The 53,875-nt window shown below is 42.9% G+C and overlaps 5 protein-coding genes, 1 long non-coding RNA gene, 1 other non-coding gene and 1 pseudogene across 9 annotated transcripts; 4 read left to right on the forward strand and 4 right to left on the reverse strand.

The window, feature by feature from the left end:
- The first annotated feature begins 5,418 nt into the window (after positions 1 to 5,418).
- mrps17 (mitochondrial ribosomal protein S17) lies at positions 5,419 to 6,490 on the forward strand. The gene is made up of 3 exons (XM_048983662.1): positions 5,419 to 5,576; positions 5,865 to 5,999; positions 6,080 to 6,490. Exons 2-3 carry the CDS (start codon positions 5,877 to 5,879, stop codon positions 6,368 to 6,370), a joined length of 414 nt encoding a protein of 137 aa, XP_048839619.1. The 5' UTR covers positions 5,419 to 5,576; positions 5,865 to 5,876; the 3' UTR covers positions 6,371 to 6,490.
- A 1,482-nt stretch (positions 6,491 to 7,972) lies between these two features.
- Positions 7,973 to 16,440, forward strand: LOC125713161 (protein NipSnap homolog 2-like). Its single transcript, XM_048984098.1, has 10 exons — positions 7,973 to 8,131; positions 9,120 to 9,259; positions 9,533 to 9,578; positions 10,494 to 10,588; positions 11,492 to 11,562; positions 11,948 to 12,088; positions 12,957 to 12,988; positions 13,939 to 14,033; positions 14,776 to 14,859; positions 15,113 to 16,440. The coding sequence occupies exons 1-10, from the start codon at positions 8,040 to 8,042 to the stop codon at positions 15,175 to 15,177; spliced, it is 861 nt and encodes a 286-aa protein (XP_048840055.1). The 5' UTR covers positions 7,973 to 8,039; the 3' UTR covers positions 15,178 to 16,440.
- A 1,431-nt stretch (positions 16,441 to 17,871) lies between these two features.
- On the forward strand, positions 17,872 to 23,583 carry sumf2 (sulfatase modifying factor 2). The gene is made up of 9 exons (XM_048983906.1): positions 17,872 to 18,104; positions 18,621 to 18,768; positions 18,872 to 18,986; positions 19,112 to 19,156; positions 19,848 to 19,998; positions 22,353 to 22,408; positions 22,560 to 22,644; positions 23,137 to 23,278; positions 23,368 to 23,583. Exons 1-9 carry the CDS (start codon positions 18,032 to 18,034, stop codon positions 23,459 to 23,461), a joined length of 909 nt encoding a protein of 302 aa, XP_048839863.1. The 5' UTR covers positions 17,872 to 18,031; the 3' UTR covers positions 23,462 to 23,583.
- Positions 23,584 to 24,818: 1,235 nt separating this feature from the next.
- On the forward strand, positions 24,819 to 24,892 carry trnat-agu (transfer RNA threonine (anticodon AGU)). Its single transcript has one exon. It is a non-coding gene; the product is annotated as a tRNA-Thr (tRNA).
- A 1,820-nt stretch (positions 24,893 to 26,712) lies between these two features.
- On the reverse strand, positions 26,713 to 32,712 carry abhd11 (abhydrolase domain containing 11). Of its 3 annotated transcripts, none has more exons than XM_048983903.1 (6): positions 32,304 to 32,712; positions 30,338 to 30,473; positions 29,885 to 30,058; positions 28,866 to 29,036; positions 28,524 to 28,705; positions 26,713 to 28,388 (listed from the first exon to the last, which is right to left on the reverse strand). In XM_048983903.1, the coding sequence occupies exons 1-6, from the start codon at positions 32,444 to 32,446 to the stop codon at positions 28,253 to 28,255; spliced, it is 942 nt and encodes a 313-aa protein (XP_048839860.1). In that variant the 5' UTR covers positions 32,447 to 32,712; the 3' UTR covers positions 26,713 to 28,252. The 3 variants fall into 3 exon arrangements, with proteins under 3 accessions (XP_048839860.1, XP_048839861.1, XP_048839862.1); XM_048983904.1 differs by lacking the exon at positions 32,304 to 32,712 and adding an exon at positions 31,167 to 31,520; XM_048983905.1 differs by lacking the exon at positions 32,304 to 32,712 and having other exon boundaries at positions 29,885 to 30,062; positions 30,338 to 30,475.
- Positions 32,713 to 33,348: 636 nt separating this feature from the next.
- On the reverse strand, positions 33,349 to 34,278 carry LOC125713090 (uncharacterized). Its single transcript, XR_007383468.1, has 2 exons — positions 34,077 to 34,278; positions 33,349 to 33,772 (listed from the first exon to the last, which is right to left on the reverse strand). It is a non-coding gene; the product is annotated as an uncharacterized LOC125713090 (long non-coding RNA).
- Positions 34,279 to 46,697: 12,419 nt separating this feature from the next.
- LOC125712888 (claudin-3-like) lies at positions 46,698 to 48,930 on the reverse strand. The gene has a single exon (XM_048983443.1). The coding sequence runs from the start codon at positions 48,775 to 48,777 to the stop codon at positions 48,130 to 48,132; it is 648 nt and encodes a 215-aa protein (XP_048839400.1). The 5' UTR covers positions 48,778 to 48,930; the 3' UTR covers positions 46,698 to 48,129.
- A 3,251-nt stretch (positions 48,931 to 52,181) lies between these two features.
- LOC125713541 (U6 spliceosomal RNA) lies at positions 52,182 to 52,279 on the reverse strand (annotated as a pseudogene).
- Positions 52,280 to 53,875: the final 1,596 nt, after the last annotated feature.

Below are 53,875 nucleotides of genomic sequence, written 5' to 3' on the forward strand. Positions count from 1 at the left end.
CAGTTACTCTGAAGGCCCCATATCTTCTCTGAAAGCTTATTTTCATAAAAGGATGGTGATGTCATTCACTTACCTGATTCTGACAACCTTCATAAATATAATAGGCAATTCGTAATTAAAACAGAGAGTTTATAGTAATCTATATTCTTGTCACTGTGTGCAAACCATATCTAAAGGATTACATACACAACATTGAAGACATAACAAGCTTATATTGGGCACATAGATCTTTTTTACATATTTATCCCTTCTGGGTGTTTGTGTCTAGGGCTCAGTTAAAATGACAAGCAGACTTGCTGTGAGATCTCACACAGATTACTCACAGAACCATGGAATCACAACACCCGAGATCCATGACGATGGGCTGGATGCCAGGAAGGCAAGATGGGACTCATTTACTGCTTTCTGGCTTTCAGGTTTTGCTAAATGCATGAGCAGCATGTATAAAAGACAAGGCAGAGGGCAGAGGGAGACAAGCACTATTCATTACTGGGCTATCAACACCTCTGCCTCGCAAATACAGTGACACCTATGTCTATAAACATGATCTTGACAAGAAACCCTGACCGGACATAATTTTCTGTTAAAAAAAGGCCTGTCGGTGCCTATGGGGGTACCTGTGTGGTGCCCTCTGGTTTATTTAACCTTGGCGAGACACATTGGGCTTCGATAATAACATTTGGTATACTGTACATGGCATACATTTTCATTAGCATTATAAAATTACAAGTGACAGAATTTTTAGTTGTTTTCATTGCTCAAGTTTTGTTTGGGGGGAGAGACATGGATTCAATGCGAAAATCCCGTAATGATCGATAACCAGTTAAGTGTGGATTATCGTACAAATATGTGGTTTAAGAAAAGTAACATTTAAAACTCTACAAATAAGACGCTTTGAGAGTCCACTTTAGGCTACTTATGCTGAAATATATCGTAATCTGGTGCCCGTCAGACCTAATCTTGCTGTTTGTCATTAGTTTGGGTATTTATAATAAGTATAAGCACTCGAAGACTCTTAGAGGACTAACCGTGAGCTAAAAGGGACTCTGACTGAGCAGGAAGGCTTCCAAGCTTAGCTCAGGGGATGCTGTAATGGATTGACAGCCCCACGCCCCGTGGTAATCAGCGACCACACGCTGCGTGACTCACAGGCAGAGCACTACGCTCAGCACTGGACCAGAGCCTACAGTAATCGGCAACATCACCGGCCTGTAAGTCATTGTTTCTCATTGAAAAGTCGGAGGAAAGCCAAGATCTGCCCTGGAGATTTTTCAAAGCATGATACCACACCGCTTTTATGTCTGCTCTCTCTTATTAGGGGCCTTCGAAGAGTCCGCGACTTTAGTAGCGGGTGGAGACAATGTGACTGATTTTAATAAGCTGGACCGTATCAGACCGTCTGCTTGGCCGAGGGCCAGCCATACACTGATCGGATTGATCTACAGCTTATAGATCCAACAAGCATAGCAGGAGCTACAACCACACAGCCCAACAATAAAAAAATAATCTCATGAGAATCATCGCATGAAACTCTGTCTCAGACATTCGTTTAATTATGTCATCTGGAGCAAAAGTTCCCGGTGAACAGGTCTCTGGGGGGAAACGAAGCTATGCAACACGAACAAGTGCAGCCGGTCTGGAATACGATTACCAGGACGTACCCCTGGAGCCAGGCCTGCTGAGCTGGTCAGCACCTGGTGGTTGGGTCACCCCTGTGATTCAGCCAAGATCAGCCCAAAATAGCTGGGAGGAGCGATTTTGTAGGTTCACCACCCGCAAGATGAAAGACGAGGGTCAGGTTCAGTGCCATTTGGGCGAGAGGAATGCGCAGGAAGGACCTAGATAGATCAGACTTTGGCAATGGACTCTGGCTTTGAGAACGTGGAACGTTACCTCTCTGGTGGGGAAGGAGTCTGAGCTATTGCAGGACATAGAAAGGTACTTGTTAGCTATTGTTGGCCTCATCTCAGCCTTACCTTCATCCACAGTGAGGGTTCCAGAACCAGACCTCTTCAAAGAGGAGGAATTTCTCCATGGCATTCCCCATGGTGAAAGACTTCTGGTTGCCACTCATCCCATATGTAATGGGATCATCCTGCATTGAATCCCCCCTCCCCCCGTGAAAAGTTTATCGTGGGGGATCCAATCACAGGCTGGGGTCTGGCTGAACTTTTTCCTGGGGGATAAGTCGGCTGCCTCTTTGGGCTGTGAGTGACTTCAGTGCTCATGTGGAAAACAATGGGGATCCCTGGTAGAGTGTGACTGGGAAGAATAACCTCCCAGATGTAACCCCCAGTAGTGAACTGGACTTCTGTGCAGGCCATAGATTATCCATAACTAACACTATACTTGAGCACAAGGATGTTCATTAATATATATGATACCAGAGCATCCTGGACCGAAGCTCAATGATCGAAATTCTAACAATGTTATGTGTTAATCGGAATGACCGCAGGGAGTCTCTGGAATATTAACCATCAAATTTCCAGTATCAGTGACACAACATGAAAACATTACTAACAGACTAGTGATATGGATTTTAAAGGAAGTGATGATAAGTAATAATACAGAACACAGGAAAAATAAGTCCGCAGATATAAAAATCACATTCTATAATGTAGCAGTTTCTTATTGACATAAACATATTATGTTCATCAGTATAACCTACAGCTAAGGCTCGTATCTCAGTCCAGTCATGAGCTGTTATTTATCTATTGCCTGAAGGAGATTGGTTTTGGAATGTGGCCATTTTCTTGTCACTTTACATGGAATAGTAAGACAAAGCAGACAGTCGGGCTTACAGAGCAGATGCTCTGGTCAATATCATTCACATTTCCAAAGCACCGAAGAGGTCATTACGATAATGACACTCAAGACTGACTGTATAATATGTCACAGTTACACCAAGGAGGGGATGCCATGCTTTAAACCCATTTACACCCCTACTCTCCAAAGCTTTTCTAATCCCCAAAAGCTGAATATTTCCCAAATGAATTCAAAATAAGTTCCAGGGGAGCTGGCTTAGGCCTAGCAAACCAGACCTTCCTACGAATGGTTAAAAATCAGTGCTCCATTCTGCAGCAGTGAGCTAACTTGATCCATGTGGCTCTGTCTCTGTTCTGAGGTAAAGCATTCCCTTATTCTGCTCGACTCCGGCCTGGCTTGGCCTGCAGCCCCCCTTAATGTTTTTATTTTCTGATCATTTCTATCCTGGGATTAAAATATGTCTGTGAGCAGAAAACCATGTTAAGGCCAGTGTTGAATATCAGAATTTGGCGGCGATACCTTTTCTTATTTCTACATTTAGAACTACTGATTAATTGTGTAGGTTTATACCTGGGTTCTGCACCAACAGATCACCTAGAACCTGATCCACAAAGGACTAGCGTGCCTGCACACTTTTGGGATAACTTTTAGGTCAGCTGCTCAAACCCAGGTGTGAGGATTCTTCAGCCAATCCGTCCTCTAATTAATAATCTAATTATGGAGTTGCAGCGAAAACCAGCTTTCCCTTTCTGGATAAGATTGCCACACCCCTGACCTAGAACCTCTCCAACCCTGAGCCACATTGAGCCACATAAAGATTAGCCAACGCTTCACTAGAACGTTCTGTCTGATATGCTCCTGGTCGTATGTAATGGTGCCAAAGGCATTGATTTGGGTATGGATGGTAGGGACGTCTCCCTATCAATATTATGGGAGAACCATGTGTGTGGGGGCGGAGGAGTTGGGGCTGAATCGGTCCCCAACAATGTTGAAATCACTTCAGCTGCAGACATTAGCAGAAGAGTTGGACTATTTCACAAGTAGCATCAATTAGCGCTCATATGGCAATAAATCATCCCTGCCAAATGTCTTCTCTATATTTACTAGCCCAATCTGTCATTAGAACTTTAGCTTTTGTGGAAACATTTTTAGAAATAGATAGATAGTTACAAAGGGCCAGTTGGAGAGGCATTTGACACTCGTAGAATGGATGTCAGATCTGCTCAGGGTAACACCTTCTTTTTTCATATTATGGAAGTTTGTTCGCCCGTCTGACCAAGTAAGGCAGTAAGACCTCTTCAGTGATATCATAGCTGCTGAATGAGATCGTTCATCCATACAATATACTTCTGGATGGTGTTCAAAATACATGAAGACTTGGCACAGTGACTGTATGCATGGTGTGGCTTTATGCATATGCTTCAAGTGTATTTGACATGATATAGACTGGACCATCTGGAGAACCAAGACTGAGTGACAACCCGTAGTTTCTTCTGGATATATCTCACACGCTCACGCGCACACACACACACGCACACACACACACATAAACACACACAGACACAAACATAGTCCTTTGCCCCAGCAGCCAACACTCCCCTGCCGGACGATGGTATGACCCAATGACCCAATGACCTTTGGCCAAGTTTGCCACAAGTACCAGAGCTTTAACAGCCTGGGATTCTAGTGTCCAGAGCTATGTGCAACTTAACTGGGAGGCCGGGCCTCTTGTTCACCATCCACTTCACAGTGTGACCATAAAAGGCAAAAAAAAAGGAATTTCTCAAAAGGCAGAGAAAACATAAGACAAAAGTTATACTCTTATTGTAGACATTAAGGTAGCCTGAACTTTAAATGCTATTTCTGGCTCACTCGATATTATTATTGAAAAAAATTGATGGACCAACTCAAAAAAAACTTCTTAATAAACTTCTTAAATATCCTCCAAAGGTTTACACCAATAAACAAATACATATACTATAGTTTTACCATTCTTGATGGCTAATTACACATCCCTTTGGTTGTGACAGTGTATATCATGATATATTACATCAGTGTTATCTATATTAGTGCTTGCAGTGCTTTAATGACTGACTCAGAAACACGAGCTTGATTAAGTTGTTGCAAAGCAGAACCAGATCTTGGAAATGTATCTGCAAAATGAAGACGAAATGCAATTCTTTGCGTTGACTGTTTGTGACGGTGAACAATGTTACGCTCCCAGTTCCAGATGTGCATTTCTGGAAAAAAATAAAAAAGTTGAATAAATTGTATTTGTGCGCCTCCTTGTGGTTTAAGTGCGAACATCATTCATTCGCAATGTTAAACCGAACTATTTCAGGTTGCTTTTAATTTTCAATTTAACATTCCAGACCAAAAAGACAGGACCCTTCGAATATAGCCATTTGTTCATTTGTAAGGATGTTTTACTATAGAGGCAGTTGAGTCATTTCCTTTAAGTACATTAATAAGTTTCTTTCAATGCTTATTTGTACATCTTTATACATTTTTCTGACATGTTTTTCATACATTGGTGGTGCAGAATAAACTAAAAACAAAACAATTACACAGTGTACGTGCTCCTTTACTACCGAATGTATAAATTCGGAGAAAATGAAATGCATGTTCGTATTGCGTTCTGTTTGTCTCGGTTTGTCTGCCGTCATTTTAACGTCATCAAAAGAAGCCCGGCGAAGGCGTCGAAAGCATGGGGAAACAATCCTGACCTTCCTGAAACAGTTGAGAAAACCAAGTATTTATTTTCGCCGTACTAAATACCAACTTATTTCTCCACAATTAATGAAATATAGGTATGTAGCAAAACGTTTGTTTTCTAACTTGCTTTCTGATCTAAAGCATGAAGCTAACTGTTTTGTAGAGACCTGACTTGTATCAAGATGACAGCTCTGATTTGTGGCATTTTATGCAGCAGTTCTGTTCATGCATTTGCTAGTTATGTATTCCCGAGTAAGTACGTGTTTTACTGACACTGTGTTTTATACTTCTATGTGGAATTATCGGTCAGGTTATGTATAAATGAGATTAAAAATAAGTAAGTAAGTAAATAAATATATAAATCCCCTTCTAAATCTGTCCAGGACTCATACATCATGTCTGTGAAAACTGCGACTGTACACGCAACGTGGATAATAGGAAGAGTAATAGGCACCAAGATGCAGAAGACCGCTAAGGTCCGAGTTACTAGGCTTGTCCTGGATCAGTATCTTCTCAAGGTAACGCTACCTTCATGGGAACTGAGTTTCACACTCAGTTTTTTTAATGGTGTACTAAGCTCTCATCTCTTTCACTACAGTACTACAACAAAAGAAAGACATACTTTGCACATGATCCCTTGGAGCAGTGCGGCGTGGGAGATGTTGTTCTCCTGAAAGCACTGCCAGAGAGGAGGACCAAGCACGTGAAGCATGAACTGGTGGAAATTGTGCACAAGCTGGGAAAGGTTGTGGACCCACTCACGGGCAAGAGGGTGGCTGGAAGCATGTTCCTGGAGCCCATTGTCAGCTCGACTGAGCCCTCTACTGACTCTGTAATGCAGACATTGCAGAAATTGGATATTAAAGACCCGGCGGACCCATGCCACTGATGTCTCAATGAGTGTCCAAGTGAATCGCTTCTCCTTTGTCATGTTGTAACTTGTTTGGTGTACTTGGTAACGTGTATGATTTCATTGATCAAAATAAAACTTCATTTTCCATTTTAAAAATCGTCATTTATGTCTTGTGCGTTGTGTTTGTGATCTGTGCTCTGGAGTCACCAATTACCATTAATTATCATTAACTGTAAGCATTAGAACAAAGTTGTCAAAACTGCCCTGTGAATCTTTCATCGCGTTTATTTTACTGTGACCTCATTCTGCCAGATTCTGCAGTCGTGTTGCTGATGTCGATGGGATTTCTTCCTGGATGGTTTTCATTAATTCAGTTACTTTTCCTAGAACCATTTACCCATAGTAGTGTTCCTGTAAGTCTCTAGCCTATTTCAGGAAGCGTAGGGCAGGGTGTACCCTGAACGTGATGTTTGTCCATCACATGACCTCACACATTCACAAAAGAACGTTTATATGTCTGTATATGGAACAGTAAGAATCTTAGCGTGTGCTGTGAGGCTGCTGTTCAGATTATGTTTATGTAGTATGTTCTTAGCATGTAATATATAAAGCATGTATAACTGAATGATAGCTAGATCAATTATTTAACTCAGAGGTACCATTTAACTGCAGTTGTAGATATATAGATCTATTATTTAACCGAAATAGAGGTTTCATTTAACTGAAGTGATAGATAGATAGATAGATAGATAGATAGATAGATAGAGCAAATAAATTCCACAGCTCCATAACTTTTTTGCACCTCGGCCCTGGAGGAACAATGTTTAGTTTCACTGTATACTGTGTATATGGTTGAAATTATAAAAAAACCAACTTCTTCAGATGATTTGACTTTTTTATGATATTCCTATTCAATTAATTGCCTATATGTTCCATTTACCAGTCGATCTACGTTCCTACCCTCACCTATGGTCATGAGCTGTGGGTAGTAACCGAAAGAACGAGATTGCGAGTGCAAGCGGCCGAAATGAGTTTTCTCCACAGTGTGGCTGGGCTCTCCCCTGGAGATAGAGTAAGGAGTTCGGTCATCCGGGAGGGACTCAGAGTAGAGCTGCTGCTCCTCCGCATTGAGAGGAGCCAGATGAGGTGGCTCGGGCATCTGATTAGGATGCCTCCTGGACGCCTCCCTGGTGAGGTGTTCCAGGCATGTCCCACTGGGAGGAGGCCCCGGGGAAGACCCAGGACACGCTGGAGAGACTATGTCTCTTGGCGGGCCTGGGAACACCTCAGAATTCCCCCGGAAGAGTTGGACAAAGCGGCCAGGGAGAGGGAAGTCTGGGTTTCCCTAATTAGACTGCTGCCCCTGCAACCCAACCCGGAAAGCGGTAGATGGATTGATTGATGGATGGATGGATGGATGGATGGATGGACAACTACATGTTTTGTTGTTTTTGATATTATTAACTTGCTTTCATTGTAGTACGTTTAATTCTATAGCTATGTTAACTGTGCAGTCCTCCTGATTAAGTATTTGTGCACTATGCAGAACTGAAAACAGAAATTTACAGGATTTCTGAAAATTTGTGACCTTTTCGCAGCTGCCTGAATGTGGAGGTGTTTTGTCGCCCTCTGCCGGTTCCTTGTGAGAAAGAAGCCCGAAATGTAAACGCTATAGACTGGAAGCGCATCAGGCAGTCAGAGGAAGATGGCGACCCGAGTCCTTCAGAACGTGGGAAGGGGCCTGAGTCAGGCACGGAGCAAGGTCCACAACGGGGGACAGCTTCTCCTCACCGCCAGGTCGGGGCGTCTGCTCAGGGACCTCGGTTAGCGATCCTGTGCCTTGTGGAGCGGCGTATGTTTTTTTCCCGGTTGCTGCAATACGATGCGATACACCATGCACCCTTACGGTCATCTAACGAGCCCAGCTTCCATCCGCGGGGGCTCGGGGGGGTTTTTGCAGTTTCGGATGAAGGTCGCGCACAATCACCGAGTGCAGAAGCGCTTTTGCGGGCGAGGTCCGTTTTCTCTCGGGTGCTTTTAAAGCGACCGGGCAAACGCTCTGTGGGTGCACTGGGTTAGCACGCAGGCTAGTTCAAGGTCACATACAGCGGCGGTGCATTTTCCGTGCATTGGATTAGCTGCCGATTGCCATAGTTAAGGGGAAGCGTGCATCCCGTTGCGGTGGAGAGTATGTACCGCTGCGACTCTCCCCAGCTCACCGTGCATAAGCACACCGGCTCCTCACCCGTGCTGACCCATACGTAGTTGGCCTGCTCCGTGTCAACTACTGTGTTACTTTGCTAGAAAGAAATCCTCCCATTTGATGTAACGAAGTGATGTATCAGTGCAGAATGAAATGCATGACGTGGAGCTTGCTGGTAATATAAAGTCTACTGTACTTGGTTAGATTAGAAACCCTTGCATTTCTGAACCTCTATAGACGTGGAGTGACAGCGTCCCAGGTCTGTGAGAGACCACTGTTGTTATAGGGCCTGTGAAATGTTGGAGTGGCATCACAAGGCCTGTGACATTATCACAGCAATGTATGATCTGTACTTGGTTGAAAATTAAGGACAGGCAAGTGTACAAACCCCTAAACAATGGGAGAGAATAAGCGCATGGTTTGTCTAAGTGCATATCTAGGTATGGAATATCTACGATCAGGTCAGTTTAGCACTGGTGTGAATGAGCTGCTCTGGTCCTGGGGTCTAGGATTCTTGTCCGAATGTGTGTGTATATGGTTGGTCAACTGTTGGTAACTGTAACGCAATGTTGCTTCTTCCAGGGGTCTTTCAGCATCCAGTCACAAAAACCGGGAGGACAGCTGGTTTAAATCTCTATTCGTTCGAAAGGTCGACCCCAGAAAGGATGCCCACTCTCATCTGCTTGCGAAGAAAGAGGACAGCAACCTGTACAAAATTCAGTGTAGGTTCCTTTGTGTGTCTTCTGGGAGCCCCTCAAATCCACAGGCAACTCTATCATTATTTTGTGGATGGATAATGTAATATAATATGTAATATTTTATGTACTACATCCAAGGACTGGAGGCCGATACCCAAAGCAGGGCCACAGCCTAGATAGATATAATATATTTTTAATTGTGTTTTTCTCTCTGCCTCGGTCCATGTCTCATTATGTGGTGTTTAAATTGTCAGTGTTGATGAGTGTATGATTATGTTTTTCTTTGGTTTCTTACAGTTCACAACGTTAAACCGGAGTGCCTGGATGCCTACAACAAGCTTTGGTAAGAGGTCCGAGTGATAGTGCTGCGTACTCGCGGATCCATAAATCTGAAAGTCCAGTCGGAACTTGAGACGTTTGTCTCCGACGTGTTTGTTACTGGGCCAACCGCCTTTTCTATTTTTAGGTCTGTGATAGCTGGAAATACTGCCAGACAGACCATGCAATGGTCCAAATGGACTGTTGGCAGGAGTTTTTATTTATTTTTACAAATGATACTCTTTTCATTGGACTTCTGAATTGAGAGCTTTTCTGCCATATTGAAATCTGACGGAACAGGTGTGAAGATTTTTGCTCAATTGCTTCATCAGAGGCAACGTTTTTTCCAAACAGATTTCCTCCTTGGAATTATGAGAGATCCAACACGCTGAAAGATTTCCTTTAAGAGAATGCAGCCTTTTTGTGATTCACCCCTTTGTGATTGGACAGCTCTTGTGGCTTAGTAGTGGCTGTTTGGCACAGTGCTGAGAGGTTGAGTGAAGGTCACTTCAGCGAGGATCAGTATTGCTGAGCAGCTGTGCTGACATTTCAGTACCCTCTGCATATGCAGAGGGGTGCAGTCCTACCTTAAATGGGCTCCCAGGGTGTAATATTTAACGACATCAGGAGTTTTTCTGCTTAAAATATCACCAAAATAGCTTCACAGTGCAACAACTACCAATTATGAAAACAGTTGCTTTCTTAAATCAGCTAACGTTGCTTATAGCTGAAATGTACTTCTCTTTGTATAGCAATAGCTGTCGTTCTAAGATTTTAACCAGCAATTTGGGCCACAGGTAGGAGGTAAGTTTACTGTGGATGTGGGCTGGTTAATGGAAGATTACCTGCTCAGGACCCAGTAGCCTGAAGTACTTCCAGTGGATTATCATGCCGTGTAAACTGGATGAAGTGTACAGTTGTGTTGTTTCTCTGCTTACAGTGAGAATGTGCTGCCGTCGATCCACTCTGACCCACATTACCCCTGTGAGCTGGTAGGCACCTGGAACACATGGTATGGAGAGCAGGATCAAGCAGGTGAGAACCTGAGAAGTTGAAGCTTCTGATACCATTAGGAAGGTTTCGAAATTAACAAAAACTCCACCAACAGGAGTGAGCTCTCATGGGATCCCATGGACACTTAATGAATCTCAGTATGCGTTCTTGACCATACTTATGTTCTCGTGTACCTGTTTTACGTCATCTTCCATCGCCGAAGACCAGTTCCAATACTTAAGAACAGAAACAGGACGGCAAATGTCCCTGGTTGTTGGTCTTGTCCTGCCCCAGATATCAAGGATGCATCGGTTGCACTAAACGAGACCAATCCCATGATTCATTGCACCCCGAGTTCATTCTTGGAAGGCAAGTTAGCAAGACCGGTTTTGCCAAGACCGCAAGTACGGTCTTTGCGTTTTTGTTATTGAGATTCACCCCAAGAGTGGTCGGAGAGAGAGGCCTCCTTGGATGCCAGCAACACATTGTAACAATGAGAGACACAGATGAATTTTTATAAAATCTAAAAATAATAATATAGCTGTAGATGATGAGTCAGGGAGCGATGAAGATGAAACCAAGATGGTGGCGTGTGCAGACAGAGCGGCTTCTCCAGAGCCTTGCATCTGCTGTTTACTTGTACTGTTTTATTGTCGTGTGCCATTGTGCATTGTGCATTATCCATTATTTATTGTTCAACTGTCCTTTGTTCTAGCTGTTTGATGGTCTGTAGAAATGCAGTTCTGTATCATGAGTAAAGTGACTTGATTTGAAGAAATGTAGCTCAAAAATTATGATTTTTTTTTAATTTATTTTATTGTCTTTTAGGCATTGGTGGATCCTTAGAGAATTAGTCTTTATATTGAGTGTTTCAGGTTAAATTGGGAGATCAGAAGTACAGCATCCATGACGTGATCTGTAAGCTACCTTTCGGTCTCCCTGCAGTTCATTTGTGGCGATATCGAGGAGGTTACCCAGCTCTAACTGAAGTCATGAATAAACTTCGGATGAATAAGGTACTTTTAATGGAAGCCATTTCCTCATTGTAAGCTTGTGGACTCAGTCCAACACACATAGTAGACATGTGATAGTAGTCACTATGACAACCTGGAAATTACACTGACGCCATATAAGAGCTTAGATGGGATTCTTCCATAAGATGCACTTCAACTTCAACCTTACTAACATAAGTGATTTTACCAGGGGTGCATTCGGTGAAATTCATAGTGGTCAGATGAAAAGGCTATTTGAACAAAAAGTTCAATAAAATTTGAATATTGTAAAGTTATATTTGACGACGTGGCTTGTATTAGTCGTATCCATGTGTAATAATTTGTTGTAAATATATTAACATTTTGTGATGCATGACACTCAGTTGGCTGACTTTTACACCCCTTTCAGGAATTTATGGAGTATCGCAACGAGCGAGGCAAGATGCTCCTATCCCGTCGCAACCAGCTGCTGCTAGAGTTCAGCTTCTGGAATGAGCCGCTCCCCAGGAAGGGGCCCCTCATCTATGAGCTGAGGTCCTACCAGCTCAGGGTGAGTCCCCATCCTTAGGCCCCTCCCACCTTAATTTCCATGCTGTCCTGCTGCGTCTATACGCCGATTAATCCTTCTATGCTTGACCTACGCATGCGGCCAACGCCGGTGCGAGTATTTGTGATCGGTGTGTTTGTGTCACTCAGCAGTTACGCCGCTGAAACGCTAGGTGAAACATAGTTTCGGATGTTTCATTTATTGTCTTCCCACCCTGCGATATATATACAATTGTTAAATCACTCAGTTGAAAGAGACAAATAACATTTAACAAAGTATCCGTTTATCAACTCCTGGCAATATTTGTGCTGCTCCGAACTTCCTGTAGACAAATTAGGAAAAATGTTGAGCCGCTACAAAGTCACTTTTTATGCATTTTCCTTCTAAAGTCAGTGTCTATACATCTTATTTTCTTATAGTCTTGTAAATTACAAATAAACTTAATGGGGGTTAGTGAAATTGACACTGTCATCCTGAGTGCTTCGTACCTATTGCTACAATGCCTAGGGTGGGCTATTTAACACTAGATATAAATGACGCTTGCAAAGGGAGGTGTTTTCTTTGTTAGGTAAAATCACTGGCCTGTGATGCCACTAGAGAACAATCTGTGTAAGAGATGAACTGATTGAAATTACTGTTGCCTCAACAGATTGTTATTGTGAACAAATAGCTATGCTGTACTTTGGCGTCAATTCCACTCAGAAATATAAATCAGCCTTAAGCCTGTTATAATTTCAAAATCTTTTTATACATAGCAGTCATCTGAATGCATATAACACAGCACAGTTATTCTTCAGAGATTTTGAGCTTTGCGCATCTGTCCCTTAACCATGACATGAACTGGGTTTAACTCTCTGTTCTTGTTTTTCAGCCTGGGACGATGATTGAGTGGGGAAATTACTGGTAAGTTTTGGTTTAATCCAGCTGTTCTTGTGTATTTCTGTGAGTTTTATCATCCCGTTTCTGCAGGGGCCATGATGATGATGTTAAACTGTTTTGATTCGCTAATATATTCATTCCAGGGGTGGCTTGCAAAGGGAGGTGTTTTCTTTGTTAGGTAAAATCACTGGCCTGTGATGCCACTAGAGAACAATCTATGTAAGAGATGAACTGATTGAAATTACTGTTGCCTCAACAGATTGTTATTGTGAACAAATGAAAGTGGACCATACATTTCCTAAAGGTGTAACATGAGCGTATCTTCCTGGAGACGGCATCACATTTTCAGAGGACACCTGTGTGTTTCGTTTCTGGTTGCAAGCCTCATTTATTTGTGGTCTGCCTGCCCAAATCATCAGCAGCGGCTCTGCCGTCGATTTGAATATGTAAATGGGGCAGTTCTTCAACTGTTCACCGAGTTCTGTAGTTCTGTGTGATTCATTCATAATGGTGATTCATGTTCTCTGAAGTTTTGCATGATGAGGTTTGAAAATTATTTCAAATTGCTCACGGGGATTTTATTTACACAAAAGTGTTCTGTGAGGAGAAGGACCAATAATTTGGCTCAGGGAGACAACCAATCAGATTGTAGAGGAGGCGGAACCAACCAACTGGATGTCTTAGTCCCACCTCCTCTAGTTGTTTGGACCCACCTCCTCTACAACCTGATTGGTTGTCTCCTTGAACCAGTCATTATTCCTTGTGCCCTCAGAACTTTTTTGTGTAAGTAAAACTCCCACAAGATTTCAAATTGCACTGTAATCAATATTTTAAAGAACTGAATCAGGAAGTAAAACAAGAACAGTGGAGGAAGAGGCGTGTATGTGGTTATGGTTTAGTATGGGGTATGCTGGAGCGGATCAGGGCAGGTTGGTGTTCTGACTGAACCCGTGTTTGTGTGTGTGTGTGTCCAGGGCCCGGGCCATCCGGTACCGCCAGCAGAATGAGGAGGCAGTGGGCGGTTTCTTCTCCCAGATTGGGAGCCTCTACATGGTGCACCATCTCTGGGGTAGGGGGTCTGGCCTGTAAAATGAGTCATTGTGTTTCTGACCTGAAATTTGATCACTGATTTTGAAGACAGGACAGTGTAAATGTTACAGGTAGTTAACAATCACTCATTTTTCTACTGCGATTTCTACTGACATGTTCCTTAGATGTCTGTGACTATGACCCAGTAACTGAACAGCAATCTTAGTTCAGTATTTAAGTAATAATAATAAAGAAAAGGAAGAATCTTTATGTATATAATACTTTTAATTCATAAAACACAGCTGAAAGTGGTTCACATATGGGATTAAAGATAGATGTATAAAATAAGCAGCTATGGTACAAGTCAAAGAAAGTGTAGAAAGATGGAATGAGAATTAAAAAATAAGCAAATTCATTTAGTGAAATGTCAATAAATAAATATAATAAATATAAATAGGAATACAATACACAAAATCAGAATACAACAGAATAAAAAGGTCAAAAATAGAAAAGTATAAGCTAATAACTGGAAATCAATACTTTGTAATATGGGTAAAGGGAGATCAATGACATATTTTGTAAAAGAACACAAGTAAGCAATAAACCACTGAGAAAGAGAACAAGGAAATAAATGTGAAGATACCAAAATCACACAAAGCCTTTTATTCTTCATACCCGATCGCCTTCACTGCTGTAATGCTGCAGTGCCCTTTAGTCCAGTTAAAGTCTCTCATTTCTTTCCGTTTCCTGTTTTTCTTGTATTTTTTTAAATCTGTCTTCAGCTTACAAAGATCTTCAGTCTCGAGAAGACACCAGAAATTCAGCCTGGCAGATGGAGGGCTGGGATGAAGTGGTATATTACACAGGTGAGTGCTCTCTTATGTAGGAGAGTCACTGCAGAGTCAGTGTGCTCATAGCACTTTCTGTCATGCAGAACATTGGCACTGCCTCGGCGTGCTGAATTTTAAAATATTTGGTCCAGACAGGTTTTGTTTACTGTTTGTTTTTACATCATTTATCATATTTGGTCAATTATTAAGCATCTCGTTGGCACTCAGCCAGCCAAAAGGTATCAACAAACAATCTCCTAATGTGTTTTTTAATACTCTGTTGTTTAAGTTCCTCTGATTCAGCACATGGAGTCCAGGATCATGATCCCCCTGAAGATATCGCCACTGAAGTAACACTGCCATCTGGATCCTCCTGAGATTGAGGGCAAACTTCTCCGGCAGATCGAGACCCACGTCCAAACCCCACACTGCCATCGTTTTAAGCTCCTTTTTATCAACGTTGGCGACCTCTGTCCACTATTATTATTTTTTTTTTCCTTTGGTAGTTTTTTCACTGTAAAGCATTTCTAGGTTATTTAACGATAAATTCTCTAAAACATTTAAAATTAAGGAGTAGATATAATGCTGTGATGACCTGCCAAGAGGCAACAAAATTTTACAGTAAAAATCTGTCGAAAAGCTAGTAACGGTTGACAGGAATCTGACCTGACGTTCCCCCCTCAGTTGTTAGGGCCCCAGGATCTGTGGCTTACGCCATGATGTAACGCACATGCCATTTCTGCTAAGACCTGTGTTTGACTCTGCGTGATCAGCCCCTCCACCTACTAAATGTTCGTCCTTAGCCTGCATGCTCCACATCTTCGTAAGTTGGAGTATTTCACGTAGACAGTGACTAACACTCCCAAGTTTTCCTGGCCCAGCAGGACTGTGCCTCTCAGCCCTACAGAACTTCCTCTGTCTCAGACGGACCCTGCGAAGTTCCCTTGTTTTAAATTTGCCCTATAACAACACAAGAGTTGGTCTTATAAAAGCTGTAAAAATAGCTTTGGTTCTGCTTTGGAAATAAATGAGAACTTCAGGGCTTTTAGTGACATTAAAATCCTGTAGCGCTAAGTGGCTTCAGTTTTAGTGGTCTTGCTTTGACACTACAGGTATAAAGTGTCTAAAAGAACACGCCAGAATCCAGGAATTTAGATGACGGTACCTTCTGAAATGCCGCAGAGTCCGTGGTGCACCCCTCTGTAGAGGCAAATGTTAAGATGCTTTTTACTGGCAGATTTTCAAAATTGGACCCTTTCAGTCACTGTAAAGTAACTTACCTCCTGCAAGATAAATGATAATCCTGGTACACTTGGACATTGACATTTTCTTTTTGATTGATAAGATTAGTACTTGGGTGCTGGTTTCTTTCGTTTTCGTTGTAGTAATGGCCTTGTTTGGGTTTTATCCTTTGAATCATGTCTCCACCCTGATCGTTTATTTTTAATTGTGTCTGTGGCAAATGAATGGTTGAGGTCAAACGGCATCTTCATGCGGGCAGTTGTTAGCATGTTAGCATGTCTCAACTTTTGTTTATGTCATTTCAATGGCAGTTTCTGGACAGTGAGCACCACATGTAAACATAGCAGCACATGAATAAAAAGATTTAAATTAGAACGTTTTTAAAGTGAATATGTAACACTGTCTTTGTTGTTCTACCAGCAGTCATGGGGCTGCAGTTTCATCACATTCGGGTACCAAAATTCTTCTCTCAGAATTTCCGCTAGATTTTTAAAATTCGGATTCGACTAAGTTTTGGAGGTTTTTTTATTAACAAAGGTATTGGGACAAGCCTCCTAATCGTTGAATTTAGGTGTTTCATTCAGACCCATTGCCATAGGTGTATAACATCAAGCACCTGGCCATACATTCAGGTTTACAAACATTTATGAAAGACTGGGCCCTTCTGAAGAGCTCAGTAAATTAAAGTGTGGTCCTGTCAGTTCATGAAATGTCTTCCCTGCTAGGTGTTCCATGGTCAACTACATGTGGTATTTTTGCAAAATGAAAGCATTTAGGAACCACAGAAACTTCTGCAAAAAGTGGCAGACCACGTAAAAGTTGACTCAATAATGGATGAGTTTCAAACCTCTGTACCAACTCCATTTTTATGCCTATGGATTTAGAATGGGATGTCAAAAAGGTTCCTGTAGGTGTAATGGACAGGTGTACGTTTGTCCATATAGTATATGCCAAAAAACTGGTGAAAAACCAGTAAGGTGCATTGGTTCCAACTAAAATTCTGTCTAGTATGACTAAATTTTCAGGTTCAAGTACTTAATGAGAAAGAGGGTGGCATGGTGGTTAAGAAAAAATAACCAGTCGGATGTTGCTGCAGCACTTTTATACTTTAGAAGAGGGGGTGCTGGACAGGCACGTAGCCACATAATAAAGTAACAGGCCTGGAGCCCCCATGAAATTTATTCCAAACCCCCCGGTACTGCGCGGATCCCTACAATAAAGTTTGGCGAGCCAGGGCTACGACAGGTATTCGGGAATCCGGGACAAATTACTAAATGATTTTCTCGGGGGGCTCAGCCAAAAAAGGGCATTTAACCGCCTATGATTTGTGCTACTTACCAAATACCTAAGTGATTATATTTTCTCGTTGGTATAATTATTAATAGCAAGTTATTAATTACAGTTAAATGCGTTGTTTTATTTAAGTGCAGATAAAGTTACGAATAAAGTTGTCATTTTGAATAACGCAGGTGAAAATCAAAGGGACGTTTACGGCCCACGATTACTGTCTGTGACTGGTGTTGAGTTTAAAACGTTCTAACGTAGTTTTAATGTTAGTTATCAGTTGTTAATTTAGTGAGAAAATATTTTATCTGCACTACAGAAAATGTGGAGCTTGGTATCTTTGCGCGAACTGAAAGACAATAAAAATCATTAGAACGGTAATTAGACATTAATGTGTCTAAATAAACAAAATGTTTTATTTTAAGCTAAAAAAACAAATATCGTTTACTACAATGACAAACTTAACAAACATTATTAACACAGTAAAATATGAACAGATTTTGGTTGGAACCATTTTGTGATCACTGGAGTTTCTACCCGTAACCTTAAAAGGAGGACACACGACTCGTCGCAAGTAGACTTGAGACTTATCTATGATTTTAGCTTTTAATATTAATCACTTTTTTTGCACGGTACATGCTGTCTGGCACACATTTGTTTCGCACAAATAGGACAAGCGTTCATGTTTGCAATGACCGTGATACGTCCCGGAACACTGCTGCTCCTGTGTTTCTGTGCTCTACCCTGCAGATCAGGTAGTACCGAGACAGCAGTTCGGGGTTTTGATTCATATTAAAAAGGATCCCATTTGATAGTGAAATAATTACGTGTGTAGACACAATTAAGAAGATGCATGTTTTCAAAGAAGATGGCTTTGTTCACTTCTTGAGCATTAACTTTATCCGTAGAAGCTTTATTTTGATTGGTATAGTCCCCTTTCATAGACATAGTTCTGTTACTGGTGATGATGGTGAGTTAATTGAAGGCAGATGCAGAGTTGTCAGCTAGCTGGCGTGAGATTTTCAATTCGAGACAAGTCTGCACACACATTAACATGTATGTAACAGTTGTATTACCTTGTAAATTGTCTGTATGCTTTGCAAACTTACCCAACGCTTATGATGTAGCTTTAAGTTAAGAACTAATTTTAAGTTCATAATAGATTTGCCGTGAGATTTCTTGCATGTGCTAGAGAGATGTGTGAGAGTTGGCAATCTGCAGATTTCAATGAAATTCCATGTAAAGAGTAATATCTGAACTGGACTCCATAGATGATGGAAAAATGGTGCAGATACCAGGAGGTAAGATGAAAATGGGGATGAACGCCAGTGATGGCAGAGATGGGGAATCGCCGGTGAGGGATGTCTCTGTGGCACCTTTCAGCATTGACCTACACCCTGTCACTAATCTGGATTTCAGGTGGGTATCTCAAGACAAAAACACGAATGTTCACTATTGATGTTACAGAGCCATGTATTCTTCCTAAATGTCACATGCAGTGTGCATTCTTCTTGGTAAACAGAGAGTTTGTTCGGGAACAAAAGTATAAAACTGAGGCTGAAACCTTTGGCTGGAGTTTTGTTTTCCAAGATTTCGTTTCTGAGGAGCTGAAGAGTAAAGTGACCAAAAGGATTGAGGTAAATTTCACTTCTGTTGTTCTGTTGTCATGCTCATGTTGGGTGATTTTATGTACTGTTGTTTGATGATTCATGTACGCATCTTTATAAACAACAGTGTCTGTCTCTGATCTATATGTCCACAGTCTGCGCCTTGGTGGCTGCCGGTAGAGAAGGTGTACTGGAGACAGGTATCTTCATTCTACCTGTCCATCCTTTTTCCATAACCGCTCATCCAGTACTGTGTTGCAGTGACCCTCGTCTTATTTTAACCTAAAGAAACATATAAGTGCTACATAGACGACTGCCTTGCCCCCCACATTGAGACTCAGAACTTAAAATATGGACAATGTAAATTGGGATTTTGCCATCTTGCTTATTTAACTTCTTCTGTCGTCCCCTGGAGGATGGGCTCCCCCTTTGAGTCTGGTTAGGGTTAGGGCTTCCTCTGCTGCCCCCTGGAGGATGGGCTCCCCCTTTGACTCTGGTTCCTCCCAAGGTTTCTTCCTTCTTGGGAGTTTTTCCTTGCCACTGTCGCCACTGACTTGTGCACTTGGTGCTTTGGGCAGGGATGATGTAAAGCGCTTTGAGACAATGGAATTGGGTTAATGCGCTATACAGATAAAATTGAATTGAACTGAATTAATATTTGAGTTCAAGACCAGAATAAATTATTAGGGCTGGAATTTCTTCTAGATCTGTCTCTTACCTCTGCTCTTGGCTCAACTTACTTTGATTTGCTAAGAGTGTGAAGCGTCTGGCCAATCAGAATCAGTAATTATTAAACTATCTACCTGGGAGAACTGAAAACAAGGCCTGTATTTGGAATTGAGGGCCTGGTATACACTGTCACACATAACGGGAAACTCGCTCCCTGCCCAGCCTGCAGGCCCAGGCTCCGGTATCAAGGATCGCCTGGATTCACCTGTGGTGCAGGTGAGCTGGAACGATGCCCAGGCCTTCTGCAAGTGGAGAGGGAAGCGGCTGCCTTCGGAGGAGGAGTGGGAGTTTGCTGCCCGGGGAGGCCTCCAAGGTGTATCATTCACATTCTGTTCTAGTTCCGTCATACTGACAACCTCTGGGTGCAGGAATAACTGAAACTACTCTTTTTTTTTGCTACACAGTTTGATACATTTCACCAAAAAGATTCATTCTGATTTGTTCACCAACTCATTCAATGGCACTACCTGTTTGGATAAAATAGATCTGAAAGCCTTATGTTCTGATATGTCCAAAAATAGGCTATTATTTAGGCTAAATAGTGCTAAGGAGTAAGCGAAGTGCCACTAAAAAGTCATGTGACATCAATATGTATGGAAGATTATAAGCACAAAAATTCAAATGGCAATTCATTTTGCAATTGTCAATTCAATATTCAACCAGAGCATGCATTTGTCATTTCAATATTTAATCTGTGCATGTAATTTGAAAATACATTTTGCAATCGGCAATTCAATGTGCAAAGTGCTTATGCAATCCTTAATTCATTTCATAATGTTTTGAATAAAAAATAGAATGACAATTCACTGAATTGCATTTCGTTTTGCCATGGGCTTTTTGCCTCTTTATTCAAATGGCAATTCATTTGGCAATTGTCAATTCAATATTCAATCAGAGCATGCATTTGTCATTTCAATATTTAATCTGTGCATGTAATTTGAAAATACATTTTGCAATCGGCAATTCAATGTGCAAAGTGCTTATGCAATCCTTAATTCATTTCATAATGTTTTGAATAAAAAATAGAATGACAATTCACTGAATTGCATTTCGTTTTGCCATGGGCTTTTTGCCTCTTTATTCAAATGGCAATGGCGTCCCCGGGAATTGCATTGCATGTTGGGGAGAAAACTCAATTTGCAATTCCCAACTGTCAGATCGCTCATCAAGGTGGACCTTCATTAACGACGTCACTTCCTTGTTTAGGGCCTCGCTACCATTGATTTGTTCGTTTAGTTAGAATGAGTAATGGCGGCAGAAGAGCTTGCAGCAAATATTTCTGCCTTAGCAGATGACATGGAAATTAATCGGGTATCAGCAGTAGATGCGTTTGATAGGTTGTTTGTGTTGTCACAGAGGGTAACCAACTGCGTGACTTGATGTAACGCCTGAGCTACATTAGTTTGCACCCTTCTCGTATCAAGTCCAGTTAAGATTGTAAGTTCCTCTACCCTCTGTGACAACACAAACAACCTATCAAACGCATCTACTGCTGATACCCGATTAATTTCCATGTCATCTGCTAAGACAGAAATATTTACTGCAAGCTCTTCTGCCGCCATTACTCATTCTAACTTTTTTTTTTTTACGTTTTAAAGAACTTTATTTAGAGCAAAACAATTACAAACTCAAACAAACAGTTACTTATAAAAGTCTACATAACAATATATCACACCTCCTGTGGTAAAAGCATGTTATTGCAATGATATAATCAGCATGTTACAATCAAATAAGGAAAAGTGCAACTAGTTATAATTATTACAAATAATAAAAATAATAAATAATAATAAAAAATTTTAAAAAAAAATAATAAAGAAGATAAAGGGGGTTTACTCATTCTAACTAAACGAACAAATCCGTTGAATGGTAGCGAGGCCCTAAACAAGGAAGTGACGTCGTTAATGAAGGTCCACCTTGATGAGCGGTCTGACAGTTGGGAATTGCAAATTGAGTTTTCTCCCCAACATGCAATGCAATTCCCGGGGACGCCATTGTCATTTGAATAAAGAGGCAAAAAGCCCATGGCAAAACGAAATGCAATTCAGTGAATTGTCATTCTATTTTTTATTCAAAACATTATGAAATGAATTAAGGATTGCATAAGCACTTTGCACATTGAATTGCCGATTGCAAAATGTATTTTCAAATTACATGCACAGATTAAATATTGAAATGACAAATGCATGCTCTGGTTGAATATTGAATTGACAATTGCAAAATGAATTGCCATTTGAATTTTTGTGCTTATAATCTTCCATAAATATTTGCTGTTGACTTATAATCTAAGTCTCAACATTGTACCTTGTGAGTGTAGAGTTCCTGGAAGGGACTCATTCCCTGCAGAAGAGTTACCTGCGAATGTCACACCATTACATGCCATATGGCTTTGGGGAAGGGAACGGCTTCATGCGTCACAGTTGATTACAGATGAATTGCTATTTTCAATGAATAGAGTTGTGCCCTTAAAAGGCAATGTGGCTTCATTGGTTAAAGTGCCTTCCTGCTAAACAGGAGGTCTTGGGTTTGAATCCCAACAGTCCTTGTGTTTGTGGTTTTAATCACTGGACTGGTTTGGTACATGGCTGGTAAAACAGTGCTGACTACTGAATAATAGTTTTAGGATAACAAGGAATTCTCTACAATCTCTGTATCTTGGACCGTTTTCAGGAAGGACCTACCCCTGGGGAAACAAGTTTCAGTCGAATCGAACTAATTTATGGCAGGTGAGAGAAACTCTTTAAACCCTGTTAATATCTAATGAAGGGCATTTATATTTTCCTTAAGAGTTTTAAAATGAGTTGCCCTAGATAAGCATGAGTTAAGTAGGTGTTTATTCATGATGTCTGGGGCCCCCTGGTGGCTGGTGTGTGGCAGGGCAAATTCCCAGAGAGGGATACTGCTGAAGACGGTTACCATGGGATTTCCCCCGTCAGAGCCTTCCCTCCTCAGAATAATTATGGTATGTCTGTGTAGCCGGCGGCTTTTTATTACATCGCTAATCCCATTAAACACTGTTCATGCTGTTTACTCAATGTAACAAATGTTAATGAAAATGCTTTGTTCACCATTACGCACAGAAATTCCCAACACAAGTTATCCCATTGCTCTCCTTAGCTTATGCTCGGCGCACAGGGTCAGCCATTTTCATGGCACACTTTTGAGTATTTTGGGGATTAAGGACCGCTGTCTACTCTTTATTCATGTTTACTTCTTCATTGTCCATTGCGCAGTAAATTCACACTGCATATTTTGCACTCCGATCGTCTGTTCATATACATTTTGCATTTGACGCCATCTAGTGGGGTCACAAAAGACCGCAAATAGTTCATGAAGCTTCATTTGGTTATCACTACTGTACAGTACTGTTGGCACATTGCAGGTCTTTTCATACTAAGACTATCTAGCTATCCTAATCTAATCTAATCTAATCTGCTGAGTTCGCCCCCTACAGGCCTGTATGACATGGTGGGGAACGCTTGGGAGTGGACTTCCACTCGTTTTCCCGGATCACAGACTATGTACGTTCTGCGGGGTGCTTCTTGGATCGACACGGCGGATGGATCAGCCAATCACAGGGCTCGGGTCACTACCAGGTTATGCCCCATCTCTGTGCTCCGCCTCCTTACATGTTAAGGTTCCTTCGCTGTTCTGCCCTGACGGCTTCTCTCCCGGGGCCTTGCAGGATGGGGAACACACCGGATTCTGCCTCTGACAACCTGGGATTCCGATGTGCAGCCAGTGTCCAGCTTAGAAAGCAAAGAGGTGCTGAGCTATGAGGGACCCCCCCCCCCCCCCCCCCCCCAAGACGGAAAAGGGAATCAGGAAGTCATTCTTTTGTATTTTCTTAACAGTAGCTGTAAAGTTGACAATAAAAAGAGCTCTATTTTCAAGAAAAAAATTGCCATTGTGTCTTACCATAGAATAACGCCAGATTAACGCCAGAAAACAATTTGCCGGTTTATTGGGTCGTGATAACAAAGGCTTGAGATTAATTTGTAGAGTTTATCATGCACAGTGTTTAATTACACTTTCCATAAACATTGTTTTACTATTTACATGTTATTAGTAAAACTACAAGAGAGAGCCCAAAATGTTCATCTTCTGAATGATATCAATTAAGAGCTAAATGGACTCTATTCAAGATCAGGCATTTCATTGGAATCTCATATATATACAAAGTAAAACTTGTGGCAAGGTAGTGTAATGCATTGATTGTGTATTGAATATATTTTATACAAATGTTTAGTTAGCAATAGCCATGTAAATGGTCATTTGGCATTTACAGCGTCACTTAATGGGTGTTTTCAGTTTTTTGAATTACAAGTACTGACATTGATTTATTCAGGCAAATGGCCTCACACATAACAGTTGATTACAGATTAAAACGGAAGAACATCCATTCAAAAATAGGAATTATCGTTAGAGTCATTTAAGGAATAATGGCATCGTCTCCTTAGAGATTCTGCAGTGTGTGATCAGATTTTTCTCCCTGTGAGTGCATCCTTAGCCTGTGGGATACTGGAAAACACAGGAATGCTAAGTAGTTAACAAAACAAAAGGCTGCATTCTTGAGAGAAGTGGAACAGGCCCCCACACAGGGAAAGTTCAAATTGCCCTGTTTTATTTACAGAATATATAATAAGTATGGTATTTTTTTCAGCACAGCAATAAAACCACATTCCCTTCTCATTACATCATCATGATATTGTATAAAACAAGGGTCGATGCTGATGGTTGCCAGGGTTACTGCGATGACAGATCATCACAGCCTGGCAAGTCCTGTCATTAGCATGCGGTGCACAGACTGCTCTGTCTGCATTTCAGGTCCGGATGAAAATCTCAGCCAAGTAAGAAAATAATAACAGAAAGCTGCATAAGGCCCAAAACATTGAGTTTACTGCTCCATAGAACTGTTACAAACAGTACCAGTATCTAATGCTGTGGGCAGAATAACATAATGCAGAACAAATTTTTCTCCAATGATATTTTCACTCAACACCCTTTTCAGTGATATTTGCACTTGTGAGGCTTACCTACTGGGTCAGTGCCTCCTCCTGGGACTGGAACCGACAACCCCTGCACACTGCTCCATTAACCTGATAGGGGTAACACTACTCTAAGCTGGCCAGCAGAGGTGCCGTGGCTTAGTTGGTTAAAGCGCCTGTCTAGTAAACAGGAGATCCTGGGTTCGAATCCCAGCGGTGCCTCAGGCATTTTTAAATCACTGGATTAGTTGGCGACATGGCTGAAAAACTGAATACTAGCTATACTACAGGCTAACTTTGAATGGACCGCCACAGACCAGTTCAAAGACTGACGATTCCGATGTGACCGCTCCAGTATCGAACTGGTATCTCTGACCGTCGTCGGGCGCATATGGCTCGCGATTAATCGACTAACATTTGCAACGTTTTAAAGTTTAAAATCGACGCAAAGCTTTGCGTGATCGTGACGTCGCTTCAATCTGTCCTATTCGGTGTAATACATCAGTCTCGTAAGACATGGCTGAAAGCACAAGCTCCGGTAAACACCCAGAAAACCAACAGGAACCGTCAACTACAAAGGGGATCCTGCTTCTCTCCCCCCAAAGAAGCAACTCCTCCGGGACCCGAGGCTGATGTCGGAGCTGTGGGCTCAGGTTGCAAGTTTCATTGCATGTGTACACAGCGCGATGAAATAACGATTAAAGATTTTAGGAGTCAAACGTTATTTTATTATTCGCGTGACCAATGTGGTTAAGGTAGCGGTAAATTTCTGGAATGGAAGAACCTAAGTACTGTAGTCAACAGAGAAGGGCTCTTGTGGTGTCATTCTTGTGGTGTCATATTTCAAATACATATCTAGTGCTTGTTGCCATTTGTGGTATATTTTATGGTTTGGCTAAATTTAATCAGCACTGTATGTATGACATATAATGGTATATACAATATGTATGAGTTTAAACTTACGTAAATTGTGATCAGTTTAAATAACATGAAATGAAATATAACACACCAATGTAATTAAAGCTTAATAAATAGGCTATATCCAAGGGGAACGAGTAACACTGCTCCCTCAGACCCATGGGGAGAGAAATATTCCAGATAACATGATTATCAAGGCCTTAGTTTAACCTTGAACTGAGCTGCGTGTTGTCATTGCGACATACCCCATGGTGTTCATATGAATGACTAATAATGATGATGACGGCGCTGCAAATCCACAACATTGTCCAAGCATGAAGTTCTGCAATTAATTTGATTTTCCATGTTGCCTGGATCCTCAAGGAAAGATGCCTTTTTTTGATGACTTAGCACTATCGGCAGGTTCTCCCTGTGTTCTCACAATTAACTCCTACTGCGAATCCGTTTTATTTCTCACTTGAACACGAGGGCAGGTTCGCTTCGTAGTAACTGATTTAGAACATAATCTGGAACTGAGAATCCCACATTTCTGTGAAGTCAACAAACCTGGATTAGCCACTAAAGCCACTTTCTGGTTCACCTCTCAGGACAGAAGGCTTGTTGGTCTATTTGTGGGTTTGTTTTTAGTGGAGAATTTCTGTCTTTCAGACTCACTTTACAGACCACAAGCCCAGACTGTGTTGCACCCTCAGAATAAAGGTTCTGTGTTTGACTGTGCCATTCAGGTTTATGTTGTAATTCATCCCTGATCTGTCCAACGGTGAGACTGTTACCCAAAGTGCAACAGGAGCCTTCCAGATCAGTGCTTCCCAACATGGTCCTTGGGGACCCATAGATGGTCCACGTTTTTGCTCCCCCCCAGCTCACGGTGAAGGGAGCAAAAACGTGGATTGTCTATGGTTCCCTGAGGACAAGACTAGTAAAACTGCTCAAGAAGATGGCTACGTTGTTCTCTGTCACCAAGATTATAATTGCAGTGCCTGGCTGTATCATTTCATTGAGCAGGAGGGTAGCCTGGATATAATTATTATGTATGAAGCAAAAGAGCAGTTTGCCCTAATGATTCATCTTCTAATCATTTATTCTAATCTACTTACAGGGCCCCAAAGATCTTAACATACAGATAGAATATGAATCTTTATTTAAATACCATTTTGTCTTTATGACAGTACACTGAGGACGTCATCATTCATACAAAACAACGTATGTATTTTTACTTGACAATGCATGCTTCCTAAGAATGTGGAGTATATCTGCAGTGTCTGCTGGAGTATCTAAACAAGGGATAGGCAATCTGTGTATGCCGGTTTTCGCTGCAACTTTCTAATTACATTATTAATTAGAGGACTGATTGGCTGAAGAGTTTGCACACCTAGATTTGAGCAGCTGACCTAAAGGTTACCCCAAAAGCCTGCATACACACCGCCCCCCCTAATCTAAACCATTACGGTCAATTAAATAAAACTCCATAAAGATACATCACCAAACTGCACCTTGTGCTCACACTACCTGACTGTCCACTGTCGCCATATTCCACAAAGACATAATAATGACACTTGTTCTTTCTCTGCTTTGCTCCAGGTGGCTGGAGATCCCAAGCCAACCCAGTGAAAGAAAGACTCAACCCTCAATGTGCATTTCTCCCCAAAAAAACCCATCAAACACATACAACAGCCCAAATTTCAACAAAACGTGAAGACGTTCCAACCTCGCACACGATATAAAAGCAGCTCTGCTGCAATTGCTTACTTTCACGGTACATGATATAGAGCAAGTTGCGTGGAGCTTAGCGATAAACGGCACAAAACCAACAGCAGTGCATTGAAGGAGAACTGGGACATGAACAGCTTGACGAGCTAAACGCGGCTCACACGTGTAGACGTGTTGTCACCTAAAAGAGAAGTTAAATGCAAACAAGCCACGTTTATACATCTGCACGTGACACCCAAGTGGACAGTGTGGAGCAGGCAGTCTTGACAGTCACTCACAGCACACTAGAAAGATTAAACCACAACTATGACAGTGCAGAAAGAACAACGCTAGTAAACGTTTAAAAGAAATCGATCTGATTACATCACCTAACACTAAAGTTAAGAGGAACACGTCAATTAATTATTGATCTGTATTTCATCATAAAAGCTGCAGGAACTCTGCCCTTGAGGTTAGAGTTTTCACACTAATCAAAGAATGCATCTTGAAATGTAAAATGCCATTCAAGTCAACAGATGAGAGGACCAGAAGACCCCCACCCCAACTGCATAGGTAATAGGTCTGTATTGTTGCGCTATCTATTGTGTGGAATGTAGAGACAAAGTGGGTGGCAATATGCCCTATTACTCTTCCAATAAACGTGTAAATATGGTTCAATCATTAAAATGACACAGAAAGAACTATTCAACTACAATTACAATTTTGCAGGATATGTCTATGTATATCTATATAAATATCCATGAACATAAATATGGTAGTCGTTTACACGAGCATTCGCACAGTCAACGGGTTAATTTCCGCCTTCCAACTGCCAGCAGGGGGGCGGGGCTAGGCCTACAGGAGGAACACGTTGGAGCTGTTCGGCCCCATCTACCAACTGCCAACAAAGTCGAAGCTAAGTCTGCACAAAGTGAGCTCTTGGACTTGCCACTCGACTGCCAGTATGGAGCAGGGCTAAGACTGGAGGAAGGTGATGAGAGAGCTGATGAAATCCAAGGGCTTGTCGGCATGGATCCAGTGGCTGGCATCTGGGATGTACTGGATCTCAGCTGCAGGAAACAGACGCTGGATTTCTGGATAATCCTCAGAGCTGCAGAGGTGGGCAAACGAGGAGCTCAGCATGAACGCAAGGGATAGGCCAGGCACTCTCATTGAATGTTTGAGAAAGATATTCAAGGAGCATGAACAAACTCAATGCATGTCTGTTTAGCCATAGGTGTTTTACCTGATATAGGCAGAGCTGGTCCCACCAAGGAAGAGAGTTGGCCCGTGGTATGTGGCGTTGAACTCTGGGAAGCTCAGGATGTCTTCCATGTGGTTGGAAATGGCCTCCAGGTTGACCCTCCATGCATAGTGGCCGTTCTGCTCCACCAAGTTGGTCAGCAGGAACTGTCTGACTGACCGTTCCTGCCACAGAAACCGTAAATAAGAAAGGATAAGAAACGCTATCATAATTACTGTGTTCGACGGCACCACGTTGCTTGACGAGTGCATCTGCCATGAAGAAGTGGATCAGTGCAGCAGAAGGAACAGAGAATGTTACTACGGCAATGACCCCCAAACCAACCTTGACAAGTTCACGGAGCTGGTCCTCGGCCAGTCGACGTGCAGTAGAGCGTGGGAGGTCGCTGGAGATCTTCACATCCTTCATGGCCTGGATGTAGTTGTGGAAGTTGGTCCGAGTAGCGGACCGAGCAGGGCTGATGTCCACCACCACCAGCCGCTCCACCAGATCTGACTGGGTTTGGGCCAGAACGTTAGCTGTGCATCGGCACACTTTGCTACCTACTTCGTGAAATGCCTTCAGACAAAGCTAAAATGCCAACACTCTGACCTTTCACCCCATTATGAAGTTGGATGTTTTGCTGAATTCATGACCCCAGCCCAAGGGGGCTTGAATCCTGCAGGTTTAATAGAACCTAGAAGCTGAAACACTAGATGAGGTGACATATTTTTCTAGCATGATTAACAAATGAAGACATGATGTTCTGTTGTCCATAAGTACAGAGACTTGGGATCCTAGGGTCTGGTGCTTCTATCATGGATACAACAGCAAGACTCTAGATGAGATCTGAATCTGGAACCTTTTGGTATTACAGTAAAATCTCATTATAACGGACTTCAAGGGACCAATCAAAACAGTCCATTATATCCAAAGTCCGTTATACCCAGAGTTGCTATATGCCCAGAACACAACTACAGGACACCATTTACTCATGCCACACCCCAGCAGACACACTTGTGCTGTAGATTATTATACTGTACATGTAGTAATCCAACTTTACCTGACCAGATGCGTGACTATTAATAATCCCGACTACGTATCTGCGCTGGATATCATCAGCATGCTGCGCGCCTTATAGGCGGAGCCTGCATGTCCGTTATAGCCGAACAAAACTACAGCTAAAAGCTGGGGACCAAATTGTTTGTCCTGCATGTTCTTAAAGGCATATGGCCGGGATGAGCAGACCTCGTCTGTTATAGACGATATTCCATTATGAGCGAGTCCACTATAACGGGATTTTACTGTAAATTCCTCAGCTGCTGTGGCTCAGGCATGCAGTTTGCACTGGGGGATTTGTTTACTTGTGTTAGGGCTGTTGTCATGGCCACCTTGCCTCCCATGCTGTGTCCAATCAGGACACACTTTGTTATGTGCAGCTGGCCGAGAAGATGCTGAAGATCATTGGTCATTGCCTCATAGGTCAGCACGGGGCTGTGTGTGCTGTTTCCATGGTTTCGAGCATCTATGGTCAGCACCTGACTGGACAAAGGAGAATTAGGACACTAGCAGACAAGCCGGATTGACAAAACGTTCACAGGCAGCATTCACACAAAAAAAAAAAAAAAACGTCCATGTGAAATGACTGCAAGGTGGACAGATTTTGTTTTGCAGCAGACATACTGCACGTCCATGCATAATGCAGATCAAAAAACAGATACACCAGCAGGGGGGGCTGTGGTAGCAGAGCAGACGTGTTGAAAAGCCCCATCTCATGGACTTTACCCACTCGGGGAACAGACGGGGCCTGGTCCTACCTTCCTCCCTGTCCGTTGAACCAGGGATTTTGCTATGGAGTGGAAATTGGATTTACTTCCAAACAGCCCATGCAGGAACACGAGCGGGGGGTCGGTACCTTTCCCATCAAAAACGTCATATGTCAGATTTACTGGGCTAAAAAAAAAAGGACATTTTTAATCATTTCAAAATCACATGAAAATAGACTTTAACTGCCGGTTGATTGTATAGATCACAGTGCAGTTGCTTTTGTGAGGTACTTTGAGACGGTTTGAGTATTGTTTAAATTAACTGCATTATTAATGATTATTATTATTATTATTATTATTAATAATAATAATAATCCAGTGATGATTCGAAAAGTCTCAAGAGCTGTTAAAGCAGAGAAAAAGAACATAAAACAACACATAACACAACAGTGTGTCCCACTGGCTTAAAATCAGCCAGAAGTCTGGGCCACCCACAACTGTTTACTGGTGACTTTGATCTGTTTACTGGTGACTTTGACCTGGGGGCACCAATTACTTCAAATAGATTTAAAAAATTAACATAATACCCAGTGCAATAAATATTTATCTTGTTATTAATACAAGAGTTTATTTTACAATATCTAATACAGTGTGCAGTTCAATGAAAGGACAGTTCAATGAAATCTGTTACTACTGCAAAATTACAAATTATACTTCAGTCGTGACACTTTTAATGCAAGAATGAATCGGGGAAATTGTATTTCACTCACGTCACATATCATCCCTTCCATTAGCACCGGGAGTGTTGGACACAGTAATAGCGTGTTAGAAACGAGTTATGATCTTAAATGCATGTTAAGGACGTGTTAAGGACACACACCTGGCCGGACCGGCGCTGTCACGACGCCCCTGGTCCAGTAGAGGAGACCCGCAACAAAAAGCCCGAGTTCCAGTACGCCGTTCGCAAACGAACGCTCCACGGAGGAGGCGGCAGAAAAGGCTCATGGTCGCGCAGGGTGTCACGGCTGTGCAGCTGGCTCTCCTAGCACCACACGTGTACCCTAAAAATGTCCACTGTACGCTTTTCTGATAATTCAGGCAGGGACGCAAAACACCGCTGCACCGAACGAGCTGGGAGGGCAGGGCAATGGCGTGCGTCACGCATCATAGCGTCTCTTCGACGTCACACGCATCTCGCGCTCCGTGTTCGGTTAACTTAAACATGCGAAATTTATTTTAAATTTGAGGTTTTTTTTTCTTTTGAGTTTTCTATGTGGTTTTTATATTGATTGATTTTCTATCTCACCTCATCTTCTACTCACGTATAACGTTTGCAATTTATTCTATTATTTTAGGGTTCCTACAAGCTAGCTAAATATTGGCAGTCAAACTTTTAATATATCAAATATATTTTATATTATTATATTATATTATATTAATTTTATTATATTATATTATATTTAAAATTTTATTTTTCATGCTACCGAAAGGTGGCGCAAGTGTTACAGGAATAATGACGGCTATGATCAAACGTAGAGTTTGTTTTAGCATATAAATTTCAAAGGATATTTTGAAAAGCTCTAAAACCGAGAACACGATCACAGAAGACGGCTGCATTATAACTTATTATGTTCGGATTACTGTAATACTGCTTAATAGATCTTAACTATATCCCTAGTTTATCTTATTAAAGAAATTCCCAGCCTTACGTTGGTTTATAGACTGACGCTGTTACTTTTGGTCGTCATCCCCGCAGTGACTGGCCAAGATAAGCGCTTGAAAATGGATTGATTATGAGAGGACTTCAAATCTTATGTGTCACCTGTGTGTGTGGGTCTCACCTGGGAGAGCAAGGTGGGGTTTGTGAGAAGTACCTATTTTCCTCCCGACGGTGAACAGAGTCCTGCTGTTCTGTTCTGTGATTGATTTTATCAGGCTTAGACAGTTGGGTACTTCCCCAGTCTGTTTTCAGTGGCTGTTTCCAGCCACAGTGGCGCAGCTATTAAGGCTGATTTACCTCCAGTGTATTGTGTGCTGGCCTCGCCGAATGTCACACGCTGCTACTGCAGCCGGAGAGCTCCGATTCACGGCGTAATAGACCCTCCCTTTGTCTCTGTCAGTTGCCCTAAGAAAAGCAGCAGTGTGGCAGTCCGTAACCATGGGAAGGCTGCGAATCTGGAGGTGGCTCGCAAAGGGTGAAGGCGCTCCCCCCCCCCCCCAAAAAAAAATCCCAGTAAGACACTTTTCAGCTCTTTCACCTATCCAGCAGTTTGCATTTATCTGACGATTTTATTCAAAGTGACCTATAGTAGAGGGTTATAATTCATGTGCATTGGCTGCTATTTGAACCCACAATATGCAACACAACGAGAGCATAATGACCCAACCCTGCGGGTTTTCGCGTAAACGAATGTCCGGATTTTACCGAAAAGTGTTACAGCATAAAAAGCAAATACAGAAACCCCCCCCCCCCCCCCCCCGATTTGGATCCTTTCATTAAGCAAGCTCTTCTCAAGGTCATTATCACTTATTTAAAGTGATATTATTTGGAATGAAATTTGGCATTTCACGTTAGTATAGTTATTAAGAACGTGGACTGGTTCTAGTAAGATTAGGTCAAGTTTTTTAAGAATGTGTAAAAAGAAAAGAAATGTATGACGTGGCCTGCTTGGGATAAAAACAAAATAAAATAATAGCTTCCAAAACAAAACAGCTACCCCCTCCTTCAGGAATAACAGGAGGCAGATATAAGGTCGTGTGCACTGTCTGAAGACCCAAAACTGGAATTAACATAAGACACACTGTGAATAACTAAACATCACACATATTGCCTTCCAGTTTTGCTTGTCTTGGAGAACCTGAATGCGAGGAACATTTCACAGCTCAAAGTATTATCTTTTATTTTTTTTTCCAGGAAGGTTTGTATCTAACAAATTCTGGCACTTGATCAGTTGATAAACTGTCAGCTTAACATAATTATTTGCAAGAAACTCGGGGTACTTTCATTCAGCACCAATTTTGAACTGCCGCTTGACTAGTTGCAGTAACTTCCACACTTAGGCTCTGCGTTAATCTGTTTATTCTGTTTCACACGTGATCCAGCAAATTGAGGAATTATCTCCAGGCTGTGCGGTCTGCTTTTTATAGATCTTACTTTTTTTTTTCTTCTTAAAGGGAGTCGGCTTGAAATATTTCAGTTGGGAAACCCAGATGTTTTCAGTATGTGCTTTTGTGAAACTGCAGGCTCTGAGTGGGGAAGGAGAATCGATCCATTGTTGGAGGGACCTAAGAGATCCTCCTACACAGAAACCTCCTGTCTACAAAGGCAACGTGCCCATGTTGGGGGCTGCAGGAAACCGACCTCAGTCTGTAGCATCTCCATGGCTGTATAACAGGCAGGGAGATCACCTCTGGAAACCGCAGTGCTTGTCTTCGTAGCTTTTCCCGTATTAGCAGCTGTCACGGAGTGTGGGGGGGCTCAGGTTTCTAAGAGGAAATCGGGTTAGCTCACAGGACACTCCCCCAGACATAAATGACGTGTTTGTTCATAATTCCCCTCTTCACGAACAGTCATCCACAGTTGTGTTTGGTTTGGCTGCAAGACGCCTGAGAGCAAATCATTAGATAAATACCAGGGGGCTACTTAGGTAAAGAGCTGTGCAACTTCTTCACAGTCGACCCCCACCTCTGCACACTTACACCACTTTTCCTCTCAAACCTCAACATTTAAAATGAGCAACAAGAGACATGTAATTCATTGTGATGTTTGCTCGTCGTAATGAAAACATACCTCTTTAAAACGAGCCGCAAGGAAATGCACCCCAGCCATGTCGGCTGCTTGCGTTACGCCTTTATTTCAATGCCGAGCATAATGGCTGCTCTTTCAGAAGCAGTGAGGGTGTCCAGCTAACCAGTGAGGTGCACAGGTGCTAGGCAGCAGGAGCCTCCCACCCACGTCGGCACCAGTATCGGTCACATGACCCTGGTTTCACTGCAGTCACTATGGGAGAGAAGGGATTCAATTTCCTGACGTATTCTAGGTTTTTTCTTTTTAGCTCCAGGGCAAAGGTTTTGATGGGGGGGGGGGGGTAGCAGGGATTGAGTCCATGGAGTACAGAATGGAAACTCCTTGAACTTGGAGATTCTCCTTCAATGTCAGAAAAAAGGGTGACAACTTGTACCTTTGCTTGTCACTGGGGCTGTACCCTCAAGGGTCTGCCAATCACACCCCATAGCTGTCAGAGCTGGGTTATTTCAGATCCAGAAAGTACAAATCCAGACCAAGATTTTGTTTCTACCAACCACTTGAGTACTGGATGACTTTTTATAGTCATCTGGTTGGTAGAAACAAAATATTGGTAGTTTCTGTACCTGAAATGCCCAACACTGACAGCTGTAGATAATTGTACCTTTTAAGGTACAGAAATGGACTCTGAGGAACATCCCCAAGGTTCAAACAACATTAATGTACCATCAATGGTACAAGAATGTTCCCCATAATCCATTTCTGTACCTCAAAAGGTACAAGTACCTACAGCTGAGGATACAGCCCCAGTAACAAGCAAAGGTACAAACCAGTTCTCTTTTTTCTGACAGTACTTCCACCTGGCTCTGTAATACACAAGCATAATCTCATTTTTCATCGTTATGCTGATGACCTCCAGATCTATCTACCCATGAAACTAGAATGCACAAAATCACAAACTCAACTGCTTGATTGCATCACAGAGGTTAAACTGTGGCTTTCACAGAATTTCTTCCATCTCAATGAAGGAAAAAGCGATTTTATTGGTTTTGGAGATATAGCCAACACCAGCTTTTCATATCAAGTATTTAACCAAGTAGTGAGGAATCTTGGGGTGATGTTCGACAATAGTGTAACATCTGATACAAAGATAAATCCGGTGGTTAAGACAACCTTATTTCAACTCCGCCTCTTATCTAATATTAAACCTTTCTTAAATCGCTCTGATCATAAGAAAGCTATTCATGCTTTTATAAGGTACAGGCTCTAGGCTTGATTACTGCAATGCCCTTTATTTTGGTGTTTCTTATTCTCTTATAAATCGTCTCCAAATTATACAGAATGTTTTTTAACTAATACTCCTAGGCACACATACATTATGCTAATATTAATGTCCCTTCACTGGCTCCCTGTACGTTCCAGAATCAAGTTCAGGCTCTTTTTCCTGTTCTGATTTCCTTGACTCCCATAAGCACCAACATTGTTTTAATGAGACTCTTCTGGATGACAGAATGAACTATAATAGCAGAGCTATTGCACATGGCAACAGAAAACACAAATGGAATAATGATTGTCGGATATAACGGTGACAGAAGCTTTGCTCTGGATGGATACATAATGTACGTTCAGGCAAGAGAAACTTGGCTCTGCATAATGCAGAAGAACCTGCCATATTTTCTCATTTCTGAGTCTGCATTAAGACTTTCCAATATGAGCTGCTAAAAATACAGCACTCCGAACCAAAGTAATACAACGTGCGTTGGCAGGTACACGCATCACAACGGAACACAGCAAAATCTCAAGAATAACCATTTTGGACGGCTGTCTCAGCGTGACGGTAGGGAGGCTGAGCCCGTTACTCAGCAAGGACTTTGACTTCATGCTTTTTAGCAGGACATTGCCAGATTTATGTGAAATGATGCTGTTTGCTTGGAATCTTTATAGACCTGCCCTAATATTGGGTGAGGGAAATGTGCAGGCAGTGGGGGGTCATACTGGAGAAGGAGCTGAATAAACTGGAGGAAGCTGGAAAAGTCCTGGTTTAGTTGATGACTCTCGTCTGGACAGGCACCCAGGACAACGGTGTCGGAAGGTGTTTATAAGTATGATGAAAAGGTTATTGGCGGTTAGCAGTGGTCAACGGCATAGCAAATCAAAATGTAATTTTTACCACAGACATCCATCCATCCATCCATTTTCCAAACCGCTTATCCTATTGGGTCGTAGGGGGTCCGGAGCCTATCCCGGAAGCAATGGGCCCGAGGTAGGGAACAACCCAGGACGGGGGGGGGGGGGGGGGGGCAGCCCATCGCAGGGCACATTCACACACCATTCACTCACACATGCACACCTATGGGCAATTTAGTAACTCCAATTAGCCTCAGCATGTTTTTGGACTGTGGGGGGAAACTGGAGTACCCGGAGGAAACCCCACGATGACATGGGGAGAACATGCAAACTCCACACACATGTGACCCAGGCGGAGACTCGAACCTGGGACCCAGAGGTGTGAGGAAACAGTGCTAACCACTGCGCCACCATGCCGCCCCTACCACAGACATAGTGTTTTAAAATGTAGTCTACGTATTGTTTTTTATCATTATTCTCAATCGAAATAGGCACTGCCACTGGCAGTTTTGTCTGTATGTTTGTTTGTATGGACAGGTTGACGATCTCTGGCAGTTAGGCTACAGATTCCATTCCATATGATGGGAAATCTTACTTACATACTTGAAAATCACCATTTTGAGTATGTATAGTAATAACAAAAAAATGTTACAAAATAGCCCGCAAACTCCTTTGGTTTTGCACCAGGTATTTGCTGCATCTCCAGCTCTGCTCCTTGATTTATCTTGTTAAATTTGAGATCATCATTCTCACCCCTATTACTGGGTACAACTCCCTCCAATGGACTCCTTGCCAAAGAATGTACCAGCAGCTGTTTGCATAAGCATTTCACTTCCACAAAGAACCAAACCTCATACTGGAAACTCCCAGTTGCTTTGCCAGGCAGCTACTCTAGGTCCTGCTCTAGATCTTTGCACCCGTATCATAATCATGCTTCCATCAGTAAATTCTTTAAAGCCTAAATGTTAACACCAGCAGCTGATGTGGAGTGGAGGCCCATTGAATACATACAATGATCACAATATATCCTACTTCACAGACAGTTTACACACAGTGGTTGTTACCCAGGTGTTATAAGCCCTGTATGAATAGCCAGAGGTGCCATAAAGTAAAATTAGTATGATTCCCGGAGCCCCTGAGTGACAGGGGCAAGGACGGATTACGGACCGGGCCAGCGGGGCCGCTGTCCAGGGGCCCTGGGAGTGCATGGGGCCCCTAGCCCAAAACAATTTTCAACGCTTATCAACAATGTATTTTCGTTTGTCTATTTTAGAGGGCCTACATTCTTTGATCCTCTGCCTACAAGGGCCCCTGACCCTATAGGGAGGGCGTTTGGCTGCCAAGGGCCCTTGAATTGTGGTGGTTGTGGTGGTGGTGCTGGTGGTGGGGGGGGGGGGGGGGGGCCTTCGCGAACATTTTGCCCAGGGGCCCACACAACCCATAATCCGTCCCTGGACAGGGGCCCTAAAATTTGGAACATATTTGGATTGGTCTGGGCTGGGGGACCAGTATGATATGCTTTCATGGGGCTCTATAGTGGTGCTGCTGTGTACAACCAACAATACAAAGTGTTATATCTAAATTGAATGGGTTGAAAGGTGGTGTTCAGTGTAAACAAAAGGAAAGGAGCAAAATCGCCAATACTTTTTGTCACTGCCCAATCTGTACAGCCTACCCGGTTTGCTCCTTCCGGGTCCTGGTCATGTGTAGTGTGCATGGGCGTAAATTACAGGGAGGATGGGGGGGGGGTTGTAGCCCCTCTAATAAATCAAAACCAGCTAATACGACCCTCCCCAATAATCATGTTTCCCCCGTAATGGGTGGAGACCTCAACTCTCCCTCCAGCCAAAGTTACACCCTTGCATGTGTGCATTCGTGAGGCACTAGCATCATTGGTGTCATGTCTCTGTTCCATATTCGAGCACAGTTAGTGATCACACTAGAGGCGCACCACGCCCAAGTCCCACTGAACCGTGCTGGGGCCCATCTCACCAGGCGGTGGTGGTTCATTGTACCACTCCCGAGCATCGTATGGACTGATCACGCTTGTCAGATAAACTAGGCTTTGGGGGTCAAACATGCCTAGTGTGAGTAAATGCTAACTTACCAAGACCTGTGAATGCCGTGGGACTGGAGGGGGGTGGGGTGTGATTGATGAAGCAGCTGTGTGGGGTGTGGGTTCTTGAGTGAGTCGGCCAATGAAAATGTAATCACGTAGCAGGGATGTGTGTGGGCAGAGTCTAACTGGTACTGGTCCAGCAGGCAAGGGAGGTTGGTGATGGAGCGTTGGGGACCTGGTCATGTGACATACAGCATGAGGGACGTTCGCCGAAGAATACGACGGAGAATTACTCAGTAACATTTATGCTCTTTTCAGGAAGGGGAAACAAATGGTGTTTCAAACAGGCTGTGAAGTTCTTTTCCAGTTCTGTTTTTACACAAATTAGTTCCTTTTGAAGATTTTCACAGTATGATGTTCCTCAAAATGTGAGTGTTGATATTGTTAGGGTGGAAGCTGACATTTATTTGCATCATATTTGTATGCCAAAGCAGTGATGAGGAGCAATAGGACAGCAGCAATAGGTGAATACCATGTAATTTAACCCAGAGATGCTCTAATGCAAATGAGTCTAGGGAAAGGTCACATGCATTATGTCAATTCAGTTCATCTGTTTCTGGGTTGTTTGCACTACAAATATTCCTTGTTGTTTTTTTATTGACCCCAGTAAATCTACTCATGTAGTCATGATGGCCATTTGTATGGATCATCGCTAATATTAACAATTTAATGTTGATAGCTAGATGGCTAGCTAACTAGCATCATTCTTAACTGTGAATATAAAGCAAGATTAATTTGTATCTTGTTGACACTGACATTTGTCTCACTGACAACAATCCACGGAAATCTGTCTAAAAGATTAAGCCATTCACTGGTGGATGTGTACAGATTAGTTTCTATTTATTGTGCTAAGGGTGTCTCATTGCGTTGCTTTAGGTTTATTTTGTGAAGTAGTTTTTGAGAAAAATGTTTTGTTATACTCCTGAAATAAAGGATCTTTTCATTGGACAACGATGATATGTGCATATACAACTAATCCTGGGCCTTGCTAATTGAAAAGCAGGTCTCAGCATCTATATTTGCATCTATATTGTTGTTATGGGCAAACTTTAACCTAAATGGTATAACTTGAAAAGTAACCTATGGGCCTTAATTTGCCCTGCAGAATGGCCAGTCACATTTCCTGGCGCGTCGAGAAAAGTGGTTATCTGAGGAATTTGTTGGAGGATAAGCACGCTAGGTTACACTTTAATCTTCTAGCTCCTGGCTTTTATCCGTACCACTTTTGGAGGGGGCACCATACTTCCTGAGAAATGCCGTAATTCTTTTCCCTAGAAAAGGAGATAGCGTGGCAGTTAAAGTCAAGAGCTTATCATGAAGTTTATTGTTGCATGTCTCTAATGATTAAGAAAGGTACTGTAGAGTGGTAAATGTAATTTTAATCAATATAACATTTAAGGTTCACCTCCCCCCAACTTACTCTCTGTAGGTGAGAGCAAGCTGGCCGTGAAGTGCAGCCACCCATAGCGGCGCCCAGGGAGCTGGGGGTTAAGGGCCTTGCTCAAGGACCCGCAAATATGGTGAGGCCAGGCTCGAACCGGCAACCATCCAATTAGAGGCACAGGGGCTTAGCCCACGGAGCTGTGCAGAAACATTTCAGATTCTGTGACACTGTTCCATATTTTTTATATATATGAAACATGGACCACACATCCCTCTGTCCCAGAGCCGGTCAACCATACAGACAGCATAGCCGGCTGCTTAGGGCCAAATTTCGACTCAGCAAGATTCACTTTCTGAGGGGAAGTAAAACTGGGCTTTGGCCGCAGGGGCTTTGGCAGGCACTGCTAAATGGTTACATCATAGTAGGAGTCCCTGAAGACCTTCTCTCTTTGTTCCTATTTTTGGATGTTTTTTTTTTTTTTTTACTATTATTTTCTTTTTTACTGAAATGGTCAACAATACATTTCAGCATTTTTGTCTTCTCCTGTCCTTTTTTTTTCTACACTTCATCGACAATCTGAACATTTTAAAATGCAAATGAGAATAATATTAAAAATAGGAATAATTTCATAAGATTATACAGGGCAGTAAGTAAATAAATATCGCAAATAAAATTTAAGTGTCCCAGCATCATCATAAAACTTGCACAACCAGGATATGAGAATAAATGAACGTTGCGAGAGCATCGCCTGACTTCTGCAGACACTTATTCTGCTACATAGCAACGGCACAGCAGAGATCGCAAAAACAAGCAGCACTCCTATCATAAATCTTTTAAGGCAACTGATAAAACTAGTCCTCCTTTTAAGTAATTTGATCTCAAAATTATTTAAAGACAGATGGGCTCTGCTATATCTGCTTCACTGAGTTGTCAGTGACTTACAGGGAGGAAAAGTGATGCTTTGTAACCCGACTTAAGGGCCGACGCTGAGGTGACGCTGGCAGAAAGCTTGCACTTTGCACCAGTTTTAAGAGCGATAGCCAGTCACGACGTTCCCTGAAATATAGTAACCTGACTATTTATGTATCTAAATAAAAAGGTTATTTGAATGAACAGTACTTTCAGTAGAGTAAAAATGTTACCATGTTAATCAAATATATCGTAAATGTTATAATTATTGCTATTGTTGCCTATCTATGCATTTAAAGGCTATACGCCTCCGCCGCTTCATACCCCCAGCGTGAACAGGCGGGTCTGACCAGCGCCGTTTCTATGGCAGCAGGACCGGATGGCTGTCTGTCTCTGCGGGGTCACCTCCACACCCCCTTTCCGCTACCCGTTGCAAGTCGTGTCATTTTTATGTAAGGTGTAGTGCCCATGTGCTTATGTTGCTGAGGTGTTTTTTTCGGTTCCCACAATGTACTCCCTACTGGAGTGCATTCTGGGGGGTGTTTTTTTATTCTCCTCCTCTCCCACCATGTTATCTTGTTTCTATTCTTCTCACTTCCCCTGTCTCCCGGCCGGTCTTCCCCCTACTGTGATGTCTGTGTATATGTAAGGTCGGTTGATGGCCTGCTCTTCACCGGTACTTGTGACTGGTGCCATGGTATATTGCATCAGCAATAAAGGGTTTCTGATGATGAAAAGCACAAATAGACATACGGTACTGTGCAAAATGTCTTAGGCAGTCCAAAGAAATGTTTATCTGGGTAGCAAGTGTACTTTGGCTTAGAACAAAAAAACACAATTTAACATTAGAACATGTGCAAATTAAAAGTAACGCAATAAAAACTAGTAATAATTTCTTGTTTTCTAAAAAGTTACTGATATCTAGTTGGATGGCTAGATGAACACCGCTTCAGTTCCCAAACTTGTCCTCAGGGGCACCTCAGCCGTTCCATGATTTTGTTAAATTTCACAAACAGCTCAATTAAATAATTAAATATACTGGTTTAAAAAGTCAGTGACAGATTGACTAGCTGTATGAGGTGTGCTAGTGGCCAAGTCGAAAAATACATGGCTGCACTGGACGGTCGCTGTAAATACTACGATGAATTTAGCAGAGGTTCTGAAATGGCTAAGCTGACACACTTTGACAGGCATAATATCATAGTTTTACACCAACACGAGGACAATCTAAACATAATTTTCTTTGCCTGCCTAAGACTTGCACAATACTGTAAATAACATAAATTCTGAGGCTTAAGTAATCTTTTGAGAATATGTGTGGCTCAGTGAGTTGTACTTGTGATCGGAAGGTTCTTGGTTTGAGTCCAGCCTTGTCTGTGGGTCCCTGAGTAAGACCCTTAACTGCTAGTTATGGGCGGCTGCCCTTTGCAGCCAGGATGCCCGTATCTACAGAGAGCAAGTTTTCCCATGGGGCTCAATAAAAAGTATTAATTTGTTATATGATATGTTCTGCTTTTTCGTGATGTTTCATTTTGTTTCATTTACTTAGGCCACATGTGACTGGAGCAAAAAGATCTGTAACAAAATCACAACCAAATAATGATTTTTATGGTAAATTCAGATCTGCATCACTGAAAGCAAGTAGAAAAACAAGCAAAAACCTACCATTCCCTGAACCATAATACGGATGTTTGAATGCAGATTCTATCATATGCTGTTTACCCCACTTTTGGCTGACAGTCATCCCAGGAAACTCCGTTAGGATTCTGTGAGCCTGCCCGAGTTTTTACAGCCTTCAGGAGGCGGTACAGCAAAGTGCTTCAGTTGCCAGCAGAATTACTAGGCTGAGAAGCATTTCCACAATGTGTGCCTTCAACGTTTGTTTGCGTAACAGGGTTACACACAGTAAATGCTTGCAGATGGGTTAATGTTCTATGTGCAAACTAAAATTCTGTCGTTGCGCATTTGTAGATTGCAGGATGCAAACATAAGAGACAAGGTGCCAATAATTTGCAGCATGTTTTTGAACAATATTCAGACAAACCCACCAAGAATATAAAACAATGCAAGAAGATAACCGTTAAGACAAGTACCTCAGGTTAACCTGTTACATGTCATTGTAACTTTAAAAGGGTCACAAGTTATATTTAAGGTGGGGCTCTTTAGGGCATTTTAATAGGTTATGTATTTATTTGCACATACTCCCGGGTCAGTAACAGAGCATTGCAGTGTCACATTCACATGACTGGCTTAACAAGTCAGTGGGTCAACAAAGTCGCTGGTATGTAGGTGAGTGTCCCACGTAGGGCTTCACATCTGCCAGGGCCAACACCCGATTGACATACACCGAGAGCGGATGTCTCCCTCAAAGTACAAAGCATTACAGATGTGGTGGAAAAGCATGTGAACGTGCAGAGATAACGGCAAATTCATAACAGATGTAACGATTATAATAATAAAAATAAAACCATGTTGTATCAAGCATGGAGGGAGTGCAGTTTAAATGCATCGTTTCTCTGTTGTGTTGACATCACAAACACTCATTTCCTCAGTCCTAAAGAACGAAAACGCCCTCAAGTAGATTCCCCCACCGCCCCCCAGATCCAAGGTGCTGTTTTGGAGATGAAAGGGAAACCGTTAAATATTAAAACCAGTGAAGTTAAGAGGTCCACTGGAGGCCGCGGTCTGGACCATAACCTGCCTGTTTATGGATCGAAATAAATAAGTCATTTAAACCTGCGAATGTAGCAGAGTAAATTATAATGTCCATCAAATATGTGATAAATGCTATAATTATGGGTATATCATTACCTAAATATATACATTTAAATGTTACATGTTTACATAGATCATTTATACATATAAATGGCATTAATTCTGAGGTTTACATAATACTAAGACAATTTGATATATTGCCATGAGATGATAATTTGTTTAGTTTAGTTTAGTTTAGTTTAACCACATGTGACTGGACCAAGAAGATCTATAGCAAATACCTAACCAGAAAACGATTTTTATGATTCATGATTTATATGATTTATAAGTTCAGATCAGTTGCATCCCTGAAAGCAAACAGAAAAACAAGCATAAAAACATCATTCCCCGAACGACAGTAAAGTCTCTCAGTAAGGATGTCTGAATGCAGATTATTTCATATGCTGTTTACCCCACTTTTGGCTGACAAACCTCCCAAGAAACGCGGCTACGATTCTGTGAGGCTGCCGAGGTTTTTACAGCTTTTACTTTCACACGCCTCGTGCGTCTGGAGAAAAACGATCTGTACCAAAAACCTAACCAGGAGGTGATCTTCAAGACAAATCTGAATAAATTTGGTGCTGCTGAGCCAGTTCTACACTGCAGTCAATGAGTCTGTCCTTTGCTCATCAATCACAGTGTGGTTTGGAGCAAAACCACGAAGCAGGACCTAAGGAGACTGCGGCGAACAGTGAGGGCAGCGGAAAAAATCATCGGAGCCCCCTTGCCCTCCATCCAGGACTTGTACTACTCAAGGACTAGGAAACGGTCAGAGAAAATCATTGCAGATCCGTCACACTCTGGACACAATCTTTTCCAGCTCCTCCCCTCTGGCAGGCGCTACAAAACCCAGTATACAAAACCCAGTATACAAAACCCAGTATACAAAACCCACCAGACATAGGAGCAGCTTCTTCCCTCAGGACATCACCCTCATAAACAGCTAAGCTGTGTCACCTGCCTTCTGTCAGTTTTCCCCCCTTAAACTCTGTTTGCACTCAACCTCACACCTTATACTTATAGGATCATTCATTGTCTGTGTACTAGGGAGTCTGAAGCAGCCGGAAGCAAATCCCTTGTGTGCGCCAGCACACTTGGCGAATAAAGCTGATTCTGAATTTGAAATCATTGGAATCAAACAGAAAATATTTCACCGCGGTGAATGAGACGGTCACCTCCCTTCAGCTTCAAGGTGGGGGACGGACTCTTACTGTTTTCTGTACGTACAGGCCAAACTACCGTTGGGAGATTCCGGCCTTCTTGGCGACCTTGGAGGAGGGGTTGGGTGGCTCGCCTTCTACGGACTCCATCGTTCTGCTGGGGGGCTTTAACGTTCGTGTGGCTAGCGACAGCGAAAGCTGGAGGGCCGTCATTGGGAGGGATGGCCTGTCTGGTCACAATCCAAGCAGTGAACTGCTATTGCGCTACTGTGCTAACTACAGTTTGTCCATAATGAACACCATGTTGGAACATCAAGGGTTTTAAGTGCATCTGGTCCCAGAGCACCCTAGAAAGTAAAAATGTATGCCGTGGAGAGCCTTCCTAGGGCAGAAAGAGAAATCCTGGAAGTTCATTAAGTGAACCTGACATACATTCGCTACCAAATAGCCCATATGGGTTTGAAAGTTGTTAGTTTCAGGATGGGAGGGATTCTGGCACATGGAACTGCAGGGCGTGTGTCTAGGGAACAGCAACCTTGCTTCATCTGCTCACTGTGGCTGGGTGCAATAGCAACTCTCTGCCCTCCTCGGCCGACTTGGTTTCATTCAGCAGGACCCCTATGGAAAGCCAGTCCACTCCCTGCATCCCTCTGTGTCTCATGCTTGGTTTGCTAACTGCCCTGGTGTCTGCTGGTTCCTACCCAGTCTCTCCCTTCTCTGTTCCCAAGCCAGTTACCCCGTCCAGCTCCTTTTGTATCCTTCCCTTTCAGGTCCCCTACTCCTTCCTGGTCCCCACCTCATGTCCCTGGTCCTTTCGAAAACCCCTTTTTCTGTCTTGGAAGCTTCTAAGCAGGTCTTCACCTTTTTTCCTGCCTGCACCTTGCCAAGCCCTGACAGAAAGAGGCTTTAACGAGTTAAATAGTGCACATTTTGACCTTCATTAATTAACTAGTGAGCATTTTGGCTCTCAAAAGTTAACTAGTGCAGAAAATTGCAAGATACCAATTAACTAGCTGCTGCAGAAGAGTGACTAGTAAGAGTTTTTTTTTCAACTAGTATGACAAAATGGCAAACTGACGCAAAGAGATGTCCAACTAGTGTTAACAAAGATCCAACAAGGGGAGGAAAGTGACATCTGATATCAAGGATATCAAATAAATGCTTGAACGACTCCCCTTTACCCCTCCCCTCCCAAGCCGAGCACCACCCAGCCTCACCGTTCTCTTAATGACCGAACAAAGTAAATCTATCCCGTATACAATAAGGCATGTAGATCTACTGTGCTTATTTAAACAGATTGCCAGCAGGAGAAGCGTACGTATTTCCATTGCTTAAGTGCACAAAGGTAAACCTGAAGAGAAATGCATTTACATTCATGAGAAAGAATATAACAAAATAGCACGTTTATATATACATACATAATATATGGAAGTGTCTGCTCACAAACAGCGATTGCGGTGTGAGATAGGAGCTGGCGAGTCATGAGAATCACTTCCGCGTAATTGCATGAAAGATCTTCTCCGTGTTCAAATAGGAGCAAACGTGATCTACTTGACGCACTAAAATGCACTGAAAATGCTTTGCAATACACTGAGATACTCACCTGTAGACCTTCTGTACTGTGATCTACATTTACGTAAGAAGTTAAAAAAAAAAAAAAAGCTTTTCCTTGTTTTTGTTTTAACAAGGTCACTCCTGATGGTCTGAATTTACTGGAACACCAAGTCTTTGCACCGAAGCCTGAACCCCAGTGTACCTGGCAAAACCACGCAAACTCACACGCTGTTTTCACATAGACATAAATAACATACACCTTAAGACTTAAATAGTACTTTTTCAAAAACGTTATATCATATCGCCACGACAATGTATGTTCTGTTAATTTAGTTTAGTTGAGTTGCATCCCTGAAAGAAAGCCGAAAAACAAAAATAAAAACATCATTCCCTGCACCACAGTGAAGTCTCTCAGTAAGGATGTCTGGATGCAGATTATTTCATATGCTGTTTACCCCACTTTTTGCTGACAAACCTCAGCAGAAACTCGGCTACAATTCTGTGAGGCTGCTGCGGTTTTCACAGCTTTTATTTTCACACGCGCCGCGTGTCTGCAGCAAAGGTCGGTACAAAAAACTTAACCAGAAGATGATCTTCAAGATAAATGTGAGATCGGCATCATTGAAAGCAAACAGAAAACAAACAAAAAAAAGACGGAATTCGAATTACAACAAATAATCTTTATTTTGCAAATATAATTTGGATATACACTGCAAATTAAATCAACAAAATCATTTAGAGAATAAAAAAAATAACAGAAACACTGTAATTGAAATCAACTGAAGTTATCATTACTTAGAAAATTAAAATCATTGTTAAATAGAATCACATTTGTTTAGAAAATAAAAACGTCTTCCTGGGTCATAAAGAGAAATCGTGTAGGTTCATTAAATGAAGCTGATATATATTTGCTAGCAAATAGCCCATATGGGTTTGGAAAGTCTCAATTACAGGAGAGGATGGATTCCGGCCAATGGAAATGCAGGACGCAGGTGATGGGCGAGTGTCTAGGGACAGGCAGCTTCGTTCTACCTGCTCACTGCGGCTGGGTGCGACAGCAACTCTCCGCCCTCCTCGGAAGGCTTGTTTTCATTCAGCTTTACCCCTCCCCTCCCAAGCCGAGCACCACCCAGCCTCATCGTCCTCCGAATGACCAAAAAGCTAAATCCACCTCGTAAACAATACGGTACGTACTGCGTTTATTTAAACAGATTGCCAACAGGAGACGTGCATTTCAATGGGTTAAGTACACAAAGGCAAACCTGAAGAGAAATGCATTTACATATTTATGAAACTGAATATAATAAAATATCACGTTTATATATACATACATAATATATGCGTATTTACGGAGAGTGAAATAATATGAAAGTTTTCCTTTTCTTCAGTCACAAAATAAAATCCTAACCTAAACTACGAATCCATGTCACGCGTAAAAATGGTCACTTTTTGCCAAATGGGGTGGGTGGGGGCACACTGGTACACACCTGCACCTCAGTGTCCTTCCCCCTCCCCCCAGACACTTTTTTTCCATACGCAAATCCCTATTGTGAATGGAAGGTGTTCGCCTCTTAAACAAAGTGACATTTCGCACGCGCAGAAACTATTGTAAAATCACACAAAAACATTACTTACTAGCATCACTATGTATCATGTGCATGAGCAACTAAAGCAGGAAAAACATGGTAACAGATCAAGTGAAATGTACCATATATATATATATATATATATATATATATATATATACACACACAAACACACACATATAGCAGTTCAAATTTGAACTGTGCAGAGATACCGATAAAAGCACATGTGTAATTGCAATGAGAGAAAACTCTAAATATTGACATAGTTTTTTTCACTCTACGTTGGAAATGAAAAGCATTACCAGCATAAGAGGTATTGAGCTCAGCCTGGGTCCAGCACAATGCCCAGAAACAGCGCAGAGGCAGGCAGCACAAAGTGTCCCTTCATTTCGGAGTCTCTTCTCGGCCCTGAGCCGCGGGCGAAAGCCGCAGGACACGAGTCATTGACGGGTCGGCGGCGGTTGGGCAGGTTGGCATGGGAACGGCGGGTGACAGCAGGGGTCGATCAGACATAGTCTTTCTTGTCATAGCCGCTCCTGGCCGTGGAGCGCGGAGCAGAGTACGCCATCCTGGAGCCGTTGTATTTCTTCTCCTTGGGAGGACAGGAGCAGCAGAGCATGGCCCCACCAAAGACCAAGAGGGCGGCCGCTCCCCAGCCGAGGTAGAGGGAGGCGCCGATCTCCCGCCGCTGGGCGTCCGTCAGCAGCGGGTTATAGAAGTCCTGCACGATGGTGTTGGCCGACCAGGACACAGGGATGAGCTGCATGATCCCGGAGGTGATGAACATAACGCCGGCGATGATCATGACTTTGGCCTTGGACGACTCATCCTCGATGCAGTTGGTGCACTTGGCGCCAACGATGGCGATGAGCACGGCCAGGACGGAGAGGATGATGGAGATGACGGTAAGGGCGCGGGCCGCCTGCAGGTCCTGGGGCAGGGCGAGCATAGAGTCGTAGATCTTGCACTGCATCTGCCCCGTGCTCTGGGTCACGCAATTCATCCACAGACCTTCCCAGATGACCTGCGCCGTCACGATGTTGGCCCCGATAAACGCAGTCACTCTCCACATGGGCAGAGCACAGGCTATGATGGCAATTATCCAGCCGACTACTCCCAGGGCGATGCCCACTATCTCCAACCCTAAAGACATGGCCTTTAGTAGTTGTAGCCAACACTCTGCTTGAAGGTCTGACTCACTCGCCTCCTGGCCCCTCTGATCCAAGTCCTTCCTTGTGAGATGATTTGCTGCGTAATTGTGGAACAAGTAGCCTTTATTCCACAGGGCAGGTGGAGGGAGGAGTTCCTTTGTAGGACGACATCATGCAGGGGAGGGGCCAAGCGGCCCAAGAAAGGCTGTATCCCCTATCTCCCATGTACACACCTATGGGCCAGATTCCCCTGGGGGGGGTGGAGCTACTGTTAGTTCCTACTGAGATATATCAATGGCAACCCTTTGATGCTCAGATACACTTTAGGTCTCCAGGGTGAAAAATAAAATGAAAGTTCTCTGTTGTGGGAGGAACCACACAACCGCGCTAAGTTTCTCGCTGGCATCCATGGACTGAAGAAAGATGAAGGAATCTTTAGTCATGACGTGGTCCAATGTTTGAGCCATGGGTTAACACAAGCATCAAGGGGATTCTCTTTTACAGAGAACACTTCTTCACTTCAGAGAAGTTTGTTTCGTGAGCCATAATGAGGAAAGATTCATTTTTACGGAAATACCGTTCGCAGATTAAGTAAGCAGTGCGTTCGGAGCAGGTGTTTGGCCACGCTCTCCTAGGGACTGTGCACACACACTGGCGTGTTTGTCCGGCTAGCGAGCTGGCCAGGCTGCAGTTGGAGCACGAGGGGTGTGGAAATACCAATAAACAAACCATCATAGCTCACATTTTCGCTCGGAAATCCACATGACTGACTGTACCAATAGCAACGTGTTGTACTTTACATTGTTTGCTCTGCTTTTCTTAAAATAATAATAAAAAAATAATAATCTTTATTTATATGCTTTTTAATTTTATGTTATATATAAAATTCAGCCCAAAGTGTTCTACACTAAGAATAACAGTTAAGAAAAAAAAGAGACAAGAAACTAAACAGAATAAGCAATTAGAGAGTAAATGAGTGACTAGTCGACCAGGGGCCTGTACCCTGAAGCGAGGTTACTGGCTTATCAGGGTAACTTGTCGGATTTAAGGTAGTTTGGGCAAAATGTAAGTGCACAAATATGAAGTCTATTTAAACTGCGGTACCTTAAATCCGACAAGTTACCCTGATAAGCCAGTAACCCAGCCTCGTAGTACATGCCACAGTACGCAATCCTACTACCATTCATAATACCCAGCTTTCATTCGATGCAGTAGTCCAGTCTCACACCCTGGACTCAGTTTCAGTGCCCAGTCCCAGTCCCAGTCCCAGTCCCAGTCCCAGTCCTTCCACAGGCCCCTTTGACCCTTGACCTGACAGGAAAAATAGAACATAAGGGGGTATTTGTTGCAGGTGGGGGCTGACTCAAGCTTTGCTTGAGTTCTTTGAGGTCACAGCAGCAGCAGAAAGTGGACAGGTTATTCCGGCCAGGCCCTGAAGTGTGCTACAGTAATAAACATTTGGATGGCAAAGTGTGCTCCATGGAAACGGGTTCCCTCTCGCCCTTTATGCCAGCGATTGTCCCATCTGTGTCTAAAAAGGTTATTTTTCTGTCCAGTCCCACCATCAGAGATCATGTTATTACTGAGGAAAGCCGGAGTACCTAATCACCAGACCCTTTCGGCCCGAAACGCAGCCCCATTCTCTTCCTCCTGGCCTGCGTGTGACGTCCACCAGACCGACGAACGAAGGGACGTGCAGACGCACCACGTCTGTTACCCATCGCAGAAATTGAAGGACATGCATTTTACTGACTTTCCGCATACGTCCAACGTGCGAAATCGTCGCGGTTTTCAAGTGCTGCGTCAGTGTCTGGCCGTTGGGTGTTGTGTGGCTGGCCAGTGTCCCCCCCCCCCCAACCCCCCATCCCCTAAGCAGACGCTACAGTTTCCCTGATCTGCGTAATCGCATTATTCTTTGCATATTCAAACAAGAACACGCAGGAGTGGCCCAACAAGTTTCTGCTCACAAATAGAAGATCAGTGGTGGAACGATCGCAGCGGGAGATAGGAGCCGACGGCCCGTGAGAGTCACTTCCGTGCAGCTGCATGAAAGGTGAGCGTCATTATGTTTAAATAGGAGCGATTGTGACCTTCACGCTTTTGTCCCGATGATGGGCTGTGCTGCATTCTTCAAACTTTCTTGCCCTGTAATTCACTGAAACATGGACCTTCTGCACGGTGATCTTCATTTACACAGTAATACAGATTTACACGAGAAGCTTTTACCAGTTGTTGTTCCATTTTCTTGCTTTCCTATCCCTCCCCTTTGTTTTAACAAGGTCACTTCTGACGGTCTGTATTTACAGGAACGCCAAGTCTTTGCACTGAACCTTCAGCCCAGTGTGCCTGGCGAAAACATGTAAACCCACACGCTGTTTCCATTTCTCTTCTCAGTAGAGAGAAGGCCCTCTAGACGAGCGTGCGCCCTGTGCCCGTTTAAAGACAAATAAGGCCGGACTTTGGAAACCACAGACATACTACCAAAAGGTGTGTGTAATGCATAACTCAAAGTACAGTGCATTCTGTTTGTCCGGAACTCCAGGCTGGCCGATACACAGAGGCACCATGACACGAGGAAAGAGTATTGGTGTGTAGGGGTGGAAATTAACTTAAGTTTCAGCAGAAGAGGAAAAGTCCACACCCTACAGCGTAGATATAGCTTGCGTGGGGGGAGGGGGGCTCAGACAGCCAAGCCTGGATGTATATTCTTGGCTGAGGAACAACACAAACTAATGGGCTGGAGATAAAGCACAGGACAGGTGAACGTCCCCCCCCCCCCCTCCCCGACCATCAAACACCATCACACTAAGTGTGGTTTAAAATCTAATATGAAGATGTATGCTGACCACTCTTGCTCTAAAAATATATTACGCAGGAAAAATGTCCTATATGATGCCTGGAATTAAAGATAGATATGATGGAGGTAAAGTTTGTTTTAAGGTTTAACATTTTGATCTGTAAAAACTTAAGAAAATAACTATGTGATTTAATAAGTCTCAGCCCAAACTGATGAATTGTCTGAATATAATATATCGTGCATATAGTGTTTGATAAGATATCAGAGTGTAAGTAACTAAGGTAAATGTTTGCATTTTCACTGTATAAACACCATATCAAAGTCTGGATTTTATGAATACTTCTCCTTTCCTCCGTCTAATGTCCACCATCCCAGTCCTTCCAGTAATGAAATAATGACTTTATTGATCCGCATGGGGAAACTTTCTCTTTCTGTGAGAGCGAGCTTGGCAGTGAAGGGCTGACGCCTGCAGCATCCCCCATGGAGCTGGGGGGTTAAGGGCCTCGCTCAGGGGCCCACAAATGTGACTAGACTGGGACTATAGACTGGGACTCAGACCAGAGACCTTCCAATCACAGGCACTTAGCCTGCCGAGCCGCACGATGCCCCCAAATAAGGAAATTCTTCATGAATTGGCGTGTCATCCTTGTGCAAAGGCCACGCCCATATTCGTTGTATTGTTCCAGTTTTAGTGTATGTGCTGTCACCAGGGACAGATTATGGGTTGTGTGGGCCCCTGGGCAAAACGTTCGCGAGGGCCCCCCCCCCACCACCACCACCACCACCACAAGCACCACAATTCAAGGGCCCTTGGCAGCCAAACGCCCTCCCTATAGGGTCAGGGGCCCTTGTAGGCAGAGGATCAAAGAATGTAGGCCCTCTAAAATAGACAAACGAAAATACATTGTTGATAAGCGTTGCAAATTGTTTTGGGCTAGGGGCCCCACGGGCCCCCTGCACCCCAAGGGCCCCTGGGCAGCGGCCCCGCTGGCCCGGTCCGTAATCCGTCCCTGGCTGTCACGGCAAGCATATACACACAAAACGTGATGCAGTCCCCTGCGGGATGTGGCCGGACCTACCTCTGAATGTGCATGGTGATCTATGATTGCGATCCCATTTGTGTTTGTGGATGTACATGGGTCTTGTGAATTACGTGTGGGGTAACACTAAACAGATCTGGCCTATATTTTGGATCAAGATTTAATCCAGAAATAAGTAAAGAGTTACACAGCTTAATTATGACTGAAACTACCAACACACGTTCATTTATGAGTTGAAATGTAAAAGGCATATAGTTCTAGTTTATCACCCTGACCTTAACCATTGAAGTCTTACTTTGGTATAGAAATGTGATTTTTGCTGGTTCACCATTGTTTAAATGCACCTGTGTCATAAAAGGGACCAGCCAAGCCTGTTCTCTTGTCACGGTCAGCTGGTTTCCATTTTCCTTGAAAAGAGACATCCATCTGCATCATTGTTGATTTTGCTCTGCATCCTGCCATCGTGCTTGTAGGCAGGTAGAAATACTTGCCTACAAATGTGTGCTACAAATAAGATGAGAATTTGATAAATTAATGGCATAAATACAGTGCTGGTATGTAACTGTAAAAAAAATAACTAAAGAAACAGACACGGACATGAAATCACCAAAGTATGCCCAGTAGGCTCCGCCCCCTCAGTGTCGCTGTAACTTGATCTGTGATTGGTGTTGCCGGGTCATTGTCCCTGCTGCTCCGCCCACATCTGCTGCCCAGGATGTAGCCAACCACCTGATCCTTATTCATCCTGCCCCACCCACATAACAAACATTGTCATGGTGCATAAACCTCTTCTCGTGTGAGTTCTGTAACTGGTCTTGTGCGAAGCGTCCACAAATGCACAGTGGATAATTAGGCCCTTATCTTGTATGGGCCCTTATCTTGTATGTATGAACGCATTATCACAAAACAACCTAATATATCAGTCCAAGTTGACCAGTCGTGCGACAAAACCAATAATCAGTAGATAAGATAAGGACTTGATTGGTATTTGAGAAGTGAGGCTTTCTGTCCCACACGCTTATTATTGACACTGATTATTCCTATTATTAATGTCGTATTTGTACTTCTTCCGACATTTGGCTCCGTCGCCTCACACCCAGCACAACAGGAAGCACCGATGAGACAAACAGGCAGCATTTTTGACTAATAAGAAGGATGACAGGCAGCTTCCTTAGATCTGGGACTCAAGCACCCAGAGGTGTCGCTTAATTACCTCACAGGCATTTTCCTCACATACCCGAAACTACACTAAAGAGTTTCCAG

This window comes from Brienomyrus brachyistius, chromosome 18, assembly GCF_023856365.1.
Source record: "Brienomyrus brachyistius isolate T26 chromosome 18, BBRACH_0.4, whole genome shotgun sequence".
In the NCBI taxonomy this organism is placed as follows: Eukaryota; Metazoa; Chordata; class Actinopteri; order Osteoglossiformes; family Mormyridae; genus Brienomyrus; species Brienomyrus brachyistius.

Excerpts from the sequence above, each read along its gene's own strand:
- mrps17 (XM_048983662.1), top strand. The coding sequence starts at position 5,877 with ATGTCTGTGAAAACTGCGACTGTACACGCAACGTGGATAATAGGAAGA. Across the intron at positions 6,000-6,079 it reads TGGATCAGTATCTTCTCAAG|TACTACAACAAAAGAAAGAC; the intron begins GTAACGCTACCT and ends CTTTCACTACAG.
- LOC125713161 (XM_048984098.1), top strand. The coding sequence starts at position 8,040 with ATGGCGACCCGAGTCCTTCAGAACGTGGGAAGGGGCCTGAGTCAGGCA. Across the intron at positions 10,589-11,491 it reads TGGAGAGCAGGATCAAGCAG|TTCATTTGTGGCGATATCGA; the intron begins GTGAGAACCTGA and ends GTCTCCCTGCAG. Across the intron at positions 12,089-12,956 it reads TGAGGTCCTACCAGCTCAGG|CCTGGGACGATGATTGAGTG; the intron begins GTGAGTCCCCAT and ends CTTGTTTTTCAG.
- sumf2 (XM_048983906.1), top strand. The coding sequence starts at position 18,032 with ATGTTTGCAATGACCGTGATACGTCCCGGAACACTGCTGCTCCTGTGT. Across the intron at positions 18,105-18,620 it reads TGCTCTACCCTGCAGATCAG|ATGATGGAAAAATGGTGCAG; the intron begins GTAGTACCGAGA and ends TGGACTCCATAG. Across the intron at positions 18,769-18,871 it reads GTCACTAATCTGGATTTCAG|AGAGTTTGTTCGGGAACAAA; the intron begins GTGGGTATCTCA and ends CTTGGTAAACAG.
- abhd11 (XM_048983903.1), bottom strand. The coding sequence starts at position 32,446 with ATGGTTACGGACTGCCACACTGCTGCTTTTCTTAGGGCAACTGACAGA. Across the intron at positions 30,474-32,303 it reads CAGCACACAATACACTGGAG|CCCAGTAAATCTGACATATG; the intron begins GTAAATCAGCCT and ends TTTTTTTTTTAG. Across the intron at positions 30,059-30,337 it reads TTCAACGGACAGGGAGGAAG|GTGCTGACCATAGATGCTCG; the intron begins GTAGGACCAGGC and ends TTGTCCAGTCAG.
- LOC125712888 (XM_048983443.1), bottom strand. The coding sequence starts at position 48,777 with ATGTCTTTAGGGTTGGAGATAGTGGGCATCGCCCTGGGAGTAGTCGGC.